The sequence below is a fragment of the Podarcis filfolensis genome, assembly GCF_964270895.1.
Source record: "Podarcis filfolensis genome assembly, chromosome: 8".
NCBI classification, from domain to species: domain Eukaryota; kingdom Metazoa; phylum Chordata; class Lepidosauria; order Squamata; family Lacertidae; genus Podarcis; species Podarcis filfolensis.
The window spans coordinates 68,514,096-68,586,184 of NC_139611.1; the positions used below are offsets into that span (position 1 = coordinate 68,514,096).

The 72,089-nt window shown below is 45.3% G+C and overlaps 1 protein-coding gene across 3 annotated transcripts; it reads right to left on the reverse strand.

Annotated features, from left to right (window-relative positions):
• Positions 1 to 2,122: 2,122 nt before the first annotated feature.
• Positions 2,123 to 56,869, reverse strand: NKAIN1 (sodium/potassium transporting ATPase interacting 1; the record flags this gene model as incomplete). Of its 3 annotated transcripts, XM_083628093.1 has the most annotated exons (7): positions 56,043 to 56,869; positions 20,977 to 21,114; positions 19,164 to 19,244; positions 11,845 to 12,042; positions 8,799 to 8,859; positions 6,027 to 6,108; positions 2,123 to 5,217 (listed from the first exon to the last, which is right to left on the reverse strand). In XM_083628093.1, the coding sequence occupies exons 1-7, from the start codon at positions 56,094 to 56,096 to the stop codon at positions 5,208 to 5,210; spliced, it is 624 nt and encodes a 207-aa protein (XP_083484219.1). In that variant the 5' UTR covers positions 56,097 to 56,869. The 3 variants fall into 3 exon arrangements, 2 of the variants coding, with proteins under 2 accessions (XP_083484219.1, XP_083484220.1); XM_083628094.1 differs by lacking the exon at positions 2,123 to 5,217 and having other exon boundaries at positions 6,023 to 6,108; XR_014551408.1 differs by lacking the exon at positions 2,123 to 5,217 and having other exon boundaries at positions 6,036 to 6,108; positions 11,769 to 12,042.
• Positions 56,870 to 72,089: the final 15,220 nt, after the last annotated feature.

The window sequence follows — 72,089 nt, forward strand, 5'->3', positions numbered from 1 at the left end:
TTGTTTGGGAGAAAGGCTGCAATCTGAATGAAATAAATGTGGTGCAAGACAGGTGAGAGCTCTAATTTATGTCCGCCTCCCTCCCTCCCTGTCACATCATTCCCAATTGTGAATCCCTTTTGATGTTAAGAGGTTTCTGGAGTGGTGGTTAGAAGAACAAGGTGCACAAGCATTGAAACTTTCAAACTGAAACTTAACATTATTGCATTACAATTCATCAGTATTTGCTTTTAAAAAAGTAGCCCTCAAAGCTTTAAAAATAAAATTTATAATAAATTGTTCTAAAGTTGCTTCAAAAAGAAAACTACTGAAATGTTGCTTTAAAAATGTTATTTTGTGCAAAATTTACGTTGGTTTCAGCATGCCAAAGAAGACAGGGGCCCCTGAACCTTTAATAGTTGCTTATGGAGGAAGCAATTTCAGCAGGTGTAGTTTGCATGGCAAGAAACAACTGCTAACATTGCACGAGCCCTGTTCTCTGTTTGCACCTGATCATCCTAGCTACATGGTGGGGAAACTGCAATAAATTTATCTCAATTATAAAATTCCTTCTCTTTGAGCTGGAGGGTGGAGGAAATAGTATTTCCTTTTTTTCAGTCCTGAGAATGCTCACCTTGAATCTGATATGAGGAGAAGCTGCTCTGTTACCAAAATTGCTGACAACCAATAGGGCGAACTCTTCTGCCCCTTCTCGGCCAAGGGGTGTTAAAGACGGATATAACTTTCTTTATGTATGCTACAACAGCAGCTAGAATACTCATTGCGAAGTACTGGAAGACGCAAGAACTACCCACACTGGAAGAATGGCAGATGAAGGTGATAGACTATATGGGCCTGGCAGAAATGACGAGCAGAATCCGAAACCAGGGAAGAGAAGCAGCGCAAGAAGAATGGAAAAAATTCAAGGACTATTTAAAGAAATATTACAAAGTTAATGAAAGTTAGAATGATGTTGGACTGGAAAGTAAATGGTTACTATTAGCAATGGTTAAGACAAGGAGAATAAGGAAGAATAGTCTAAATTTAAATTAAAATAAGGGAAGATTTGCTGAACAATCGATAAGAATTTGGAATACAGAAAGGGGAGGCATGAGGAAGTCGGGGAAGATAGGATATGAAATTAGGATATGAAATGATACATGTTTTTTGTTTTGTTTTTGTCTTTGTATGTTTATGTTTGTTGTGTTGTGTCTATATGGAAAAATAAAAATATTATAAAAAAAAAAAAAAACTCTTCTGCCCCTTCCTTACTTCCATGCGTCACAGCGCAATCTTATGCATGTTTACTCAGCAGGAAGTCCCAGTGGGCTCAGTGGGGTTTACTCCCCAGTAACACTTGTGATTGCTGCCTTTTTACAAATCAGATCGGTAGAGAGTGAAGGGACATGGATTGCAAATGAAAGGGAAATGGTTAGCTTGAGATGGGCTTTGGGGGAAACCACAATCTTTCATTCAAAAACTAAGTCCTACAGCTGCCGCATCTTGCCCCCATATCAGGAGATTCCCACATTCTTTTGTCCAGTTCAGCAGGACAAAACTCTGAGCAGAGTTTTCAGCCAGTGGGGAATATATTACTAGAAGTGATGCTTAAAGCCTGTTCCAGTTGCTCAGCTTGCCCCAGACTGGCTAAGGCAGGATACACTGCCAAGCATCTTATATCAGGTATATTTGGGTAATGGGGAAAAGAAACTGATGGCACATGGACTTTTCTTCCAGAAATACCAGTTGCAGGCAGGCAAAAGGAGCAGACTTCAGCGTGCATGCACACACATACTTCGGGTTTATAGGTCCCCATTTATTGTCTCTATGTGCCATGCTCATCATATGGGAGATATTCAGCAGTGCAAATAAAGGCTGGCAGTCAGCCATATTATTAGGACACAGTTATGTTTGGTGCAGAATTAACCAGATGAACCAGACACACCAACTTGGTGGCCTCCAACTCCTTTCAGACCCAGCCAGGACTGTCCACAGTTGGGAATGATGGAAATTGCAGTATGACAACGTCTGGAGGGCACCAAAAATTGGGGGAAGGCAGGTCTAGAAAAGTATCTAGCCTTGCAGTTTCTAACCCAACTGCTCAGAATCTTATTCAATCTGAGGGCAGGCAGCTTTTTTGGTGGGTGGATGGGTGTGGGTTGGCAGTGGTGGGTGGGGCAAGAGGCCCAAAGTGGGTGAACAACGGATGGAATGCCTACCTTTGTACAGTATGCTATGTTCCAGCTGCAAAAAAAATTATAGGTTCCCACATACCCAGCTCTCCGTCCTGCATTAATGCATTACGGCAGTTCAAGGCATTCCTGAGCAAGTACTGACTGCATTTCTCCCACCGTGGAATGAATAACTATTGCTCACACCATCACAAGTGAGATTAGGGGGGATACCTTCCAGCAATCTTTCTCGACCTGCTGTCCTCCATATATGTTGTTCGACTGTGGCTCCCATCATCCCTGACCACTAGTCATACAGCCTGGGGCTAATGTGAGATGGAGTTCAACCACATCTGGAGCACATCAGCTTCAGGAAGGCTGGCTTCAGGAGACAGAGCTTCCAGGAAAGACTAGTGCCACTAGGCATCCTCAAGTCCCAGGCTCATCACTTTCTGGGTCTGAAGCACCTGCCCTATCATTCACAGTGTTTGTTATTTTGCTCCACTGATTTCCTTGAGTGGAAACACTTCTCTGAGAGAGAGGAATGGGTTCTATTTTTATTTAGCCACAGGTCACATTTTAGCTGTGTACAAACAAAACCTTACTGGAGTGGCTCAAGATGCACACTTGTGTTGGAGTGAGATGGACAATTCTCATGTGAGGGTTTAGTTCACAGTTCAAGTCTGCAGAAGTTGAATGTGCACAGCATGGATTGGCTAGTACTTAAGCCATCACGAATATATCCTTACTCCAACATCCTCAGAACAGTTTTCATATTTTTGTTTAAAAAACCCCCACTATATTAAAAAAGGAGGCAATGAAGGAGCATGTGACTGAATATGCAGAAATGGTGATATATAAACCAAAAAAGGTAGACAGTTCATCCGAAGGGAAGGGGAAACTGATGACTAAATTGGCAGGGTGTTCGCATGTCTATCGGTCTTTTGCATAGTGAAGTGGGAAGGAAGTCAGGCGTATGCAGTGAGTATTGAAATGGTATGGGGTGTATCCAATGCTAGTCCTACTCAGAGAAGACCCACTGAAAGTGATGACCATGTCTAAGTTAGGTCCATCAATTTCAATGGGACTGCTCTGTGTATTCAGCTTTACAAGAAAAAGTATGTGTGAAACAATAACTGAGGCTCAGGATGAGAATTTTTGTAAATAGGAATACATGACTAAAACCGCAACTTTAATGTGGAAGAGCTAAAGGAGGAGAAGTTTTTCCTTGGGAGCCCACACCTGGGAATATATTGGCTTTATGAACACGGCTTGGTAGCAATGACTTTAGTTTGGAGTGACAAGGACTGGCAATGGTGGTCAGCACATGGTGGGAGTGGTGCTAACCTGACCTTCAGCTTAGTGGGAAGAAGAAGGGCAAGGCGGTGGCAATGCCTGTGTGGTGCAAACACACTACTAGAGTCAATCTGGTGTTCTTTACTGGTGCATTTGCACTGCACCACCCTTACCGTGGCCTATGCCTGGTAAGCTACAGTGATGCTGGTGATGGGAGGTGAGGCGAGTGCCACCAGCCACTGCTGGGAACTGCCTGGTGTCAGAATGAGGCAACTGCGACCAATTCTGAACAAGCTTTTGTGTGTTTGGGCAGATAGATAGATAGAGGCTATGAAAACTTATGACAGCCTTCCTCACCCTACCATGCTCTCCAGATGTTGTTAGATCTCCATTTCCACCAGTGGTCCCAGATGATGGGAGTTGTAGGTTGGCAGCATCTAGAGAGTACCAAGTTAGAGAAGGCTGCAGAAATTACTGACCCTGCAGCGTCCAGCACTGAGATGTTGAGAAAGTAGGTCACCTGGAGGGAAGAGGGTCCTGCATCACCAATTTACAGAAAGAAAATAAGAAAGAGAAACCAGCTGATGAGATTCTGGCCCTTTGGAAGGCATTTATCATGTTCCCGGAAATGGTTCTTGGCACCCTCTTGGAAACACTATGTCTCCCAGTGGTGGCTGGTACCCATTGGGACTGTTAGGGCAAAGGACAAAGGGACTAATGGTGGGCAGAGCCAGCCACAGCAGGCAGAGCCAGAGCCAAAGACAACTAATTCTAGGTTTGGCTCCCGTCCTCCTCCTTGCTGAGTTATACAAGGGGCAATACTGAGATGAAGGAGGGGCTGGCTGAGGGTAGGGTGAGGTTGGTGGGGCACCTCCCCTTTTGGCCTAATGGAATAGCTCCCACTGGATTCTCACATATAAACTTGGAATCATTGGGATGTAATACCAGCTCAGAAATAAACCCACACATTTGTCACAGTACGCATATATTCAATTCTGTCTCCATGATCAAAGAACTATTTTGTCTTCTCCGGCGGTTACCAGGAGTTGGATTTTTAACTGATGCTCATTTAAATAGTAAACGGAATTGGGAAGCCTTGGGTATATGGGGGATGGGAGTGGGAAGAACAGATTTCAGACCTAATGGAGCCTCCCCTTTCCAGATGTCAGATATATATATCTATCTCACTCTTTATTGCAATGTATGGATTCTCTTGCAGCCTGTGCCACATTGCAAAGCCATTTGCTCAGAAGCAAATGGGACAACAGGAAGTGATCCGGAACAATAAAAAAAAAGAGAAATAAAGAGCAACACTTCAAAACCCGAAAAAGGTCTTCCTTAAAAATAGGGTTTTTCCTTGCCCTCTCTGGAACATAATATTGCCCTTGCTTGATTTTCCTTTTTAAAAAATTTGCTGGAGTTACCAGCACCACTACAAACACTGGCCAGCAGGTGGAGCGTCGAGCTTCTTTTTGGTTCCTCAGTCTTGAGCAGAGAGAACTTGTGCCAGAATCATCGTCCAGGTGCATGAAAACTCTCTGTGGCCACTCAAACGAAGGAGTTAAAGAGAAAGGAGGGGAGGAAATGAACCCAGGAAGAGTCACTGTGTTGTCTCTGGGCGGGATTTCAGGCCACACCAGATCTCCAGAGGAGGTGACTGCCATTTGGCTTTGGAATCATTTTATCATATTCGGCACCCTGCTTGCCGTGCGTTTTTTGCAAATGTCCCCAGGGGCCAGCTCACTGTAGTTAAGGAAACAGTTATCCAGAGCTAAAAGAGCAAAACAGAGCAAAGGCATCAGATTTAGTCCAGGGCTGGCAGCAAAGCTTCAGCAAACACCATTAAGGGCAGTGAGTTAAATTCAGAACCATTCAAAAAACCTGAATGAAACAGGGCCCATTTAATTTTTTTCATTCATTCATTCTTATTTATGTACAATATTTTTATATGCTAGACAGTTCTAAGCGCTCTACATAAAAACTGTTTAAAAGATACACCCAATGGCATTCAATGCAATTTCCTAAAAACAGTATTAAAAATTAAGCGTCGTATCCAGTGCTAGTCTTGCTTAGAGCAGACCCACTGAAATTAATGGAGAGGACTCTGTTAGGCCCATTAATTTCAATGGGTCTACTCTTGGGTAAAACTTAAGTTGAATACATCCCTAAGCGTCAGAGCTCAGGACTGTCTGTGTCAATCTATAAGAGGTGCTTAAAGGCTAACTTGTTTCCAACATCTGATTTTATCAGTAATTTGATATCTTATATACACTGCTTTTGATGATCAAGCAGTATATAAATCCGGTTTAAATAAATAGGGTGGTTGTGTTTACACGTGGCTTAGATTGCAGGTGGTTCAATATCCCACATACATTTCATGAACTGACTGATGTGCATCCCCTCCCCATTGAACATTTCACCCTCATATGGCAGCCCATAGTGCCAGTGGCAGGATAGGTGCAGTGTTTAGCGAAGGGGACACATATGGCTTCTCTCAACATGGAGGGAAGAGGATCTAGGTAAGGGCATTGTCTAGCAGCCCCCATGCATCCCTGATCCCCACAGATGAGAAATACTCACGTATACAAAGGCTGTAGCTGCAAGTGTGACATCTTTTGGGGTGCCTGGTAGCCATATGAATCAAATCCCCCAATGAAATCAACTGCGGGGTGAAAAACGAGGAGTAAGCATTCATATCAAACAGCTCAGGTTCAACAGACCAAACAACAAAAGCAGCAACACACAAAACGTGGCAGTGGAGGCTGCAGACACGCCATGCATTTTTAAAGCACATGACCCCTCCCAAAGAATCCTGGGAACTGTAGTTGGTTAAGGGTGTTGGAAAGTATAGCTTGGTGAGTGGGGGCAAACTACAGCTCCCAGGATTCTTTGGGGCAAAGCCATGTGCTTTAAATATATGGTGTGCGCATAAGGGAAGTTACAGAAGTGTCTCTAGAGATTTTTGGTTCTTAACTCAACTTCTTGATTATTATCATCATTTCTGAGGCCCCTTTTCCACCTGGTGAGATGCATTTGTCTCCCTCATTACTGTCTTTCAAGAGGAATTTAAAAAACATCTGTTTTCTCATGAATTTGATGGCTGAAAGACACTATTTCTGGCAGCCTTGACATTACAGTGGTACCTTGCTACTCAAACGCCGAAAACCTGGAAATAAGTGTTCCGGTTTTTGAACGTTTTTCGGAAGCTGAACGTCCGATGCGGCTGTTGGCTATTGTTTCCAGGGCGCCTGCATCAATCAGAAGCTGCGCCTTGATTTTCGAACATTTCGGAAGTCAAGTGGACTTCCAGAACGGATTAAGTTTGGCACTTTTGTTTTTGCTATTTATTTTGTGTTTTTCGTTTTTGAGACTCTTTCGGTTAATTTGTTTTTGTGACTGTGTGGAACCCAGTTCAGCTACTGATTGATTGATTGATTGTATGACTGCGGAAATGGATAAAAGCCCCCCATCCAAACAATAACGATCATCAGTGCAGGTAAGAAAATAATAATTAAAATTTTTATCATCTACAATACTGTCTTATTTATTTTACAGTCCAGTACAATGATTATTGCTTTCATAATGGTTTTGTTAGATAGTAAAATTCATGTTAAATTGCTGTTTTAGAGGTTGTTTTTAAAAGTCCGGAACAGATTAATCCGTTTTGCATTACTTTCTATGGGAAAGTGCGCCTTGGTTTTGGAACGCTTTGGTTTTGGAACGGACTTCCGGAATGGATTAAGTTTGAGAACCAAGGTACCACTGTACTGTTTTTAAAAATGTTTTGCAATATAGATACATAGATAGAGCAATGATGTCCCCCTTTCCAGCCTGGTCTTCTGACTTTCCATTCCATATTGTGTGAGAGGCATTCAGAGCTGCTTCTGTTACACTTCTAATATTAATTTTGCCATAGCTGAGCTTGAGTCTCTTCTTTCTATAATGGACTGTCTGATTAGATTTGGAATTAAATGAATGACTGTCAAAGCCGAGAGCTCTCTCTGAAGTTTGTTAGGAAAGACAAACATGCAGGGAAGGACCAGCTTCCGCCTGTATTCCAAGCTCTGAGTAGGAGGATACGTATAATTTGCTGCTCCCTAAATGGGTTTTTTCATGTGTAAACTTTATTAATAATTTCATTTGTGTCAGATGCTGCCGTTTGGAAGCTATCAGGAGCAAATAAGCCTCTGCCAGCTTCAAATATATTCCAAGCAACTTATTACAATGGCCAGGCAGTGTCCTGTTTTACACAAAAGGTTTTAATTTTCCGCTACATCTATTTAGAATGTTATCTGAACATGAGCCACAGGCTGGCAGGGTGATTTGCTTGCAGAAACATTTTCGAATTAACCGTGCTAGAGGATACATTCATTGTTCTTTTGCATTCGGGGACTCCAGCCTTCCTCCGCAGGCATCGGAGGTGAATGGCATTGAACAGAAGTGGGGAAATCCAGCCCGTAGGGCTAATGTGGCCCCTCAGGATTCTCTGTGTGGCCCCCAGGACTCTCCCCAGGCCCTGCTGTGCTGCCCCAGTGGTTTCGCCTCATTGGAATGTGTCCTTGCTTGTCTGGATGGAGAGAATTGGAAGGGGAGGAATGTAGAAACCTTTAGCTTCTGCTTGCTGGAATGTGGTGTCTTTTTCTCTCTCAAAACCTACCTCACAGGATTGTTGTGGGGAGAGTGTGAGGGGAAAGCACCACAGGCACCATCTTGAGTTTCTTTGAAGGGTAAGTGAAGTATAAATGTAATAAATAAAAGAAGCTTTTATCTCCCTGTTTACTATCAACCCCACATGAATTGGTACCCACAAAACACAGGGAGTCCATCTAGGGTAGCGGTCAGCGGTCAGCAAACTTTTTCAGCAGGGGGCTGGTCCACTGTCCCTCAGACCTTGTTGGGGGCAGGACTATATTTTGAAGGGGGAAAAGTGAACGTGCCCCACAAATAACCCAGAGATGCATTTTAAATAAAAGGACAAGTTCTACTCATGTAAAAACATCAGGCAGGCCCCACAAATAACCCAGAGATGCATTTTAAATAAAAGGACACATTCTACTCATGTAAAAACACGCTGATTCCCGGACCGTCCGCAGGCCGGATTTAGAAGGCAATTGGGCCGCATCCAGCCCCCGGGCCTTAGTTTGCCTACCCATGGGTTAATAAGTATGCTGGATTTAAATTGGGCAGACCTAGGTTCAAAATCCCTGCTAGGCCACCAAGATGGCATTTGAACCATATTCGATTACTGCGTCATATAAACAGTTTGAGCTACATGCCACACTCCCTCTACCCCTAAATGGAGTACTCCATAGCCAAGTAATCTCCAATTATTTGTAGATGAAAGGTACTTACAGCTGTCTTCTTCCTCCATAAACACTTTGCTGACGTAGCAGGCGTAAACAAATCCGAAGAGCTTCAAAATATAAAATTATTTTTTTTAAAGAAAAGAAAAGGAGGGGGGAAGAGAGAAAAGCAAATTATTTGAAAGCAAGGAAACAGCAGCGGCAGTTCGGCGAGAATCGGAAATGGTCAAGATGAGGCTGAATAGCTTAATCAAATCACACACGCAGCCACATTGGCCCTCAAGATCAAAACAAGATCAAGAGCAATACCATGATTGGGCTCAACTTCAAAGTGAAAGAGAAGTGAGCCAGTTTTGGAGTTCATTAGCACTCTTCCTCCGCTGGGTATCAGAAATAAAAGCCAGGGATTGGGGCAAGAAAATGCTGGCTGAGATGTATTGTGCTTACTGGGACCACACATGGAGAATAAATCCCATTGAACTCAAGGGGGTTTGCTTCTGACTAGGCATGCATAGGATTGCGCTGTTGATCTAGTCCAGGAGAATCTTTTACTTCCATTCACCTACCCCCACCCACCATTTTTGTTGCCATTGTTTGTTTGGGCTTTTTGTTGTTGTTGAATAACCCACACAATGGATGAAGTGCAGTTATCTCCCGTGTGGACTACTGCAATGTGCTCTACGTGGGGCTACCTTTGAAGGTGACCCAGATACTACAACTAATCCAGAATGCGGCAGCTAGACTGGTGACTAGGAGTGGCTGCCGGGACCACATAACACCGGTCCTGAAAGACCTACAGTGGCTCCCAGTAAGTTTCTGAGCGCAATTCAAAGTGTTGGTGCTGACCTTTAAAGCTCTAAACGGCGTCAGCCCAGTATATCTGAAGGAGAGTCTTTACCCCCATTGTTCAGCCCAGACACTGAGGTCCAGCTCTGAGGGCCTTCTGGTGGTTCCCTCACTGTGAGAAGTGAGGTTGCATGGAACCAGGCAGGGGCCTTCTTCGTAGTGGTGCCCTCCCTGTGGAACGCCCTCCCATCAGATGTCAAGGAAATAAACAACTACCTTAGTTTTAGAAGGCATCTGAAGGCAGCCCTGTACAGGGAAGTTTTTAATGTGTAATGTTTTATCGTGTTTTTAATATTCTGTTGGGAGCCACGCAGGGTGGCTGGGGAAACCCAGCCAGATGGGTGGGGTATAAATAAATTGTTGTTGCTGTACTGAATTCCAAAGCTTGCTTGCTTCTCTGTGACTTTCCAATCAGCTCTAACAAAGGAATCGACCTGCAGATTACTATTTTGTGTGTGTGCATTAAATATGCTGATATCCAGGCCCAGCTAAATCCTGTGCGTTCCTCCCCCACCCCACCCCCAAATCAGGTCTGCAGGCTGAAGGATGCTCCTTGGCCTGTTGCTGCTTTTATAAGCTCAGGGGATGGCAATGTCTGAGGGTGCCTTTTGCCAGCTATGGCCGGTACACCAGCCCATGCCTCCCAGCTGATCAGGGACTCTGGCCTTGGGCTTCAGACAAGTTCTGCACAAGCCTGGCGCCAGCTGAGCACCCCTATGGGCAAGTTAAGCATCATTAAAATGACCTACGCCTTAAAAAGAGGCCTGGCCTGGTTTACTCTCATGTGCGCTAGAGGTATCGCAATAATCAAGCCTAAGGGTTACTAAAAGAACCTGAAAAAGTCAATGTCAGTCACAAAAACATTTTAAGTTCTTTCAAACTGTTTTAATCTTGTGCAATACTGCATTGTTAAAATTAGTGTTGCATTTTAATTGTTGTAATCTGCCCTGGGACCTTAGAGTGACAGGCAGGTAATAATTTGTAACAACAACAAGAACAACAACCTGATGCAGATGTTAAATGTTTGAGAAAGATAGGTGCAGGAAATAATGGTTCTCTTTAAGCATCCTATTCCCAAGCCATTTTCACCAGCACCCTTGAACTGAGCTCCAAGGTACACCAGAAGCCACTGCACACTGGTTAAAAACAGGAGCTGTGCACTCATAATTTAGAGGAAAACAGTACGAGGGAGAGGATCAATCGCTCCCCCACCCCTCCTTCACTGATCAAACAAGGAGCCTCCATAACAGCATTTCGTAAGGGAAACAATATCAATAAAACATCTTCCAGCATAGCTAGCAGTTTGGCCTTAACCTCAAGGTTGAGTTCTGGGTCTGTTGCTTTTCATTCTTGCTTTCCATCCTCTAGGACATATGATTTGCTCTCTCAATGCCAATTATTTTTGCACTATGTTCATTTCCCTGTGTGTGTTTCCCTGTGTCTTTGCCCTCCTTCATTTGTCAAAAAAACCCCAAACCAAAAATCTTCTTGCCTTTGTGCTATTTCTTTTTAAGGATCTCCTTGCTTGTATTTTAAGGAATGTCAGCTCAGAAGGATGCCCCATGGAATACAGCAGACTTACTCCTAGGTAAGTGTGCAGAGAGGACTGCAACCCAATTGTTTATCCCGCAGTCCATTTCTCAACCTTCTGCATCTTTCATCCTAGACAGGATCACTGTTTCGTTTTTTTCTCATGCCAGGAATTTAGGAACTGAACTCAACATGACTAATGGGTCTAGAAATGCACTGTCAAGTGTCTGGTGAAGAAATTAATTTTTATTTTGATGACTTTTTTTTCAACTGGGGAATGGGTGGATAGGGCTTGAAGCCCCTCAAATTTATCTACACCTCCAGACTCACCTTCCCAGAGACAGGTTGCTGTTGCTTTTTCATTTCATACAAACTTGCAGGGAGCAAATTGGAGTATGCTAGTAACACAAAGTGCCAGGGAACCAAAATGGAATGCTTGGTTTCTTGGTAGATTTTTTTTTTTAAGTCGAAAGTAAACAAATAAATACAGCCATTTTAATATGCTCTTCCTAGCCAGAAGACCTCTCTAGCTCCCCGGACAAAAAAAAAAAAAAAAAAAAAAAAAGGAATCAGAAGCAAACCCATTCTATAAATCTAGTGTTTATGGGTGTGAAATTTGTTACACACGAGTGGGCAGAATCACCTTCAGTGTCTCAGTTGTTTTTTAGGGATCAGTGTGGTGGAAGAGTCAGCTGGAGACGGATGCTGGTACCACCTACCGCAAGGAATATCTGCATTGCACTGCTCACCACCTCAATATACTGATAATCAAGCAAGCACCCAGTGACTGTGATGACGTGATGGTCTTCGAGGGCCAGATTGGAGTTCATCACCGGGGTCACCAGGCAACCAGGCCCGTTCTCCATCCACCATGAGCGATGCAGCGATGTGTTAAAGGTCATGATGAAGTCTCGGTCCTAAGGAAGCAGGACACAGGAAAGCAAAATAATAATAATAATAATAATAATAATAATAATAATAATAATTATTATTTATTTATACCCCACCCACTCTGGGTGGCTCCCAATGGAATAATAATAATAGCGATAGAAGATCAAACTTTAAAAACTTCCCTAAACAGGGCTGCCTTCAGATGCCTTCTAAAAGTCAAATAGCTGTTTATTTCCTTGACATCTGATGGGAGGGTGTTCCACAGGGAGGGTGCCACTACCGAGAAGGCCCTCTGCCTGGTTCCCTGTGACCTCATTTCTCGCAGTGAGGGAACCGCCAGAAGGCCCTCAAAGCTGGACCTCAGTGTCTGGGCTGAACGATGGGGGTGAAGACTCTCCTTCAGATATACTGGGCCGAGGCCATTTAGGGCTTTAAAGGTCAGCACCAACACTTTGAATTGTGCTCGGAAACGTACTGGGAGAAATGTAGGTCTTTCAGGACCGGTGTTATATAGTCTTGGTAGCCACTCCCAGTCACCAGTCTACTGTAGCTGCCGCATTCAGGATTAATTGTAGTTTCCGAGTCACCTTCAAAGGTAGCCCCACATAGAGCGCATTGCAGTAGTCCAAGCAAGAGATAACTAGAGTATGCACCACTCTGGCGAGACAGTCTGCAGGCAGGTAGGGTCTCAGCCTGTGTACCAGATGGAGCTGGTAAACAGCTGCCCTGGTCACAGAATGGACCTGTGCCTCCATGGACAGCTGTGAGTTCAAAATGACTCCCAGGCTGCACAGCTACTCCTTCAGGGCACAGTTGCCCCATTCAGGACCAGGGAGTCCTCCACACCAGCCTGCCCCCTGTCCCCCCAAAACAGTACTTCTCAGTACTCAGTCCTCAAAGCAAGGATCTATGCCACTGCCACCTAGAAACCTAAAATTCTATGCATGTGTAGGAAATGTTCTTCCGAGTTATCATTCGACAAATAGTAGTAGTAGTAATAATAATAAAAACCCTTGTCAGAGCTTCTGTCCCTCCATCCGCAGTAGAACACAATATTGATTGCAGGGCTCTAGTGGCAGAAGGGATTTCTGCCTTGCTTTGTTTACCTGCCAGGACCTTCAATAACCATGTCAGCCCAGCTTCACAACCAGCCAGCAGAACATATTACAAGACAGCTGCCCCTGTATGGCTGCCTCCTGGCACTGGCCTTTCAGAGGGAGCTTTCAGGGAGAGATGCATTCCATCCATCTGCCACGATTGTCCCGGAGCATTTAACAAAGGCAATAGAGGTTCTCATGACAAGCTGTGATTCCTAACTACAGGCTCCAGAAACTCAGATCAAATTGGCATGGCTGAGGTCGCTCTGACTCTCTGGAGCCACAAGGAAAGGTAGCTGGTGGCGGAAGTCATGGAGCGCTGGCAGAAGCATATGGAACAGTTTCCAAGTGCCCACTTACAACACCAAATGCATCACTGCATTCAGCAGTGTTATTTTCTATGGATGCTTTGAGCCTGCCAAAAAAAAAAGCAAAAGCTGAATGTTGCATCAAAATTCTAAATGCATGAATGAATGTGCAAGAGACTATGAATGAAGAGACTATTATTCTCCTTGGGCATATTCTACTACTACTACTATTTGTAATACTATTACCAATTACTATTACTATTGGACGCGAGTGACACTGTGGTCTAAACCACTGAGCCTCTTGGGCTTGCCAATTGGAAGGTCAGTGGTTCGAATCCGTGCAATGGGGTGAGCTCCTGTTGCTCTGTCCCAGCTCCTGCCAACCTAGCAGTTCAAAAGCACACCTGTGCAAGTAGATAAATAGGTACTGCTGTGGCAGGAAGGTAAATGGTGTTTGCGTGTGCTCTGGTTTCCATCCTGTGTCCTGTTGTGCCAGAAGCGGTTTAGTCATGCTGGCCACATGACCCGGAAAGCTGTCTGTGGACAAACGCCGGCTGCCTCGGCCTGAAAGCGAGATAAGCGCCACAACCCAATAACCACCTTTGACTGGACTTAACCATCCAGGAGTCCTTTACCTTTTTTACCTAATACTACTATTACGATTACTATTACTATTAGTACCCCACCCAGTCAGATGGGGCAGGGAACCCACTGAGTTCTTCTTGAGTTGCAAATATATCCAGTGAATGCTATAATGAACTACTGGCATTTTGAAAGTGGGAACTGCCACAAAACACTGTAGTGTGGAGTGTTCCTGCTTAGGGTTCCAAACACCCCTGCCCTGTTCCAGAACACTCCATTCCATCCTCACCACCTGCAACATTCAGTCTGTATTCTGTGGGCACTGGCCAGCTTGTGGGAGGGTCTTTTCCCACTTAGATTTTTTTCTCCAAGCTCTTTTTGTACTTCTGCAAACCCTGATGACACCCCAAGCCTGTTGATGAATCACTCCTGACTGTGAATGGTGCTGTTTTTGGGATACAGAAGTCTCCAATCTTGGAGAGCGAGTTACTTATTGTCCCTCTTTCTTTCCCTCTCTCCTCTGATGTCCCCCTGTGTCTCTGCCTCTTTGTTGCAGCAGCCCTAGCTACAAGCTCCCCAGGAGAATGGTACCTCTGGGTCTGGCCAGGAGGTGCTTCCCAGGCCCCTGTGGGGCAGTGTGAGGAGGAACCTCTCTTTGGGGCAAGGGGGGCAGCTCAGAGACCAGGGGCAGCAATTGCCCAGAGGACTCCCAGGGGAGGGGAGGGGAGAGGAGGCTGAGGGAACACTCCACAAGGGAGGGTCTTCGAGAAAGGGTGAGAGGCTGCCAGCTTGGTAGGCAAGGGTCTCCTGATCCCCACAGGGATGCCGCAGAAAGCATGTAGTTGGTTAAGGGAGCTGCAGACTCAAAAAGGTTGAAAGCCTCTGATACTGTATATGGGATCTGCTTAACATGTCCACTTCCTTGCACTTCCGGTTAGGACTGGCAATATCCTCCATCAAAAACCCTGAAGAGCTGGTCAGTCCCGAGCTAGATGGACGAAGAGGCCACAGCTTTCCATTCTCCTTTTTATGCTTCCTTTAGAATGAGATGGGCCACAGTCTGGATAATCAAAGACACACCAAAAACCCTCTTTCTTGCTCCAGCAAGGCCTGGGGCAACTGTGGCTCCCCTGATGGAACCAGGACACAGCCTAAATATTACACACATGCACACACGCATGCGGGAAAGGCTCGTTCTGAAATATGATAGAGACAGTAGTGCCAGTTTTGGGCTTCCTTCCAGGAACGGCTGGCTCTAATCAATATGTCTGGCCTGTTCAGCAAAACAGAATAGAAAAAAGAAGACGATTCAACAAAGGGCTTTCGTTTCACTTTCAAGAGCTGCTTTCATCACAGATACAGCTCCAGGACAAGCCCCATGTTTGAAATCTCTTCACAAAGGTGATTGTCCTAAAAGCTACAGTCCTTCTAAAGAGCATATGACACAAGCCGCCCGCCCCCCACAATCCAGAGGTGCATTCATGATTATTTGTGCTCCTGATAGCACCAGGCTAGTTCTATGTGGTCCTGCTTTCCAAACTGTTGGTGACTGCAAAGGTTTGGGGGGCAGACACCCTGCTTGAATTGAAATCAGTGCATGTAGCTTCCTGTTGAAGCCCTGCAACATTTTATCTCACATTTGTTTCAGTGGCGGTGGTGAGTTGCCCCATTTTTCTTGCACTCTAGTGCAAAAAGTGCCCCCTGCAGATGGCAGCAATGCAGTAACACTGAGGAAGCACCACAGCACAACTAATGAATGTCTGGATGGTCCAGTGTAAATCCATCGCTAATGCACTATTATTATGTCAGTGGTGTGGTGCAGAATACACTGGTCTGGAGGGGTCCAGGGACTCTCAGAAGTAAGATGTTCCTGGGCACATGATAATCAAAAGTGTTCCAGTGTAGCCTCCCAAGTCACTGCTGCCTCCAGCTCTTGAGGCAGAGCTCAGCCATCATGGCTAATAGCCCTCTCCTCCATTAATTTGTCCTATCTTCTTTTAAAGCCATTCAAGTTGGTGGCCATCCCTGCCTCCTGTGGCAAGGAGTTCCATAGTTTAACTATGCATTGCATGAAGAAGTATTTTCTTTTATCTGTCCTGAAACTTCTGACATTCAGCTTCAATGGGTGTCCACAAGTTCTGGTCTTCTGAAAGAGGGAGGAATTTTCTCTCCCTGTGCCATGCCAAATTTTATTAGCTTCTATTGTGTCACCTTTTCTCTAAACCAGGCATGTCCAAAGTCCATTTCGGGGGCCTAGTCGATTTAATCTGGCCCCCATGGCAGTATATGTCCTGGGATAAAATTGTAAGAAAAGCTCAACAACCTTGGTCGGCCCTCATGCATGTTCACTTCATCAAATCTGGCCCTCTTTGAAAAAAGATTGGGCATCCCTGCAAGTCTAAACTAAAAAGTCCCCAACATTGCAGGCTTTCTTCATAGGGGAGTCTCTCCCTCCTCTTAATGATTTTGGTTCCCCTTTTCCGAACCTTTTCCAACTCTACAATGTCCTTTTAAGGCGAGGCAACCAGAACTATACACAGATCCACATTTTTAAGACCTTAAGTCTGCCTTCCCCAACTTTATGCCTTCCAGAAGTTTGGAATGACAACTCCCATCAGCTGCAACCAGCCGCCACTCCAATCCTGCTAGCGCTTTTGCACCGCACAGCCTCTCTGCCACCTCTTCCTCCTTGTAAGCAACAGCTGCCCACCTTCTGAGAAGATAGTATAGTGTTTCTGTCCCCCACCACAAAGAGAACTGCTTCTGGGTTCAGCATCAGGTTCAGTCCCCAGCATCTCCAGATTGGAAATGTAGCCAGTCCAAAATCCTGGATATTATCTGTTGGGCGGTGCAGGCAATTCTGAGCTAGATTGACCAATGTACTCACTTGGTTTAAGGTAGATTCCTATGCTCTTTTGTTGACTGGGGGCCAATTGTCTCTCCCCCCCCTTTTATATATAATTTTTATCAAATTTTCTGTTTTACAATTTAGAATATTTATTTAGACAACCTTAATATATCAATGACTTCCCTTCTTCTCTTTCCATGGTTCATTTTGCATATCATAGATCCCTGCATATTTTATATAAACTAAACCATTCAGTATTCCATTGTTACTTCCATCAAAACTTATTTACACTGTTGAATTTATCTTAATGCTGCCAACATTTTCAAGTGTACACAATTTCCCCCCATATATTCAATAAACATTTTCCAATCTTCTTTAAATGAATGCTCTTCTTGTTCTCTTATTCTATAGGTTAGATCCGCAAGCTACGCATATTCCAACAGTTTAAGTTGCCATTCTGACCAAATGCCTTTCTGTGTAGCACTTTAACCTGTTTACAAGCACTGAGGAGTGACGTCTGCCACCCCACAAAACATCAACCCTGTTGAAAATGACTTCCTTATGCCAGCATTAAGTAGGGCAGATGCAACTGACTATGTGATTCTGCTAAAGATCTAAAACACACAACAGCATTTAGATATTTTGCCATCTGCTCAGTAACAAATGCATTGATCCCCTCAAGGAAGATACTCAGAAGGGTTTTTAAAGATTGATCAGGAAACCATCTTACATCCTCTTATTATGTGACTCTGGAGTGGCTACATGGACAGTATGTCTTACGTGGAACAGTGTGGTGTAGTGATTAGTATTGGATTAGGACCTGGGAGACCAGGGTTCAAATCCCCACTCAGTCAAGAAGCTCATGGGGTAACCTTGGGCCAGTCACTCACTCTCAGCCTAAACTACCTTGCAGGGCTGTTGTGAGGATACAATGAGGAGGAGGACACCAGGCATAGGCAAACTCAGCCCTCCAGATGTTTTGGGACTACAACTCCCATCATCCCTGACCACTGATCCTGTTAGCTAGGGATGATGGGAGTTGTCGTGCCAAAACATCTGGCAGGCCAAGATTGCCTGTGCCTGGTGCATACCATCTTGAGCTCCTGGGAGGAAAGGTGGGATGAAAATGTAATAATACACAAAATATATCTGCCCCATCCACACCCAACTTCCAGTGTGACACACTGGGGGTTTGGACTGGGTCCTAAAATTAATGCATGGTATCAAACTAAGTTTTACTCAGAGTAGACCCATTGAAATTAAGAAGCATGACTATGTTAGGTCCATTAATTTCATAATTTACTTGCGTCTACTCTGAAGAAAACTTAGTTGAATTACCACCCAATAAACAGGTATTGATCCAGCACTAAGGTCCAGCCAGACTTTTCCTCCCTTCCACCCACTAGCATTCTCATTCCCTTGCAAACCTTCTCAGCTTTCCCCTAAACACGGAGCAATTTGCTAAATAAAAGTGGAAAGTCAGCCGTTCAGTCCCATTCTGCCTTCCTAGTAGAACAGCATGAGTAGACAAGGACAATAGAGATTTTAAAAAAGACTGGGAACCATTTATGTTGTATTTATGGAACCAATGTAAAGAAATGGACTCACTAGTAGGTTTTGACTAAACACTTACAACTAACAAAGTAAATATAGAAGCTATAAAGATGAAGTTAAAATGAGAAGAATACAACAATATTTAATTTAAAGAATATAATATTGAAGCACAGTATTGCAAGCAAGACAAGTTTATATGGGGGAGGAAAAGCCAGAAGGGGAAGTTCGGGGAAGTCATGGGGGGAGAGGGGGAAAGTGGGGAATTTAATTTGTTGTTACTTGTTACGATATGATTGTGATAAAAATGTAAAAACCAATAAATTTATGATTTATTTATTTTTTAAAAAGAACAGCATGAGTATTTTAGACTGGGGATTTAACCGTTCATTCCTTGCAGCATGTTTGCATCCCACTAAAAGAAAGTCTTGCTCCTTGGGGAGGAAGGTGCACACGTTCCGAAAATATAAGAAAGAAACCGCCAAAACCCCTCGATTTATAGTGCACGGCAACGTTTCGGATTTCCCCGTCGGCCTGACGAGTCGATTCTGCTCGGCAACATCAGCACCAGCGAGAGGAGGAATGAATTTCCCCCAAATGGCCGTGGCACTTTCCTGACACGCAAGCCACCTCCTGAACTCCCATCTCTATTTGACTGAGCAATCGCAGCGCAAAAATGATGGATGGAAAAGCCTTGGGTTGTCAGGCGGATCAGTGGTTCGAGAAGGGCGTGCACTCGGTATGATTACAGAGGTAATTACCTGTGAAAGGTGTCCTACTTCCAGGTAAAAGCAGATGATGAATGCATTCCATCCAACCCAAAGCACGAGCCACACTGCATACTGGAGAGAAAGGGGCAGAGCAACAGTTAACAATATACTGTGGGGTGAGCTGCTCTGAAGACATGTTCTGCCTCTCCATCAGTCTGGTGGTTTTTTTTGTGTTTTTTCAGGGGGAGCCACCATGATGTAGTAGTTAGAGCAGGGGTCAGCAAACTTTTTCAGCAGGGGGCCGCGAACTATTTTTTTTTTGGGGGGGAGAACGAATTCCTATGCCCCACAAATAACCCAGAGATGCATTTTAAATAAAAGACACATTCTACTCATGTAAAAACACCAGGCAGGCCCCACAAATAACCCAGAGATGCATTTTAAATAAAAGACACATTCTACTCATGTAAAAACACCAGGCAGGCCCCACAAATAACCCAGAGATGCATTTTAAATAAAAGGACACATTCTACTCATGTAAAAACACGCTGATTCCCAAACCATCTGCGGGCTGGATTTAGAAGGTGATTGGGCCGGATCTGGCCCCCAGGCCTTAGGTTGCCTACCCATGGGTTATAGCAGGGGTCAGCAAACTTTTTCAGCAAGGGGCCAGTCCACTATCCCTCAGACCTTTTGTGGGGGCCAGACTATATTTTGGGTGTGTGTGTGTGTGTGTGAAATGAACGAATTACTATGCCCCACAAATAACCCAGAGATGCATTTTAAATAAAAGGACACATTCTACTCATGTAAAAACATGCTGATTCCCAGACCATCCGCGGGCCAGATTTAGAAGGCGATTGGGCCATATCTGGCCCCCGGGCCTTAGGTTGCCTACCCATGGGTTAGAGTGTTGAACTGAGTCCTGGGAGACTTGGGTTCTAATCCCCAATGAAGCTCAGTGGGTGATCATCAGACATTCACTGCCTCTCACCCTAGCCTACCTCACAGGGTTGCAGCAACCGAAGATTGTGAACATGGATAAGCTCGAGCAAGCCAGACTTCATCCATTAATGAACATCTGCCCCAGCCTTGTGTTGTAAGATCCAATGACCTTTCCCCCCTTCAAATCCCCACACAGATTATGTTTCTCATGAAGCGGCTACTGTATTGGCAAGTTTAAATATTTACCCTATTCCTTCCCTCAGGATCCATTGGTACTTGGAACCAGAACTCGGTGAGACTTTCTCTGGAGAGGAGAAACACATTTGTGTGGCTGTCCTCAGCACAGATCATGGGGAGACAGCACCCCCTCAGGACAAATCTGCAAGGATTTACCATATTTTTCGCTCTATAAGACACACTTTCCCCCTCCTAAAAAGTATAGGGAAATGTGTGTGCGTCTTATGGAGTGAATGCAGGCTGCACAGCTATCCCAGAAGCCAGAACAGCAAGAGGGATTGCTGCTTTCGCTGCGCAGTGACCCCTCTTGCTGTTCTGGCTTCTGGGATTCAGAATAATTTTTTTTCTTGTTTTCCTCCTCCAAAAAATAGGTGCGTCTTGTGGTCTGGTGCATCTTATAGAGCGAAAAATATGGTACTTCAGCTTGAATAGTGAAAACTGCAACCCCAACTTTTGATTCCTCAACTTTCTGGTCTGGTGGGAGCTGGAGTCCAAACCACTCTGAGGTTGTTGCTTTTTTTAAAAAAAAAACAGTCAGGAGATTATATATTTATTTCATAAAATGTATGCAACACCTGGAGCGCCACATATTCCCCATCCCTGTTGCTGGGGCTGTAGGAAGTCCAAACATCAGGGGGAGTGGGCACCAAAATGGCTATTCTTGGCTATCTATTGTACTTACCAGTATGAGGTATTTGGATCTGTACTGAATGGTGCCAAAAACGCCCAGGATGACAGCCATGATGTGTAAAAAATTAGCCAGAATGGGCACCCACTGGTAACCCAGAAAGTCGAATATTTGCCTCTCCAGGGCTGCGATCTGTAAGAGAGGGAGAGGGGAAGGGTGAGGACAGAGCAGAGACTTACTCATTCTGCAGCATCTCTCAGAACATGCCCCTACCACATACACACACCAAAAAAAGTAGCAAAGTTACAGGCACATAATTAATGAGAAATCCCACAGACTATTAGTTACAGACAGAGATGTTGGAGTGATTCATTGGCCGGTGTCGAGCAAATACATCACAGCGCAAGAGGATTCATTAGGAATAATCACGGTCTGAAAGGAGGTGTGAGCACAGGAAAGATATAAAAGGGTAAGCAAGATCAAAAGATGAGGGAAGCACTCCAATTACATGGGGAGGAAGGGAAGGAAACAGGGAGCTAATGCTTTGTATCTCTTGTGGACCCCCCCCCCCACCTTAGCAAACGGCTTCAGAAAGCAACAGGGGATATGGCCAAATGAATTTCAGTCATGACAAATGTAAGGTTCTGCACTTAGGCAGGAAGAAGCAGCTGCAAAAATATAAGATGAGGGACACCTGTCTTGCCAGTAGTACATGTGAAAAGAATCTCAGGGTCTTAGTAGACCACAGGCTTAACATGAGTCAAAAGTGTGATGCAGCAATGATGCGTACTGAAGGGGTGTGGTCAGGACCAAATGTCACGCAACATAATACAGTGGTACCTCAGGTTAAGTAATTCATTCGTTCCGGAGGTCCATTCTTAACCTGAAACTGTTTTTAACCTGAAGCACCACTTTAGCTAATGGGGCTTCCTGCTGCTGCTGTCGTGCCGCCGGAGCACGATTTCTGTTCTTATCCTGAAGCAAAGTTCTAAACCTGAGGTCCTATTTCTGGGTTAGCAGAGTCTGTAACCTGAAGCGTATGTAAACCCGAGGTACCACTGTACTTCAGGATGAGAACAGAAATCATGCTCTGGCGGCATGGCAGCTGTGGGAGGCCCCATCAGCTAAAGTGGTACCTCAGGTTAAGAACAGTTTCAGGTTAAGAACGGACCTCCAGAACGAATTAAGTTCTTAACCCGAGGTACCACTGTACTCATTTCTTCCAAAGACAGCATGGCAAGTTAGCTCAAAGCAGATGATAGCACAGAGTCAGTATTTATTTAGTTAACTTGCTCCACTGAACATTTTCACAAATTATCTGTCTTACTGAATAAGATAGAACAGGTTGCATCTGCACCAGATTTGAAATTATTATTTTTACTTCTGGAAGTGTTTTCACTTATGGAATTGTTTTCACTTACGAAATTGCTTTTAGTTGTATATGATATCATCTTTATACATGAAATTATGCTATTGTTTTTATTGCTGATCCTTTTATTGTGATATCCCTCTGAGATATCTTACGAAAAGTGAATCACAAATGTAATTAGATAAATAACTGAAGTCCAATTCTCTAGTCCTTCATTACAGAGGAAGAACATTACAAAGGAAGAACTAGAGGGCTGACCTTTTTTATCCATAACAGATGAATACGTTAAAACCCAAAATTTATCACATTGCATCGCCTCTACAACCTATCCTGCTTCTTAACTGCATGGATTTCCAAGCCAGCTAACAATATGTTAAAACCATCAACATAAAATGAGCAAGCAAATCAAGAACAAAAACTCAATTCTAGTTCAGTAAAGGTAAAGGGACCTCTGACCATTAGGTCCAGTCGTGGCCGACTCTGGGGTTGTGGCGCTCATCTCGCTTTATTGGCCGAGGGAGCCGGCGTACAGCTTCCGGGTCATGTGGCCAGCATGACTAAGCCGCTTCTGGTGAACCAGAGCAGCGCACGGAAATGTTGTTTACCTTCCCACCAGAGCGGTACCTATTTATCTACTTGCACTTTGACGTGCTTTCGAACTGCTAGGTTGGCAGGAGCAGGGACCGAGCAACGGGAGCTCACCCCGTCATGGGGATTCGAACCGCCGACCTTCTGATTGGCAAGCCCTAGGCTCTGTGGTTTAACCCACAACGCTACCCGCGTCTAGTTCAGTATCACACACCAAACCCCATTTAAAAGCCAGAATCCCTAATTCAGCCTGGTAGCTCACTGGATAGCCTGGGACCAGTCAATATCCCTCAGCCTAACCCACCTCACAGGATTGTTGTGAGGATAAAAGGTGGAGGGGGAGAAATATGTCAGGCCACCTTGAGCTACAAGGAAAAGAAAAGAAAAGCAACAGAAAAGAAGCCTGACAGATGGACAAAAGGGAGGGTTTTCAAATACAAGGTGCCGGGACTGAAAGGTTGCCACCTGCTTCACTTGAGAAGGTCGGACAACCACGAGCAAGGCCTCCAACACAAGCAAGATGTTTTTGAGGTCCACCAGGGAAGAGATGCTTCAGGCAAAACAAGTCACCAGAACCCACCCCAGGTCTCAGGTTTGGGTCCTGAAATCTCAGTGTCTCGGATGCTCCTGACTTGGCAACCCTAGGTACAATAATATATTTTAATAATAAAAAACCCTGTGATCTAGTCAATGCACCAACTCTATACTATTTTATGATGGCAGAGACAAAACTGTCTATTTCCTAAGCTGGGGACCATTGCAGATCTGTGGGTTGTATCTGCTCCCATCATACAAGGAAAAGCAAGTTGAAAATTACATTAACGAGTTTTATTCCAAAAGCTCCGAATGGCTGTGGAGAGGGTGGGGGCATCTGGCGTGGAGGTCTGTGTTCAATAGGGCCATTAAGAACCTAATTAGCCTAATCTGGAAGGTGAAGCCGCCTGCACCAGTGATTTATGGCCACTTGTCAAGCTGCTCTCCAGAGGATGGTTGGGTTAGAGGGGAGGGAGGGAGGGTACATGGAAGATTCTGGTTGTCAAAGTGGCTTAATGCAGCGGGCTGTGATGAACCGATGACAGGGACCCAAGGATCCCCTTTCTATTTATGGGCAATAATTTTAAAAAGTATCAGAAGAACTAGTAATATACAGAAAATTAAGGGTTGCATCCACTGCAGTGTCAACTGGGTTCTGCTGGCACAATGAGACTTCCGTTTCCTCACCTCCCTGTGCAACCCCCAAAACTGCTGCAGAGGGTCCCCAAACCCTCCAGACATGATTTTGATGGTGTAATGGGGGGGGCATCCTGGAGTAGATAGGATAGGAGCCCACAGAAGTCCTTTGCACCATTGCTGGATATGGCCAAGCGCTACGTTTGTCTGATAACAGCAGCCAGGTCACTTATCCTTTCTAAAGTCTAGGCTCCCACTAGAGAGCAATGTATCTGCTATCTGCCTTCCAGATTTCACATCGACTGCCTGTGTCAGGGCTGAGCCCAGAGTCAGGAATGAAGAGCTAAGTCAGCACCAAAGGGGAAAACAGCAAGGTAAAGTCAAGGTGCATGCCAGACAAGGCCAGCACTAGAGTTCAGGAGGCCCTCGCCATGGTGTTTGTTCTGCCCGCTTCCCAACCAGGTCAGGTATAGTCCTACCTGGACAATGGAACTATAAAATCAATACATTTCAAAGTTCTGTGGGCCGGGGCATTACACGTTGAGTAACTTAAGATGGCAGACAGTCACCAAGGATGGGAGCTGAACTTGGCTCCTATTAAAAAATGGCACTGTTTTCCACTGCTGAAAAGCATCCATGACCTTGGCCAAGAGGGCAGTAGATTGGGCCTGTCAACTACCCAAGTTGGCTAACCGTTGGTTAAGTCAGAACCAAGGACACTGGGACACACCAGAAATCAGGAAGGCCTTGCTGCTCAGGTGAGGCTAAATTAAAACAGGAAGCCCTCTTAATGCTCCTTCAAGTCCAGAAGGACCCAAGAGGTCTGGTAGGTCCATGACCTGACGGCACTTCACTGAGAAGCTGTCTCCTGCAGTTCAAAGGTTCGTCAAACAGCTCAACTGTCCACAGATTCTAGCAGTTCCTGACTGCAGACTTCCTTTGATACACAGCTTTCTACTGGTGGGCTTGTATTAGGACTCACTGTTGATGATCCACAGATGTCGCCTTGTGTCACCATCATCCTGTTACAAACTTTCATTTACCGATGGTCTGATAACTAGATACAAATAAACGAATCTGATCTACTTGGTTACATTGTTTGTCTTTGGAAGAATCATTGCTCAGTTGAGCCACAATCACACCATGCATTTTAAAGCACTGTGATACCACTTTGAACAGTTGCAGCTTCCCCCCAAAGAATCCTGCAAACTGCAGTTGTTAAGGGTGCTAAAAACTGTTAGGAGACCCATATTCCCTTCACAGCTACAATTCCCAGAGTTCCCTGGGAACAGGGATTGATTGCTAAACTACCCTGGGAATTGTAACTCTGGGAAGCGAATAGGGGCCAACTCTCAGCACTCTGAACAAACTACAGCTCCCAGAATTCTTTATGGGAAGTCATGATTTTTTTAAAGTGGCATCATAGTGCTTTAAATGTATGATGTGACTGTGGCCTTAGTCTATCAATGTTTACATTTAGATCTTGCCTTTGTCTGTGGGGTTCCCATTAAGGTGTTGACCAGACCTGCTTAGCTTCAGCAACATGGCTGTGTCATTGTCCTTTAGACCACACACTGGGACAAGCTTAATACAGCCTTTAGGACAGGAGAGAGTAGAAAGTGGATCAGAATCTCCTGGTACAGCTCTGTGTAGTTTGCAGTACATAGTCAAGAGCTTCTGATCCTCTGTTGTTTAACAGCAGCAATGATAAAAAACTTCCACCCTCTTTTCTAAATTAAAGTAAAGGGTAAAGGGACCCCTGACCATTAGGTCCAGTCGTGGCCGACTCTGGGGTTGTGGCGCTCATCTCACTTTATTGGCCAAGGGAGCCGGCGTACAGCTTCCAGGTCATGTGGCCAGCATGACTAAGCTGCTTCTGGCGAACCAGAGCAGCGCACGGAAATGCAGTTTACCTTCCTGCCGGAGCAGTATCTATTTATCTACTTGCACTTTGACATGCTTTCGAACTGCTAGGTTGGCAGGAGCAGGGACCGAGCAACGGGAGCTCACCCCGTCGCGGGGGTTCGAACCGCTGACCTTCTGATCGACAAGTCCTAGGCTCTATGGTTTAACCCACAGCACCACCCGCATCCCCTTTCCTAAATTAGCCTGCTGGAAGAAACATGGAGGGGAAAAACAGGAGCGGATTTCTGTAAAAGAGAACTATAAGCTTGGTTATGGGACTGAAAACTAACTCCTGTGTTGAACATGAGCTCTCATAGACGCCATTCTGTAATTCTCTCATCCTCCTCTCTTTCTTTCTCATCCCTCAAGCAACTATTGTGCAGCTGGCTTTGGTTGATAGAACTTGAAATTCTAGGGTGGGGGGAGCAAAACCTGCAAGGCCTGAAGTCTCCCTCTCATTGTTTAAGGATGTTGAAATAGACCCGGAGCTTACAACTTTGTAATTCACAATTTCATAAACTAGCAGTTAGCTTGTTTCCGTGCTTTGAAGGCATTTCAGGTCCCTGCAAGTTGACAGCTGATTGCTAAATGTTCCAGAGAGGAGCAGCTTAGCAGCTCTGCTTGGTATAAATCGGTACCAGTATGAAGATGGGAAGGTCAAGACAGATCTGAGTGAGTGCACGATACAGTGGCTTCTACACCTGTCTAATGGGTTGCCCAGGCAGGCAGAAGCTCAGCTCAAACCACAGACTGAAAGAATGCAATAAGCTCTGAAGTTAAGAGGTGTGTGTGTGTGTGTGTGTGTGTGTGTACATAAGTGTTCTGCTAGATCAAAGCCATTACTGCAACAAACCAGCTTCAGTTTCTGCTTACGACAGTACAAAATGGCCATATAAACAATAATTAGCAGAGTCCTGAGATAACATAGTGCTGGCAGTGGGAACGGGGGAGAGTTGTAAACTACAGAAACAGAAACCAAGGGAATTTTAAAACAGTTGTTCATTGCTGGGATGCTTTGCCAATGCATTTCCATAATTTGATTTCCCATCACACCAGTTTTCAATGTTTGAAGACTGGAAGCAACATACATGAATGGAGCCCATTGGGGGAAAAATGTTAGAGGCAACGCTAGATCCACGGCGTATGGTGATCCAGTGACTTTCTACATTATGGGTTGGACACAAATATTCCCTTCTCCTAATTGAAAAAGGCCTCCTGTCAGATGAAGGGAACCCTCAAATTGCAGGACTCTGTTCTTGTATTTATGAGAGTACTCCAAGAACAATGCTACTACAGATGAGCAGTGGAGAAATAAGATGCGGACATCTCTACTATAGGGTTAAGGAACCTAGTGTTTGCCCTCCAGATGTTGCTGGACTTCAACTCCCAGCAGCCCAGCCAGCATGGCCAATGGTTAGGAATTATGGGAGTTGCAGCCCAACAGCGTGTTGACTCCCTGGTACTGCTCTACAGTTTACCTAACCTGTGTGATTCTCAAGTCATAAGCCTGCCTTTCCATAACAGGCATACATAGGCCTTTGATGGAAGAGCAGCAGCTCATATTTTGCATGCTAAACTGTACAAGGCCCAGTTCCTGGCATGCCCAGGGATAGCTGAAAAAGATGCCTGTCTGAAACCCTAAGCTTCTGCCAGTCAAAGCCCTTGATGCTGCAATACAGTCAACCAGCCACTTTGTCTAAAACTCCAAGTCCATTTGTTATTCCATGTCCATGCTATCGCTACTGCTCAGCACCAGAGCAACCTTGAGATTAATTGCACCCCAATGGACTATTATCCTTGAGCTGTGCTATTTCATTTGCCATATGCCTTGGGCTCGGTGGGGGATTTCATTTAATTAAACTGCACTGGAACTGACATTTCCAAAGCAACAAACCTTCTGGAGCCACCAAAGAGATGCCATGTGCAGTCTCAGCCTCCAAAAACTCTGCTCAACAGGGGTGGCATTAACCCTCAAACTGCCTCACCAGAGCCCCAGCAATCTAACAGGAAGGAAGTTCACTAATAAGAGCTGGAACATGACGATATGCAAGTCCAGCCCTTACCCAGTCCTGTTCAATGTATACATGAGGCTGTTGAGCAAAATGATATGATTTGAAGTGAATTACCATTCCTGTGCTGATACATTGCTTTCCTCCTGAAACACCAGCGTCACAGTCTTGGTTCTAGTTCTAAAGCAGCCTTCCCCAATCTTATGCCCTCCAGATGTTTTGGACTACAACTGCTATCACCCCTGACCATTGGAAGTGCTGGTGGGGGCTGATGGGAATCATGATCCAGGCCATCTGGAGGTCTACAGGTTGGTAAGATGATGAAAGCTGAACCCAAAACAAAGATCATCAGATCTTATGACAGGAGGCTGGGACTGATATTCATTAATTGACTCAGTTTGGCTTCTTTGAGTTTATCCAACTTCACAATCTGGGGTTGCTGCTAGGGATGAGCAAATCAGTTTTATAATTCTACTTTCATACTGACGTGAACTCTCTCAGCTTTACCACTTTTCACTAATGTTTTGTAAATGCATTTATTACATCTGCATATGATCACTTCATTCAGTACACTAGATGCCACTGTTGTGCATTCTGTGAAACTCTGAATGTACATCACAATATTCAGATGCCCCTTAGCTTATTTTTAATACATTGTGACCCACGCCGAGCACTTGGAAATAAAAAAAGAGTAACAGTTCAATGTTCTAATCTGGCTGATATAGGCTTCCCTTTGTCAGCCTTTATAGAGGAGGTGATATTCAGGAACCTCCATCAATTGAGGGGGTGAAACTGACCGGAATTCTGCTTTTGGCCAAACCTCTCTGTGACACCCCGAAGAAAATAGGAGGAGATCAGGCAAAACCCTTCACCACTCTTTTGAGTCCCTGTTAGTCAATGCCCCAGCTAAATATATTATGCTGATGCAAAAATACTTTGGATATTGCTGTTATTATGACACAATTAAAAGGCTGGGGGCTTCATTGTCACCCAAGCAAAGGGAGAGTCCACGCTTGTACACATGCTGCAAACCAGTTTTCTCAAAGCAGGAAATTAGGTTTGTCTGGCATGATTTGTTCTTAATAAATCTATGCTGGCTACTGATAATAATCCCTCTGTTTCCGCAGGGTGATTACCAGTTAATTGTTTTTATTTGCACTATCATTTTTGCAACGGGGTGTCATACAGCTGGTTCGTACATGGCGTTAAACGATCTTTTAATATAAACTATGCTTTAAGCAAGCACGAGCGCTCTGCTTCTGCCCTGGCTCTTGACCGCATCATGCAAGAGAGGAGAGGTGAAGCTCCTGTTTTGCATTCAGAAGGTCCCTGGTTCAATGCCTGGTATCTCCAGGTAAGACTGGGAAAACCCTGGTGAGCTTCTGTGACTCCTGAGCCTGAAGCCACCTAGAGTGGCTGGGGCAATCCAGTCAGATAGGCGGGGTATAAATAAATAAATTACTTATTGTTATTATGGAATAGGGCATCACTGTTTTCATGGGAGAAATGTTGGGAGGGTATGGGGCTTGCTGCCAGTCAGCATTTATAATATTGTACTAAATGGTCATGAGTGGAAGTCACACTTGCCTTATGCCGGAAAGACCCTCCCAGAAGACGCAAACGGATTGCTTAATTTGATTTAAATTAAGGTGTCTATATTTCCTGATTATCGCTTTCTTTAGTAACTGCACTTAAGCCGCTGACAATTAAGCTTCCCTTAACTTGCAGGTGACGTTTATTCATGCATGAATACTAATGTGCTCATGCATTAATGCAACGGGTCCTAGACAAGCAAGCAGCAAGGATGCTCCCCTCTTTCACCTTGAGGCCTCAAGTTGAACATATGAAGCTATGCTATACACTGAGGTCCATTTTTATCTATTCAAGATGGGCAAGTAGATCTCCAAGGACTTTCTGAGCCCTGTTACCTGTGACCCTTTGCTCAGGGACAGGGCACCTGTGGCTCTCCAATGTTGGATTGCAACTCCTATCAGTCCCAGCCAGCATGGCCAATGGGAGTTGTGCAAGGGCTGCCAACATAGCATCAGCGTGCCTACCAGCACCTCCTATGGTGCAAGCAAACAGTCTCTTTCGATATCCCCTCAGGGTGCACAAGAGACTGAATGCTCTTCTTAGCTCCCATCTGCACTGGTTCAGCCTCTCCCGCATTGAACACGTGCCCCTAAAGCAAGCCCACATTGTTTTGTGGTTCTGCCATGTGGTAGCCATTTTGTGGTACGTCACACACACACACACGTCAGCCATTTTGTGCTGCGCCACAGCCTATGCTGGGTTGGCAAACCTCCCACTCTCACCTCAGCAATCCCACAGCACTTCCCACAACAGTTGGCTATGGCGAAGTTAAAAACCAATTACTTGATTAAGGTAATTAAAATTTATGCTCCAATTAATCTTGTCAATGAAGGTGAGGATTTTTTTTTAACCACGTCCTTTAACTATTACAACCTATAATATATATTTAAAAACAACTACTACTGCTATTACTGGTAACAGGCACCACATCAGAAGAGATATTCTATGCTGTGTGAGAGAAAATGTGTTCCTCTTCTAAGGCCACCTCCACACTATATATTTAAAGCACTATGATACGACTTTAAACACTCACGATCTACACCAAAGAATTCTGGGAGCTGTAGTTTAAGAGAGTTATTGGGAGACCCCTCATCTCCTCACAGCGCCACAATTCTTAAGAGTGCATTAGCAATCAATCCCTCTTCACAAGGAACTCTGGGAACTGTAGTTCTGTGAGGGGAATAGAGGTCTCCTAACAGCTCTCAGCACCCATAACAACTACAGCTCCCAGAATTCTTCGGAGGAAGCCACGACTGTTTAAAGTACCATATTTTTCTGTGTATAACACTCCCCCATGTATAAGATGCCCTCTATTTTTGGGGACTCCAAATTAAGAAAATGGGGGGAGATTGCCTGGAGTTGTTGAGCTTTTTTAGGGGGGAACGCAGAAATTCGCTCAGAACCCACATGACCTGTGCTGCCACTAGCATGCGTTGCAATAGCCACTTATCATCTGGCCACTCGTTGGCAAATGCAGCCAATCACCTGTCAAATTACCGCAGCAACAGCCAGTCAACACCAGCCCTTGATGCAGCCACCAATAACACGCCCAATAGCCACTGGCAATCTCCGGCTCATGGCAGCAGCCAATCACATGTCCCCCCTATGTACTATCCCGTGTATAAGATGACCCCAATTTTTTTACCTTTTTTCTAAATAAAGAAAACCTTGTCTTATACACGGAAAAGTATGGTAGTACTTTAAGTGCTTTAAATGAATGGTGTGACTGCAGTCGTAAGCCTCAATCCTATACCCACCTTGTTCCTATTGATTTATTCGTAAAGATATTTGTATACAACCATGTCATAAAAGATTTGTCAGAGCAGGTTTTTTTTTTCCACTAGTAGGAACATAAACCCATACAATAAAAACCATTAAAGAAGGGTTTTTTTTGGGAAAACATCAATTAACTGTTGTGGAAATAAATGAAATGTGTGTGTATTGGCGGGGGGACACATTCTGTGGAAAAAAATAAAGCCCTGGGGGTGGGGGTGGGAGGGAATTCCTGCTTGGGAAGTTGTCCACTGCCACCACCCCTTCACTGCGCCTGACGATAGTGACCCGTGGTACCAGCAAGCATGTGTACACACACACGCACTTGACATCGGCGTGCAGACAAAAGCCTTTTGTGTGCTCGGAGAAGTGAGCTGCAGCCTACACACTCCAAGTATAATGATCAAAGGGCTCCCGGCTCCCCCTGCCCCAGCCGCGTCTGCAGAGGATCCGTGCCCTCTCTGCTGCCTTTTGTTCGCCTCTTTGAATTAAATATAATTAACTGCTGCAGCCTGCAGAAAGATATTCGGTTTGTATTTGCACAGGGAGATTCTTACTGATCCAGCCCTCCCTCCTTCCCTCTGAAGTAAGATGGTGTGTGTGTGTGTGTGTGTGTGTGTGTGTGTGTGTATTCAGCCTGCTTTTCTTCCACAAAACTCTGGTGAGGTCCGCCCATATCTGTCCTTAAGAACATAGGAAGATGCCTGGCATTGAGTCAGACCATTCATGCATGCAGCTTAATGTTGTCTATGCTAGTGGTCTCCAACTGGTCCATTCTCAAGATGCACCTCTGACTCACAATCTACAAAATGGGACTCCCTTTTCACATTTTTCATTTCAGTTTATACTTACCATATTTTTCTGTGTATAAGACGCCCCCCATGTATAAGACACCCCCTATTTTGGGGGACTCCAAATTTAGAAAATGGCGGAGATTGCCCAGAGTTGTTGAGCTTTTGGGGGATGGGGCACAGAGCTGTTCAGCTTTTTGTTAGGGGAGATTGCACGCATCGGAAAAGCCACCTATCATATGTCCCTTCACTGACAGAAGACGCCAATCGCCCGCCCAATTGCCGCAGTGACAGCCAGTCAACATCAGCCCCGATAACATGCCCAATAGCCACTGACAATCTCCGGCTTGCGACAGCAACCAATCCAATGCTCCCCAATGCACTATCCATGTATAAGACAACCTCCAATTTTTAACATAATTTTAAAAGAAAAAAGCCTCGTCTTATACACTGAAAAGTACGGTAATAATGCTAATAAGGCACACTGTTAATCCTAAAATGGCAATTCACGGAGCAGTGTACCTTAGGTATTACTACTAAGCCAAAAGGAGCGGTTTTACACTTAGCAGACAGGGTGAAAAGCTACTGGAAACCAGTGGTTTTGCCTTCTGGAAGAAGTCTTTAAAGCCATAGAAATAGACTAGAAAGTGAGCAGAGTGCCCTTGCTACATACGGAGGTATACCTTTAGTGAGGTATCAATACAGGAATGTGGGGCATGTGGTTGGCCAGAAATAAGCATTTTATTTTTAAAAAGGCCCATGCCTTTCTCCTGCCATATTGCAGCACTCAAGAAAAACGATAAAATTAGTGTTTCACCAGAACACGTCTTAACCCAGACATCGCATGTAGTTCTTCTCCTTTGGTCTAATCAGCTTTAGCTGGAATCCAAGATGGCAGCACAAACTGCACTGTAACCCACCTGCTGTAGCTTTGCTACCCACCTGTGTTTCCCAACCGATTGAAGACTTATGGTCTACACCAATTGGCAGTGGCTCTACAGGATTTCAGACAATATTCTCTCCCAGCCCCACGTGGAGATGCCTGGGATTGAACTTGGGACCTTCAGCCCCCAAAGCAGATACTTTGCCACAGAGCTACAGATGTTCTTTAGTGAGCATTTGTTCTAATTTGTTAGTGGGGAGGTTATACAACAATGAGCGTTCATTCTTATTTGCCTGCAGGGTGTTTATACATTTTCCCATTAGTTATCCCACCTGTTTCAAAGCATTTCCCTGTCACTTTCCTAACTGCAGAACATCTGTCTGATTTTAAAGTGGACTTTAAAAAAAAAAGAAGCACTTTGATCCACCTTAACTGCACAAATCTAAATTGCCTGGTATGCACTTGAATCCCTCCCACAAAATACTGACACATCTGGAGACATCCGATACTGTTAGGACCCATCGGAGCATCTCTGAGTAAGCAGAGCCCCGTGACATGCATTCCCACCTCACAAGCCTTGGGAAGATGAAAAGCTTTGCTGTTTGGCCCGTCACACTGAAGATCAGTTTTTGCACGGCTCATTGGACAATGCTGGAGGCAAGTGCTGGCTAAAGGGATGTGTTTATCTCAGCTCACAACTATCTAAGCTTGTTTTAGAAGCTGGTTGTGGAGAGAGAGAGAGAGAGAGAGAGAGAGAGAGAAGGGAAAGCTGTTACTTCCAAGTTAAATGTGGACAATATTTGCCCTTCTCTGGATAGACATACACACACTGGTAAGCTTCTGGCGTGTTTGTTGCTGTTCAGGTGAGGTTATCAAGATGAGTGATGGGGGTAGGGAGAGAAATCTGCAGGAGAAATTTCACTCTCAATGCTCCCCCCCCCCGAGCTCCATGCAGTGCATTCCCACAGAAAACCCACCTGTCTATTTGGGCCTCCTCTGGTTTTCGTTTGCCCTTCAATTTTGGCAATTGCTCACAAGACCCTGAATGCCTCCATGCGCTGCTTTTCTTTTCTCAGGCACAGGTTCTTGCTGTCCAAAAAGGACTCAATCATTGGCATAAATGGGGTTCTCACAGCATTCGTAGCATTTGTTAGCAGTAGTAGTAGTTCTTACTTGCCCTTTGGTCCGAGATCCAAGGGTGAGTTACATCATATAAAGGACACAACTAAAGCAGTAAAAATTCCTCACCCCATCCATAATTCCAAAGTCAACAATCCATACAACACAATACAGGGAGGAAACCAGGATCAATTTTCAAAGGCCAAAGTAAACAAGTGTGTCTTCAGCAATGACAGCAGTTCTTATTATTACAGTGGCACCTTGGAAGCCGAATGCCTTGGCTCCAGAACAAATCGACTCCCGAACGATCAAAACCCGGAAGTGAGTGTTCCGGTTTTCAAACGATTTTTGGAAGCCAAACGTCCGCCGCTGCTTCTGATTGGCTGCAGGATGTTCCTGCAGCCAATCAGAAGCCGTGCTTTGGTTCTTAAATGGTTCCAGGAGTCGAACGGACTCCCAGAATGCATTCTGTTCAAGAACCAAGGTACAACTGTACTAATTTATGACTTGGTTCCTATGAATTGGTTCCTCAGATTTCACAATGCAGTAAAACATACACGAAACAATGCTGTATATAAATGTGCCATCAAATCTAGTACAGGAAGGGTGGGTAAACTCCAGCTCTCAGGTGACATTTGGTCCTCACCATTTGACCCGAGAGGTTGTTTCAGACAAGTCACACCCAACTGCCTTACACCTGACATCAGGACTTTCAGAAGGGCTATTACTGAGTGGCAAGCCACTGCTCTGCATGCAGAGGAACCTATGTTCAGTCCTCAGCATATCCATGTAGGCCTGAGAGAAACCACTGCCTGAAACCACTGCTTTTTTGAAATGAAGAGGCAGGGCTGGCCCAAGCCATTTTGGACCCAAGGTAGATTTGAAAATTGCATCCCGCTCACAGGGAAGAAAAGGTGAGGGAAGATCTACACCAGGAACCAGGGGGAAGGGAGAGACTGGCATTGGGGTCTGCTACCCCAGTGGATCCTGCCGCCTGAGGCAGTTACCTCAACTTGCCTCAGGGTGGGTGGGTCAGCCCTGCAATGAGGAACATCAAAAGCCATTTCTTCACCCATTATGGGTATTTGCTACTTAAAGACATGAAGTTTTAAATCCCACTGGGCATGTACAAATCCTTTTAGGGGAGCCCAGAAGTAGCTCTTTGGATTCCGGCCTATAAGTCTAATTTACAATCCTGGCTCACAAAACACTCCAGATGCTGTTCTGGAGGGAAGGTTTGCAGAAATTATAAGTGAGAGTGGATGAGAGTGGCTCTTTCCTTGATGTAAATTTAATCCAGGATGTTCATATTTCATTGATGCAGATACTTACTAAATGCCTGTCAGAGGTTAATGGGTTAAGAGAGAGAGAGAGAGAGAGAGAGAGAGAGAGAGAGATTTGCTCAGTTGACCAGTCAAATGTTTTGTTTTGTTTATTTATAAGACGCACCTGACCATAAGACGCACCTAGTTTTTAAAGGAGGAAAACAAGAACAAAAATATTCTGAACGAAACAGTGGATGTATGATTTTTGTGGTTCGTGCTGTGGCCACAGACATGTGATCTGATGGTGAATTTTGGGTGATCCAATGCAAAAATCCTGAGGATCCATGTGGATCCGTGCTTTGTAACCACATTTTTGCACCACTGCAGCCCCAGGAAACAGTGGATGCGTGATTTTTTTTGGTGCAGGCTGTAGCCATGGACATGCTATGTGATCTGATGGTGAATTTGGGGTGGCCCAATGTAAAAATCCTGAGGATCCATGGGCTTTTACCTCCCCCCTCCCAGGCAGCCTCTGCTAGCGTCCCTTATCTCTCTTCCGCTCCCACCGATCAGCTATTTCCTTTCAACACTCCCTTCCCTCTTGTTTGCCTTAGTGTCTTTTCCTTAGCTGGAGCAGTTTCTTGCTCCTCCTTTTCTTCTAATTTCTCTCCTTATTGCTTTAGTCTTCCTCTCCCCCCCTCCTTGCAAGTTTGCTGTCTTTACCTCCCCCCTCCCAGGCAGCCTCCTTTATCTCTAGCATCCCTTATCTCTCTCCCCGATCAGCAAACGATCAGCGGTTTTGTTTCAACACCCACTTCCTTCTTTCAAAAAAAAAAAAAAAAGCATGATCTGCTTTTTGCCCCTGGGCAATTCAGCACCAGGGACCACGCATTCACCCCATAAGACGCACAGACATTTCCCCTTACTTTTTAGGAAGAAAAAAGTGTGTCTTATGGAGCGAAAAATACGGTATATATCTGAGTTTCTAACACTGACCAGGTTCTATGCATACTCACACAGTCCTCTCCAATCCTCCGTTCAGACAAGCAAGAAACATGGTTGGAGTTCAAGGACACATTCTAGCCAGGCAAAAATATTTGGGGTATAAAGCAGATCCAGCAAGGGGCATGGCTTGTGTATAGAGTCCTGAGGTCTGCAAGGCCACATTTGGCTCCTGGACCTGAGGTTCCCCACACCAGAAGTAGGCGGTCAAATGACCAGTCCGCTGAGAATGCATGACTAGTCCCACAATTGGCATGCCAACCCTATGTGAGAGATCAGATACAAGATTGCTTTGACTACAGATGGGGTGGGGGAGATAGTGAGAGCAAGGAAGACTGGAATAAATTATCATTGTTTGAAGGAAAAAGAGATCATTAATTTAAATTGCTATGAGAAATAGTATAGACAGTTGCAGCTGGTAAGGTAGAAATGAGATGATCTTAATGTGCATGCAGTAGAGCAGAACTTTGCAAAACAGCTATTCTTGGAAATAAGGCAGATAAATTACGGGGATGTCAAAGAGAGAGAGAGAGAGAGAGAGAGAGAGAGAGAGAAATTAAATACTATACCTAAAGTGAAAAGACTGGGATGATAATTATCTGTACGAAATGATGCAGATTATAATACAAATTTTACATGTAACCTTGTGCATCAGAAAAATCCATCCCAATAAAAGATTGCTGGTTTGTTATTTATTTATTTAAAAAAGAAAAGAAAAAACGCTCTCTGATGTGATAAGAGATGTTAATACAACCAAGCTGAAGATAATTCAGCTATCTACTTTTTGCATTACTTTTGCATGCCCGAAAGGCCTTTAATCTAGTGGAACAGAACTTTTAACAGAGTTGTCATTGATACATTTGCACAGCAACGGTTCCCATTGATTTATTGCTCCCCTAAGGTGAGAGTTATGATCAACAATAACTCCCGCTATTAGCGAAGTGAGGTGCTGATATTAGCTATGCAGTCAGAATGGAGCTGCTCAGAAATGAGAACATGCTTAGAGGATCCTCTTCTGCACCCCCCCTCAAAAAAAGAAAAGAAAAAAGAGAGAGAGCAGCCGAATGAACATTGAGCATGCTGAATGACCACAAAATGCTGAGCTTCCTTTGATGTGTAAGCTGGGGGGGGGAGGGGGGACCTGGATGGGGGTATGGCATCAGCTATCACAGAAGAAGTTATTGTGTTACTGGAACTACTGATGGGTGACTCTGTCAATACAGGCTTCCTCTCGGTTTTGCATCTCCCCCTTCTTGCTGATACACACACTCACACACACACACGTACCTTGGAAGCAGAACAGAATCCATTCCGGAAGTCTGTTAGACTTCTAAAATGTTCAGAAACCAAGGTGTGGCTTCCAATTGGCTGCAGGAAGCTCATGCGGCCAATCAGAAGTCGCAGAGGCCGTGCCAGACTTTTGGGTTCCAAAGAACGTTCGAAAAGTGGAAGACTCACTTCCGGATTTGCCAAAACACTCAACTCATAAGTCGTTTGTCAACCAAGGTACAACTCTGTGTGTGTGTGTGTGTGTGTATACAGTGGTACCTCGGGTTAAGTACTTAATTCGTTCCGGAGGTCTGTACTTAACCTGAAACTGTTCTTAACCTGAAGCACCACTTTAGCTAATGGGGCCTCCTGCTGCTGCCGCACCGCCAGAGCACGATTTCTGTTCTCATCCTGAAGCAAAGTTCTTAACCCGAGGTACTATTTCTGGGTTAGCAGAGTCTGTAACCTGAAGTGTATGTAACCCAAGGTACCACTGTGTGTGTGTGTGTGTGTGTGTGTGTGTGTGTATATATATATATATATATATATATATATATATATATATATATATAAAACGCTTACTAGAACAAGACTTCTAAGCTGTTTACAGTAGACGGTCTAACATATTCATGAAAAATACCTAATAAATACACACACACTATATGAGAAACATTTTAAAATTTCAAACAAAACTACTAACCTCTTAACACTGATACTTGCTAAAATCACACATAAAAATTAACACACCTGGGTAGGTTTGCTGGAAGAAAAAAACGTCAAAAACAATGGCGTGAAGACGCCAGCCCAATATTGATGGGCAAGTTGTTTCAAAGTGTCGGTGGTGCCACTCTAAAGGATCAACTTCTTGCAAGTGTGGAAGGATCATTATGCGACACTTGTAAAACTGCCACTTCTGTAAATCTAAGCAGTCTGACCGGAACATTTGCACACTTTTAAAAAGTGAAGTCCTCATGAAATATAATTAATGTTTTAGTCTGAACTTCTCCCAGTAAGCACGTTTGTATTCCTTTGTATGAACACTTTACCCTACTATATACATTTTGGAACACATTACTTGGCTGGAGAACTGCACTGTAAACGTCAGAGAAGTGTGACTTTTAAAGGACAGCTAATGGATAGTCCTTAAGTCCTCACGAAAATTCTTCAGCATTTTAGTTCAAATTTCTTTGAATATACACATTTTGTGCATACGATTTTGCAAAAGGTGCTCACTTTTTGCAAAGCAAGTTCTCCAAAGTTAACACATTTCTGCATGTCACCTTCACTAATATATGCATTTATATGCAAACTTTATAACTTAGCATATCCATTTTTTTGCACATTATTCGGCCGGAGAACGGTGTCGCAAAATTCAAGTAAGCGCAAATGTTCGGTTCATTTGCTAGCTTGCCTCTAATTAAGAACTGAAGCAAATTTCTCTCCCAACCCTGGATGTGGGGCCTATGCTTTTTTAATACAGAAATGTGATCAAGTGAATTAAGATATTGGAAAATGAATCCACACTATAAAAAGAACACACAATTGAGTTGAGCAGATTTTGGGTTATCAGAAAGATGCAATCTGACCAGAATTTCTACATGGCTCCAGTAACGTTTTCTTATAGAGAAACACGAGATAAAAATAAGCAGAAAGTTTTCGTGTTCTAGAAATCAAGCATTTTTACTGTAACTGGGAATGCTTTCGGATATTACAAGGGATGCTACTAAATTTGAAAGATCAAAGGTTCAATCTTCTCTTCGTGAAAGGAAGCCTATTGGTGGTGGTGTTAAAGTAACAGCAATATTAAGGGCTGTGGCTTGCTAGCTAACCATGCAGGAGAATCTGCAATAATTACTGGGGTTGCTGCAGGACAGCAATCACAGGAAGACACCAAATATTTTTGTTTACTCGTTTACTCGTTTAATTTATATCCGCCCACCTTCCTCTCAGAGGAGCGCAGGGTACTCCCTTTAATCAAAGCTTATTCCAGACAAGGTAATTTGATCTGTACTGAGTGAGGTTGCACTGTTTGTAGTTTGGAAGTGCCATGATAATAATAATAATAATAATAATAATAATAATAATAATAATAATAATAATAATATTATTTTATTTGTATCCTGCCCTCCCCGGCCAAAGCCGGGCTCAGAGCATCTAACAATTAAAAATAGCACAGTGTACATAAAATCACACAGTCAATTAATTAAAATACATTCTAAGATCAATTCAGAATCAAATTAATGGAAACCATTGGGTTAGAGTTCTATGAGGATTACAGAAGGAGAGAGGGGGTCACTGTGCCTTGGCCAAAGGCCTGGTGGAACAGCTCTGTCTTGCAGGCCCTGTGGAAAGATGTCAAATTCTGCAGGGCCCTAGTCTCTTGTGACAGAGTGTTCCACCAGATCGGGGCCACAGCCAAAAAAGCCCTGGCTCTGGTCGAGGCCAGCCTAACCTTCCTGTGCCCCGGGATCTCCAAGATGTTTTTATTTGAAGACCATAAGGTCCTTCATAGGACATATAGTGGTACCTCGGGTTAAGAACTTAATTTGTTCCGGAGGTCCGTTCTTAACCTGAAACTGTTCTTAACCTGAGGTACCTCTTTAGCTAATGGGGCCTCCCGCTGCCACCATGCTGCTGCCGTGTGATTTCTGTTCTCATCCTGAAGCAAAGTTCTTAGCCCAAGGTACTGTTTCTGGGTTAGTGGAGTCTGTAACCTGAAGCGTCTGTAACCCGAGGTACCACTGTACCAGGAAAGGCGGTCCCGTAGGTACGAGGAAATAATAAAATCATCATCATCATCATCCTCCTCACACAATGAATGCTTCCTGAGATAGCCACCAGAAAAATGTCTAAACAAAATTTTGAACCCGATCAGTTTGACTGGTATTGCACAATGTTATGGAAACAAGGCATTTTCATAAATGATCTCTGTGGAAAAAATATAGTTGTCGGAAATTCCCCAATCATCACCAGAAAGCAAGTGCAACAGGAAGACTCTCTTTGAAAGCTGCAAAACGAAATCCTGAAGACTATTCAAATCAAGAGAAATAGCATCCGGCCACCACCCGGCCTCCTTTCTGCGAGGCCCACAGGGAGCCCTTTCTCTTCTTCATTTGAGCATCTCGAGACAACACAGTAAATCTTTGGTTGACAGCTCTGGCAAACTCTCAGCCCATATTCAGTGCAAGGAACGGAGAGACAATGAAGCAAGATAGCCAGTTGCTCAAACAGGGCTCTGACTTAATCAACCAGCATGGCCACAGGAACAGGCATTACTAGCAACAGATTGCAAAGGAAGGACTGCAGGGGTGCCAAACACTGATCCAAATCAGCCATCCCACATCTCATACCATGATGCCGAGAGATCCAGCAAGCATCCACCACCAGCAGTTAAAAGCACCTTTGTTCACCCAGGCATATACTTAATTTCTTTTTAGGTTAGGCCTTTTAAGGTTTCAGGCACACTGCTTTATTGTGTTTTAAAAGGAATTTTAAAGTAGTTTGATCTTTTGTAGTACACTGCCTTAATTCATGTGTGCAAGGGAGTATATACTTTTTAAAAAATAAGACAAAGACACTTTAAATTAATTGATTATTATTTATTTATCTAATTTGTATACCGCCCATCACCCAAATATCACAGGGCAGTTCACAATGTAAAAATACAAAATGAGAACAAAACATAGGTAAAGGTAAAGGGACCCCTGAACATTAGGTCCAGTCGTGACCGACTCTGGGGTTGCGGCGCTCATCTCGCTTTATTGGCCGAGGGAGCCGGCATACAGCTTCCGGGTCATGTGGCCAGCATGACTAAGCTGCTTCTGGCAAACCAGAGCAGTGCACCGATACGCAGTTTACCTTCCCACCGGAGCGGTACCTATTTATCTACTTGCACTTTGTCATGCTTTTGAACAGCTAGGTTGGCAGGAGCAGGGACCGAGCAACGGGAGCTCACTCCGCCGCGTGGATTCGAACCGCCGACCTTCTGATCGGCAAGTCCTAGGCTCTGTGGTTTAACCCACAGCGCCACCCACATCCCTGAACAAAACATATACCACCCTATATCCGGAGGTCTCAGGGCGTTTCACACGGTTAATTTGGCATAGACTGCTTCACACCCACTTTGAGTCAGAGAACTGAGTAAGAACCTCGCTTAGGAAAATCTAAGGCCCACATATGGGGAAAGGGTGGCAGTTTAGTGGTAGAGCATCTACTTTGTAGGCAAAAGGGGAGATCTGGGATAGCTCACTCGGTAGAGCACGAGACTCTTAATCCCAGGGTCATGGGTTCGAGTCGCACATGGGGCAAAAGGTTCCTGCATTGCAAGGGGTTGGACTAGATGACCCTTGGGGTCCCTTCGAATTCTGTGACCTCAGGTTTGATCCCTGGCAACACCAAGTAGAGTTGGGAGAGAATCCAGTCTGCAATTCTGGACAGGCACTGCCAGTTAGTTTAGAAAATATTGAACTAGGTGGATCAATTGTCAGTATGATAGCTTCCTAAGTTGAGGCTTGATGTCTTTCCCTGTTGATTTGCACAGGGAAATGAGAAACTGGCTACATCTTTATTATTCTTATTCTTATTGCTTAAATGGAACCAATGGAGGGAAAATTGAAAAATATTATAGTCTTAGAATATCTAACTGTGAAGATACATAAAATGAAAGAGTTTAAGGTCAGTGAGAAGGAGGAGGATTGGTTTGAGAAGATATAGAATTATTTGGGCAGGTTTGAACAATTTGGAGCAATTAAAATGTTAAAAGTTAAATAAACCTTGTGGAGGGAGGAGTGTTAAGAATTGTACATATGGTCGATTTGAATATGTTATTATTGATTATGTATACCCAATGTATCAGCCGCCTGGGGGGTTTCACTGTTTGTTTTCACTGTGTTTTGGTTGTTGGTTAAATAAATAAATAAATATATATATATATATATATATATATAGCTTAACAGAATTAGATTCAATTTCCCTGCGATTTCTGTCACCTTCCGAGGGGATAGAAACCCACCAAATTTCAGACAGATAAGGATAGCAACTTTCCTTACACTTTCCTGTGCAAAGAAAGTCATTAGGTAGAAATATTTGCTCCCCTCCTAGTATTTTGGAAGAATAAGCATGAAAATGGCATACATCATACAGACATCCCCAAGTAAACAACTTGCAACATTTCAGATACACAGGGGCAGAGCTTAAGGAACTGTGATGTACAAAAAGCAGCCTGCATATTTTTTTTTGTTTTCTGCTCAGTTGACAGCAACGGATCCGTTCCTCCAACATCCCTCCAAACACAGAGCACTGTGATCAGACGTGAAAAGAGCCCCCCCTGTCAAAGTTATTCCCTGGTTGGAAGCTAGAGCTGTCAGTCAAAATCAACACTTTCCTGGAGGAAAAGGCGTCGATTTTCACAGGCGCACTACTGTCACTCAGAATTGGGGCGTTTCCAGGCAGCCACTATTTTCGGGCAGGATTCAGGCACATACCTGTACAAGCATATTCAAGTTGAACTATTATAGTTGACCGGGAAGTCTCATGCAACAAACCTTCTTCTCCAAAAGATTGGTTGCAGGTGGGGTCTCCTGGAGAGGAGGGGACTTAAGACGGTTGTAGCTAGGTGAGGACTTTCAGTCTTGGCAACTGATTCATGAGGTAAGATGTACCACAGATGAGCTGCTATGCTCATTACTCCTGACACACTGCCAAGTTGGTGAAGATTGTATCTTTGCTAACAAAGAGTTAACTCCAACTTAGAATGGTGTGATTTACTGCTGACAGAAAGTGTTAAAAGAATGCAGTGGAAAGGATAAGAAAGCACTTGCAACGATGCAACATTGTTTAACTTCTCTGAAAATGAATAGAAATGGCTGGTCATTAAATAGCCAATGTTGACTAATCTCCCTCCAAATAAATGAGGAGAAATTCTCAGTAGACAGGTGTCAGGCGGCAGAGGATCCAACCCCCACGGCAGGTGGCCAGGAACAGGTAAGACAAGGAAAAGTCCTTACCACCTGCTTTTTATTCAATATTTACAGAGAGAGGATTGGGAATGCAGCCTCTTAGAATAATGGTGTTGTCTCTCCCACTTCCTCATTCATCACTTCTACAGGTGCTGCTACATGCCCTCTGCCTTTGAGCTCTTTACTCTCCTACTTTCAATGCTCGCCGGGTTCTGGGAGAGAGGGGAGGTCTGGAATGCTTTCTAGAGACACTGTGTCCATCAGCTGTCGCTCCTCCTCCTCTCCCATTATTTCCCAGCTTTTCTCCTCATCTGCCTCTGAGCTGTGATATCCCTCAAACCCCTGTTGTAATTCTAAACCATCTTCTTCTCTGGAAGGGTCAGGCTGGGGAGGCGGCCTCCACCATTCCTCCTCTGCCCAGTCCCTGACAACAGGTTGCATGGAAGCACCTTTGTCCACAAAGCTCGGGGAAGAACCCCAAGTTGGCAACTTTGGAGGATGTCCGTGTTGCTTCAGAGTATTCCAAAGCAGCACACTTCAAGTTTGGGATTCATCCAAACACTTTCCCTTCTCTCTGTGGATTTCATTGTCATGTACAACTAAGAAGAAGAAGAAGAAGAAGAAGAAGAAGAAGAAGAAGGAGGAGGAGAAGAGTTTGGATTTGATATCCCGCTTTATCACTACCCGAAGGAGTCTCAAAGCGGCTAACATTCTCCTTTCCCTTCCTCCCCCACAACAAACACTCTGTGAGGTGAGTGGGGCTGAGAGACTTCAAAGAAGTGTGACTAGCCCAAGGTCACCCAGCAGCTGCATGTGGAGGAGCGGGGAAGCGAACCCGGTTCACTAGATTACGAGTCCACCGCTCTTAACCACTACACCACACTGACTCTCTTTAGACATTTGTACCCCACATGGGAAATACATGTGTTCCCAAGGAATCCTCTTATAGCAGCGATGTCCAACAGGTCAATCAATTGACAGGTCGATCTCTGAATGACTGCGGTCGATCGTGGTCGATCACGGGCTCCCTTATCATCGCTGGCTCCACCCCCCACTGCCGCCAGAATGTAGTGCTGCTCCTGCTTGTTATTAGTGGTGTAGTTTTACAGTGATTTTAGCGCTCCTTCTCCCCGTAAAAAGCGGAGTAACTCTAGCATCTTCTCAAAAAAGCTCAACCACCGTGGGGTCCCCTAAAGAAAGCTCAACAACTTTGGCCTACCCTAAAAGAAGCTCAACAACTTTGGTCTCCCCCCCCCCCGCCTTGACAAAGGGTAGACCCGAGGGGGAGGAGGACCATGGCTTGTTATTACACCCGACTGTGAGTTTGACCTGGCAGGGCCCCCTGAGAAAATTGAGGAGAGACTGGCAGGCCTGTGGAAATTAACGGACAGACTTTGGGAATGTTTTGTACGGAGGTGCGGAAATGGCGTCTGTCTATCTTGATATGGCTCTTGGAGGAGTGCAAAATCCACACAGGATATGACAACGTTTGTTTTCAACCCGCTTGTGGAGACTACCAGAGATCACAAAGAAAGGAATATATGATAACAAGAAGATGAGGAAAATAACAAGGAGAAGATTGAACAGAACTGTGAATACTATTTTGACAGAACTGTGTACATTAAAGCAGCAGCAAGAGTGATGTTTGGATCCCTTTCCGAGCTTGAAGCATGGGTACCCCCAACAAAAAATTAAAAATTTGGCTGTGTGATTTGGAATTAATGTGATTTGATTGGCCTGTTAATAAAAATTATTAAAAAAAAAAAAGACAAAGGGTAGACCACTGCCAGTTGCCTTATACTGGGAGTAGATCGCAGTCTCTAGGGAGTTGGGTGTGCCTGTCTTATAGGAGGAGGAGGAGGAGGAGGAGGAGGAGGAGGAGGAGGAGGAGGAGTTTGGATTTGATATCCCGCCTTTCACTCCCCTTCAGGAGTCTCAAAGCGGCTAACAATCTCCTTTCCCTTCCTCCCCCACAACAAACACTCTGTGAGGTGAGTGGGGCTGAGAGACTTCAGAGAAGTGTGACTGGCCCAAGGTCACCCAGCAGCTACATGTGGAGGAGCGGAGACGCGAACCCGGTTCCCCAGATTACAAGACTACCGCTCTTAACCACTACACCACACTGGCTCTAAAACACCTACCCTAAAACACCCACCCTAAACAGCACCCTAAACACCCTAAACAGCAGCTTCTTAAATATCTACTAGCCATGATAATTTTGCTCTTTTAAGTGGAGATGCCGGACATGCAAGGAATGCTTCAAACACAGCACAAAGTTTAACCATGGAAATCCCTCCCACAAGAGGCAGCGATGGCCACCAACTTGGACAGCTTACAAAGAGGACAAATTCACAGAGGATATAAATGGATACTAACCTTGACACCAAAGGCAGTGCACTTATGAAGACCCCTTGCTATGGAATCACAAATGGTGCTCAGGTCTTGGTCTGTGGGCTTCCCGCGCAGACAGCTACTGGAAGAACAGGATGCTGGACTTGGTGAGCCATTGGCCCAATTCAGGGAGGCTCTTCTGACCTTCTTAGGACACCGCAGTTGCCACCACAGACCCCACAGCCAACCTTCTCCCTCCAGCAGCTGCAGCTTCCCCCCTACCCAAAGAAATATCGCGGCCTTCCATCCTGAGTGCCGTTTGTCAGCTCCAAACATGATTTCCATGGCAACCATGCAAATGTGGAAGCATTCCATAATCATTAGGGAGAGGGGCTGAGCAGTATAAACAGTGACTGCAGTAGATTACATGCCTATTATGAACAGTCGCGGCTCCTGAGCACTGGTAATTATACCTAATTGTGCATTTAATTGTGTAATTGAAAACTCACATATAGAAGAATCGAGGCTCCCTTCTCTCTCTGCCCCAATCCCCAATCTATGGAGAAAGGCAACTTGATCCAATCTCTTGGCCTACCGCCCTGTTGTCCTGCAGCGGCTGCCACAAATTGATACAGATATTGCAAGAGGTTGTCTTCTGCCTGCCTAGATATTCAGCAATCGCTATAAATAAGGATAGGGTTTCCGGGTCAGGAGCACTGAGATCATTGAGGTCCTTGACCAGGTCATTGAGATCAATGGACAGACTCTATTCAGAATATGACAGAGTTTCCTGGAGGAAACTACCCGCCTTGGCAGTGCTTTGACTCCACAGCTGGAGGCGATGATGCTTCTGAATTCCAGTTGCTGGAAGCCACAGGAGGAGAGAGGGCTCTTGTGCTTGGGTCCTGCTTGCAGGTTTCCCACAGGCCTCTGGTTGGCCAATGTGAGAACAGGATGCCATTGGCCTGATCCAGCAAGCTCTTCTTAAGTTCTTAGGGGGGAAAAGCTATTGGAAAGAATAAGCCATGTCAGAATGAAAATTTTCTTCTTGGATAGTACAAGTGACACATTTTGAAAAGGTCACCTTGGCTGCGCCAAGTAACAAACAGCAACATTATCATTGCCATTGTCACTAATATCTCTGGGTACCACGTCTACGCAGACATCAGCACTGGGGAACCTCTGGTCTCCAGGCCTAAGCCGAGACCACCCCCATTGTTCTGCCCGGACGCTGAGGTCCAGCTCCCAGGGCCTTCTGGTGGTTCCCTCCCTGCGAGAAGCAAAGTTGCATAGAACCAGGCAGAGGGCCTTCTTGGTAGTGGAGCCCGCCCTGTGGAACGCTCTCCCATCAGATGTCAAAGAAATAAACAACTACTTGATTTTTAGACAACATCTGAAGGCAGCCTTGTTTAGGGAGGTTTTTAATGTTTGATATTTTATTGTCTTTTTAATATTCTGTTGGGAGCCACCCAGAGTGGCTGGGGAAACGCAGCCAGAAATAATATATTATTATTATTATTATTATTATTATTATTATTATTATTATTATTAATCAAATCATGCCTGCCTGCCCTACACCTGGCTAATAAAGGCATAGCTTCCCCTGCCAAAAGTAGGACTTGCATGCACCATCTTTGCAAGTGCCACCATGATCATGGACATGTTGCAAGAGCCAACAACCAGGTGATTGGCACTGCTTGCAAAGGCAATACCTGCGCCTGCAGGGTTTGAAATCGAATCCCGAGGCCAAAGAAAAACAATGCTTCACCCAAAACCATGGAGAATGACAGATGGATGGGTTTAGCTGATTGACAAAATGGGCTGCAGGGACTGGGGGACTGAAAACATCTATTCCATTGGCTAGAAATATAAAATGTGAATAATGTAAAGTGGGGTATTTGTTGTTGAGTTGTCATGTCTTAAAATATTTACAAGTATTTTTAAAAAGCAATTTCCAAGTGGAGCATTGGTTTGGTATAGAACTTAAACCACACTCAGTGGAGTAGCATCAGAGAACAGGTCTATCATTTCTGGAAGATGGGGTGAGATGTAGGTAAACTGCACTTGTGTTCCAGATTCCCCACTATCCATTCTTTCTCAGTGAATAGACCTGCTGTAAGTTTGGTGAGATGATGCTTGGGGAATGTTTACAATTTTATTCAGATTTTGGACACACTGCAAATGATTAACACACCAGATTTAGCATGCCTGATGAGCTGTGCACATAAAAACATTTGCTTCCCAGGGATAGCCAACTGCAGAAAGTTAATTACAACTTTGACTTTAGATCTGACTGGCGTTACATCCAATTTCAATTGCTCAATTTCATTTGTACAGCATCGATCCATTATGCTAGCAGTTTAATTTTATGAGACAATGCATTTCTAAAAATGGCAGATTTGCTGCAAAAAAATATAGAGCAGGGGGGATGTGTCTACGCCACATTATGGTTCAGAAGCATGCACAAGAGACTGTAATTTCAAGACGCAAATGACAACAGATTTAAAAGGAACACGGAGGGGGTGTTCCCCAGGAGCTGTAGTGAAAATTTATCCCATTTTTCCTCCAAGGAGTTAAGGGCACCATCAAGTGTGCATTGTTCCCCACCAACCACCATCATGCTCTCAGTGACACTGTGCATGGCTGAGATCAACGCAGAAAGCTTCATGGACAAATGGGAACTGAACCCATGTCTCCCCAGTCCAACTTTCTAACCATGACCATAGTGGCACTCCTTAAAGGCAGGGTTTAACATCCTGCACTTCATCTGACACGTAGGGAGTTCAATCCTGCTTTGTGCATTATTCCCCCTCCCCCAATGCTGATGGGCCAACTTTGACAGGTGGGTGGAACCAACCACCTGCCAATCACCTGGTGCCAATATGACATCAGATTGTGGACAGGTGGGTGATCCCCAGAGCAAGAAGAACTTCCCATCAGTGTTCAAAATTAGCATTTTGCACTTGGCTGTTGACCACTTGCAACCAAGTGAAGATGCTTGGGATCATTGGATCTTGGGATCACCATCTTGGGATCACTGGATCTTGACTGCTTTCACACACATTAATACCACATCCTGTAGAATTCTATCAGTAATATTTTATCAGTGCAATTGGAATGAATTTCTGGAACCAAATGGCCTTTTCTGTGTGCAGCCTGAGCAGGAGCAGTCACCATTAAGGCAAAGAGGTCGGAATATGCCAATATATACGTGGACTGCCCCTTGATCAAGTGGCTTTTCTTTTTTAAGTTCTCAAAGCTCAAGGTTGTCATCTAGCCAGATGTTTAACTGAGAATCAATCACAGACGGTTCATCATTTGAAAAACAAGACTTGCCCCAAAATGGCAACTAGACATTCCGTTTTGGTGACTGCAACCTTGGCTTAAGGAGCCATTGGATGCCTACCTTATATATCTGAGCTTCTAACACAACTTCCCATGTGACTAGGATAATATTCCAAGGGTCCCAAAATGGATCGTTTATTAAGCAAAGAGCATCCAAATCATTCTGCACCACCCATTTGAGGTACATTAACATTTAAATCACGCAACCCACCCTCACCCCCTGCAAACACACACACACAAACAAACAAACAAACAAACAGAACACCAGGGCAGTGATCCCGAGACGTGAAACACAGTGGTGTCAAGTGGTGTGGTGTGGTATAGAAGAACAAGGACTGAGGATGGAGTGAGTCAGCTGATGAGTCACAGAGCACATTTAAGACACGACATAAGAGGCAGATCCAATTATCAAGCACAGCCAACATCAAGGCAAAGAGGCTGCTGAACTGACAACAGCCAGCCACAAAGGAAGCTTCTGAAAGACTGCAAGAGCCTGAATCACATGGTATTTCGGAGATAAGGGTCTTCGGCATACGAAGGGCAGATGTAAAAAATGATCACGCCGAGTGCATCTGCCACAGCAGTCCATCACTAGAGCACCTCGGCACAACCACTGTGTGTACCCTCTAGGTTTAGGAGGAGTGTGACTCTGAATACCAGGAGCAGAGTAGGGGTTGGGTGATGAGCAGCCTCCTTTATGCCCTGCTGGTGGGCTTTGCCAAAAGCATCTGGTGGGCCACTGGGAGAAACAGAGAGCTAGACTAGGGGGACCTTTGGTTGGATCCAGCAGAACTACTCTTACAGGACATGAAAGTCAAGGGAAAGGTTCCAGTATTGAGGTGTGTGCCAAGACTCTCTCCTCCTGCTCTGAGATGCTTCTTAGAGTTAGATCTCTGTTAATTCACATGTGAACTGACCTCCTGGATGAAAATGCAGATCAGGATATAATTTATTATCCTTCCGAATCTGACCTTCTCCAATTTTTGCAATATGGACCACAGATTTATTTATTTTTTAAACCATACTAAATGTGGGGGGGGGGGATCAGCCCGAGTGTTTTAGGACAAAATATGTTTAGAAATGCACCCACTGAGACAAAACAGCATTGTCTAAATACATATTTTGTGATGACATGCTGATTTAAATATGAACATTCAGTCAGCACCTGGGATAGTTCAGTTGGTAGAACATGAGACTCTTGATCTCAAAAGTCATGGGTTTGAGACCCATATTGGGCAAAGGATTCCTGCACTGCTGGGGGTTGGACTACATGACCCTTGGGTCCCTTCCAACTATGATTTGTTTAACTTGGACAGAATGGACACATAGGTAAATTGACTCAAACTGGAAATAGAGGGATCCCTTTACCTCTCCTCCAACCAAACCTTCCTTTCGCCAACGCTCTAGTGGTAACTTCAGGACCTGTGAAATGGTGACCTGCCTTCTGAGGCAACGACAAAAACTTAAAAACAATAATTGAAACCTTCACTCAGTGCAGAAAAACAGAAAGACCCCCAAATGTAAAAACAGGGCCAGGAAACTGTGGCATCATGTATCTTGGGGACTGAGGTAGGCTTGACCAGAGGTGGAAAAGTCAGAGAAAGAAAAACAGCTTGCACCCAGTGCCCATTCCCCATGGCCTCTTGGGTGTTCATCCGCTGTCCCCAATAGCATGGTGGTGCTTTGGTTTTGTTTTATTAAGTTTTCAAAAACAACAACATACAAACAAAACCAAGGGGGGAAACATGGGGCCTTAAGTACCACCTGATTCCGTATGTTCCATCATGATTACCCAGGATCCTCTGGTGATTTATCAGCACTAGAGACTGAGTGTGGCAGGGCCTCCCCTGTGGAACTCCCTATCAGCAGAGGTTCAGCAGCAACCATCCCTCCTTTTGAAACCTTTTATGTTTAGATGGACCTTGGCAATATGAATTTTGTCACAGTTCAAGGACAACATTCCAGCCAGGCAAACACACTTGAGGATAGCTCAGTGTAGTGCTGGTGAGGGAGAGATGTAGCCTGGGGAGAGGGGTGCAGATAGGGGAGAGCCCTGAGGGCCTGACAGAGCGGCTTAGAAGGACAAAGTTTGGCCCCAGGGCTCAAAGTTCCCCTTCTCTGACCAACACTATGAGAACGGAACCTGGAGTCGCTCCAAGTATTGCTGGACTCCAAGTCCCATCCTCCTAGACCAATGACCATGCTGACTGGGACTGATGGGAGTTTGAGTCTGGACAATCACAAGTTCCCCACTCTGCCGTGAAGCCACAACCCTTCTCCAGTTTTAAATAGGAAAAGCTACCCCATTTTCATCTCTGTGCATTAAGCTGTTCATGTGGATGCATTTGAATGCTCTCTGTATACATGAGCAAGGAAGCTAGAATCAGTGCAACAAGTGGGCAGGGCTCTGTGTGCTCACTCCCCGCTCCATGCATTCGGCTAGAATCGAGAGAGATGTTTCATTTGATCAAGTCCAAGCAAGGGGAAAATCAATGATGTACCCAGCAGCAGTAATTTTCTCTGTACCCAGAGCAAGTTGTGCAGCTCGACTCTGACCATATTTACTAATGTACCAGCTTAAAGTGGAATTGCTTCCAAGCAAATTTACTTAGGGCTGCAGTTTTAATCTCCCTGCAAAGTGTTGAAACATACTCCACAAGCAAGTTTCAGCACAAAGAGCTGTTCACAATTTCTCTTTCATACGTTTACTAATGATGGGGGAAGGTGCTGACAGAGTCTCCTCCTCCCTGCCTCAGTCCTCATACAGTTGCAGGAACGGGCTGCTCAAGCTTAAAAGTGCCTCACAGTATCATAGAAATGTAAAGTTGGAAGGGACCCATAGCTGTCAACGTTTCCCCTTTTTTAAGGGAAATTCCCTTATTCTGAATAGGATTCCTCGCAAGAAAAGGGAAAAGTTGACGGCTATGAAGGGACCACAAGGGTCATCTAGTCCAACCCCCTAAAATGCAGAAACTTTTGCCCAATGTGGGGCTCAAACCCACAAGCCTGAGATTAAGAGTCTCACATTCTACCGACTGAGCTATCCACAGGGCCGCCTCTGTTCACTAGTGCAGATTTCACTCTGTAATAAAAGTTTCCTTGTGTGCATACATTGAAAGGCAACAGATGCAAAGCAGACTTGAACAGATCCACTCCAGCCCAAAACAGCTATAAAACCTTTCACAGGCTCTCTTTTTCAAAAGACAGGATGGTGTAACAGCTAGAGAATTGCGCTGCAACCAGGGAAAATTGGTGGCAAGACTCCACTCGGCCATGAAGAGCTGTAGGTAACCTTTAGCCTGCCATTCACATGTGAACACTATACCAGGGTTGGGAAACTTCAGGCCTGGGGGTCAAATGTGGCCTCCCAAACCTCTTGGGACTCTGGTAGGCCACGTCCCATTCCACACCCTTGAGTGCTTCTGGTCTAGATGGAATGTGTCATTGAACTGTGATAATACCTCTTGCCTGGAAGGAGGACTGGCGGGGTGTGTGTGTGTTATCCCTGGGAATCTCTGACTTAGAAACATAGAATTGTAGAGTTGGAAGGGACCCGACTTCTGCATGCTTGGAATGTAACCTGTTGCGCAAAGCTAAAACGTGCATCCATTGCCCTGTCTACATTTGCACCTTGGCCCCATTGTGTAACCCTCAGGAGGTTTCCCACAAGGGAATGTGGCCCTTGAAAAAGTTGTAACCATGAGCTTAGCATGGGAGGGGGAGAAACCTGTGGCTCAAGAACTGCATGCAGCCTGCAGCATATTTGGGGGGGGGGTAGGGGCCCAAAGGGAGAGAAAGGGGGCAGGAGTTGCAGGAGGAGGAAGCAGACAGAAAATCCAAAATGGGTGGAACAATGGAAACAGGAGTGGGGAGCCCTCTGCAAGCCATTAGTTCAGACCTCTGGCAAGAGTGATCTTCCCTTCGCCTGTAGTCAGCTGAGCAGCGAGGAAGATCAAGAGTAGAAGGAGAGAGAGGGTGGCAGAGGGAGAGGGAGAGTGGAGAGATGCATGTTGCTCCATGCACTTTGGGTTTTGGCCTCACCCATCACCATTTTGTGGCCCATGAAATAATAATAATAAAGGGTTCTACACCCCTGGATTAGCAACATGTGCAGACAAGCCTTGGGCTCATCTGTTTCTCTCTCTTCTTCGGGCACAGCCACAAGGAGATCATTGGCTTTCACTTTTGTTTTCAGCTAACTGTGGAGACTCATGCTCACACCCAGATAAACTGTGGCCACCGTACGCACAATGACCCAAGACAACCTCAAACCACAGTGAACGATTCCTGACACGTTTCACTAAACCACAGTTAACACTAAGCACAGATCAGACATGAACAGTAACCATGGCTAACTGGAAACAGGAGTAATGCATGCTGTGTCTTGCGGCTGTGCTGGAAGAGAAGAGGGATCACTCTCTCATGTCCGTCGACGCAGACTAAGCTGTAGCATTACGCACAAACCAGGTGACTCTCTCTCAGCCTAACCAATCTCACAGGGCCATTATGAAGATAAAATCATAGAGGAGATAACATATATGCTGCCCTGAGCTGGAAAAGTAGGATGAATACAATTGGCAACTGGCAATACAGATACGTGCCAAGTGTTATGCACTCCCATACAATTTTTGGAAGCAAATTGTCTCATGTAAGCCTGAGCACTGGTCAAAACAGGCCAGGCACCTAATGTATTTTGCATAAGAAAGAACTAAAGAACAAAACTGAAGTACAAATAGCAATACTGTACACCTTTTGTTGGATTTCTTGTTGCTGCTTTGCTTTTTAAGTTTACATCTGGCTTCCAGGCAATATCAACGTTACACAATATTGACATTACCCAAGTCTCATTGATATTCCCCATAATAGAAGCATGAAATCACAGCATTCCACTTTTGCAGAGGCATTAACCCCTGTAATTCCTGTATAAATAGGAAGATAAGCCTTTCTAGAATCATAATCGACCCAAGCATTCCTTTTGTTCGTTTGCTTGTAGGCTGTTTTAACATTGCCCTGGGAATGCTTTTAATAAAATAAATAAAATAATTTAAATGGGCTTGTATTTTAAAAGCCATCTATTTGCATTGCTTGGCAAATATTATTGGGATATTTCCTGGTTTCTTGCACTAACCAAGACTCGGTTAAGTCTGAATTTCATGGGCAACCTTTTCTCCCTCTATTAACTTTATTATCCATTACTTAGATTGCACACCTATCTACCTGTACTTTGTAAAATTCTGTGCTATCAAAAATTAAAACACAGGCAAGACAACAGGGGAAGCAGGTGTGGATAAATGGAGGAATACAAGTTTGTGTCCATAACACATAACCAAGCTTATTTATTTATTTTTCTTAGAAACCCATCTCCATTTCTGTTATGCGTCCTGATTCCTGAAGCATCAATTATTTCCAGTCCCACCAGAGGCGTAGCGTGGGGGGTGCAGGGGGGGCCGGCCGCACCGGGCGCAACATCTGGGGGTTAGGGTTAGGGGGCGCAAATCCACGGGTTAGGGGGCACAAATTACTTGCCTTGCCCCGGGTGCTGACAACCCACACTACGCCACTGAGTCCCACCTCTTTCCCCTGGTCCCAAGATCCAGGATGGATCTTTGGCCAACCACAAAATGAGGGGAGAGCAGGGTGGTCAGATGCAAAGGAGGATGGGGCTTAATAATTACAGAAAAGAGGGAATGGCAACAAGTAAAGGGGCAGGAGTCCTGTCCTCATCTGCATCTGGCTAGGGGCTTCTTATAAGCATCCAGCAGAAGATAGTGTCTGGAGATAGTGCTGAACTAGATATATCTAGCAAAACAACATAAAGGAGGAAGGGGGGAAGAGAGGAGTTATGCCATTCTACTGAGCAGACTTTTCCCTATCCTAGATCCAAAACTTGAGCTATTCTTTTCCTGCCCACCGTCACTGTGACGACCTGCCACCAGCAATCCTAAAACACACTTAGTAGGGGAAAGGTCACAGCTTACTGGTAGAGCATCTGCTTTGCACGCAGAAGGTCCCAGGTTTGATCTTCAGGAAGGATTGGGAAAGGCTCCTGCCAGAAAACTTGGGGCAGCCACTGCCAATCAGGGCAGACAACACTGAGCTAGATGGACTAATGGTCTGTCTTAGTGCAAGACATCTTCCCCTGTGAGGAGCAATGCCCCATGAAACACACCGGAATCGACTTTTTAAATGACTTGCTTCTGTGTGCGATGCTTGCATTTCCTCATCCACTCCAAAGCTAGTTAAAGTTTGAGCTCTCTCTTTTGCCTTTTCCCTCCACTCTGCCGGTGCCTTGACTTTTTCTTTTTTCCTTTTTTCGTTTGTAAACCCGATGGCAAAGCCTCCCTCTTTTGGATTGATGCGAGCCGCTTTGGAGAACAAGAGTTGCCTGAGGAGGCGGGCAAAATTGTAGGAAACCCACAAGTTCCCTGAAACAAGGAACCCCAACGCCCCACCCACATCACCATCCTTGGCAAGCAGACGACCCCTTCGCCCCACTCTTGAACCACCAGCAGCGCCCTCTCCAGCCCACACCTCTCCAAAACAGGGCATAGGGGGTGGGCTGGAGGAAGTACTTTCCGCCCTGGCCAGCCCCCCCGTCAACCTCCCCACCGCCGGCCCAGGGGGGCTTGGCAGCAAGGTCACCCACCCAAAGAGGAAGCAGCGATCACACACAAACACCGAGAAGGTAGCACAATAGAGGAGCGAGAGTGGGGAGGGCGAAGGAGAAGGGGCCGCCCTCGCTCCGCCTTACCAGTTGCAGGCAGCAGAAGCCCACCAGCGTGCAGCGACCGTTGCATTTGCCCATGGCCGCGCTGGCGCGGAAGCCGCCCTCCTCCGGTTGCAGCAGAAGCGGCGGCGGCAGCAGCAGCAGCAGCCCTCGGCCTCCCGTTGCCAGTGACAACCTCACTCAGAGGGCGCCCGAAAGCAGCAGCCGGCAGCCATCCTCGGCCATTGCGCTTCAAAACCAAAACGGCCGAGCCTTGTCCTTCCCTGCGCCTTGGCGAGCCTCCCCGACGCCGACGCCTTTTGTCTGGGGCCAGCCTTCGAGTTTCCAAAACAGCAGCCCCCCCCAAAAAAAGATAAGGCGATCCAAAGGGGCGTTTTATCTTCGCCCAGCGCAGCACTTCCGAGGCTGCTGGAAGCTGGAAGCCCCTCGCTCCATTGTAATGCGCGCGGCTAGGCGTGCGCGCCTTTGCTCCCTCTTGGATCAGAGCTCGCCCTCCATCTCCCGAGAGGGGAGGGGGTGGAGAGGAGGGGGCGGCTCGGGGTGGGCAACACGAGCCGTCCGGGCTTTGCCCAATTTTGCATGGGGTGGGGGGTGGGAGTGCAGGAGCGAGGAGATCCTCTCACGGCGCGCTCTCAACGAGCCCTCCTCGCCATTGTTTGCCCTCCTCGCCTCAAGACACACCCACGATTCCCCCTTGCGAAACAGTAACACTGAAAAGCGGCGTTTAAAAAAAAGAGGAAACAGGAAAAAGAAGGGAGAATCCGCGCCGTCGGGAAAAGACAATCGAAAGCGGCAGGAATAATACAAACCACCCGCACCCCACCCCCCGCACCCCCACAACCACGTGGCTCTCTGGCTGAGCTCTGGGCGTGGAGAGCCGAGAGATTCTAGCCCCACCACCTGAAGGGCCGCCCCACCTCCTCCCTCCCGCCGTCCAATAAAGAATAGGGATGTCCTTTATTACCCAACGAAGCCCCCGCCCCCTCCTACAAGCTTTGTAGCTGCTGCTCTAAGAGGAAACACTGGGTGATGGGAAGCGTGTGCGTAAAGTTGTTGTGGTGCTTATGTGTGATCCATCTCCCCATTTCTCTTTCCGAGGAACAGCCCTCAAGTAGTAACTAACTAGGGTCTAACTTATACATTTATTTATCTGTCTGCCCATGTACAGTAACTAGCTAGTACAGCGTTAATATTGTCTGTTATTATTTAATTACTTATTCATATATTTTTAAAACATACAGTGCTATTTTTCTAGAAAAAGAGATGTCAGAACTCACCATGATCACCTCCCTCATTCTCTTAGAATGGCAATGGCACCCACCTGAGAGGTGCTGGAACTGACTTCTGGCTGAAAAAAAGCCCTGATTATATATCTAAAAAGTCAGAGCACTTTACATCCATCATACATGACCTGAGTTGGAACAAAGACTCCACCCTTTAGCTAGCTCCTGTGGCTACTTTCATTTTCCTGCGTTGCCAGTTGGATCAGCAAGCTGCCTCTTGGGGTCTGGACCTGGAAAGCAAAAGCAACCTTGCTTGATCGTAAATAAGAATGGAGAGTCTTGGGAAATGGGAGGATATAAATGTAACCATTGAATGCAATTCAAAAAGCCACCTTTGGACAATACAATGTAGTTGACCAACCAAACTATCAGAACATCAGGTGCAACATTTTGAGTTCTCCAGAACACGTTAAGATAAGTAAGGAGGGAAAGCAATGCGAGGGAGCAAAGTGATGATGATAGAAGTTCTTTAGCATTTTCTTATCAGTGAGATAAACTGAAATGAATAGATAAACAGCTTCTGGTGGCATGGGCTCTAGTCAACAACAGTTCATGCCATAGATTTGTTGGCTTTTAAAGTATCGCAAGCCTCTGCTTGCAGGCTTCCCATGGACCGCTGTGGGAAATGGCATTCAGGATTAGATAGAGACCTTTGGCATGATAACACTCTTGTACTCTTGCTTTCGCTGCTGCAGACCAGCACAACTACCCCTTCCAAATCTATCTTCAGGAATGAAGAACAAGCGGCCCATCAGATGTTGTTGTCCTACAACTCCCATCACTTCTGAGCACTGGCCATGCTGGTCCAACAGAAGCCATCAAGGCTAGAACTAGGGAAATGGATCTCTAGGCAGAGCTGTCCTATGTTGCAAGTCAGATCACTGTCCCATCTAGCTTTGGATGGTATGGTGCAGATGTTGGCAGCACTGGAGACAAAACATTTTTCTTATAGCTGTTACAGCCATAACAAGAGGCTTTTGGACACGCTGTTCACCTGGGTCTGGGTTGGCTGGAGTCGTCTGCCTCTTCCATCCTTGCGGTCTTCAACACAAAACACAGGAAGGGCTGCAAGGTCATAAAGAGAATTCTGGAAACTAAGAGCATCCATGAGTCTCTGAGGAGGGATCATTCTGACATCTTTGCCAAGCCCTGCATAGGTCATGCGAGGTCAGTCGTTCTCCTGCCTGACAGCATGATGGGAATAGCATGGAAAGAAACCCTGGAATTGGTCCATTGGCCCTGCCATGGTTGTGGGGACAATGATTTACTTGAGAGATCCCACAATTGCTACAGAGGAATTAAAACTTGAACAGCATTAAGGAAAGTGGTCGAAGCATGACTCTAGGCACCTGTCTGTTAAAAATGTATGCCCCATTTCTCTGTCTCACCTGGGCATCTGGTACACAATAATTTTTTTAAAAGGAACAAATGTGAGATGTTCAGAACATCGTGTTTCTTTAAAAGTGGAACAGCAGAGCTCCCCACCACCATCACAATATAGCCAAGGAATAGGAATTCAGCCGTCAGATGTGCTAAAACGATATGTTTTTTTACCTGGCCTCTGAAGGAGAGAGGCCAACTAAGGCTGCCATAAGAATGCAAGAAGAGCCTGCTGATCTATCTAGTCTGGCAGCCTGTTCTCACAGTGCCCAGTCAGAGAACTGTGGGAAGCCCACAGGCAGGACCTAAGCGCAACAACACTTGCCTCTCCTGAAGTTTTCAGCAACTGGTATTCAGAATCATACTGCCTTCTGCTGCGGAGGTTAGAACACAGCCATCAGGGTTAGTAGCCAGAGAGTCCTGAGGCATATGGTTCCGTAGTCCAGTGATCCAAAAGGGACCATTTAATCTCACTGTCACAAAGCCACCTACCACATCTCTGCCAGAAGTGGAAGGAAGTATGATCTCCATCAAAGGTCTGAATAGCAACCTCCCCCTGCTCCCAACACTCACATTTTTTAAATATTGGTGTATTGTTGCTGTTGGGGTTTTAAAGTATGCATTCTTTGTTGCTATTTCAGGAAGGAGTTTTTCTGATCGTGGAATGCTCCCTCCCGTGTGCTGTTATGGGGGTTCTCCTGTTCCTCCAGAGTGGTTTTGAGGGAGGTACTGAGAGTGGGTAGGGAAGGAGGAAAGCCCTATTGCGCTAGCAGGAGTCCTTGCGATGGGTTCTGCTAGATGCCAAGTTATTTCAATTTGGACCACTTCTGTTGTTTTATTTATTAATTTGCATTCATTATTGCTGTTAGCTACTGCGGGCATGATTCATGGGGAGATGGGGTATAAATCTTCCTGCTACATAAAGTATTTGCACTCGAGTCTAGCAAACCAGTCAGGACTTGGGAGAGAATAAGGCAGGGGTCAGCAAACTTTTTCAGCAGGGGGCTGGTCCACTGTCCCTCAGACCTTGTGGGGGGCCAGACTATATTTGGGGGGGGGAGAACAAATTCCTATGCCCCACAAATAACCCAGAGATACATTTTAAATAAAAGGACACATTCTACTCATGTAAAAACACGCTGATTCCTGGACCGTCCGCTGGCTGGATTTAGAAGGCGATTGGGCCGGATCCGGCCCCCGGGCCTTAGTTTGCCTATCCATGGAATAAGGCAATATGTTTATGGCCAATGTGTGGAAACTGATCTACCGTGTGGCTGGAGGAAAGAGGAGAGAATGAATTTTATTATCTTCCAATGCATGCAAAAACAATTATACCGCTTAGCGGTAATGATGGCCGTGGAAGTGAATAATGACAGGCTGAAATGAAAGTAAGTGTGTGAGAGACACAGAACACAAATGTGCCCACAGCCGCAATTTCAGTGCCATCGCCATCTCATCAGCACAGGCAAGGGTGTGTGTGTGTGTGTGTGTGTGTGTGGTGTTGATGCCTCTCCCAGCCTGCTTCAGATTTTGCACATGCAAAGTCAGTCCTGGCACTGAGACTCATTTGGTGGGGAGGGGAGGGTCAGTTCTTGGATCCCTTCTAGGCACTGATCCTGTATCCAGTAAGGATTGGAATCTAGTTGCAGTGGAACCTGCCAGATGAATGCCTTTGTTCAGATAATAGCTTCCACTGGGCACTTAAGTGCTCCCATCAGCACCTCAAAGAGGTGTAGCAATTGCTACAACTATCCGACATTGTCCTTCGTCCCCTTGCCTAGCTGGTTAGCAGAGGGGAAAACAATATGGAGATGGATCCAAGCTCTGTGCTGGACCCAAATCCATGACTAATGGAGAAGCACGATCTTTTGTGATGTAAATTGCCCTGAGCCGCTGACCTGTTGTTGTTGCTGTTTAGTCGTTTAGTCGTGTCCGACTCTTCTTGACCCCATGGACCAGAGCACGCCAGGCACTCCTGTCTTCCACTGCCTCCCACAGTTTGGTCAAACTCATGCTGGTAGCTTCGAGAACACTATCCAACCATCTCGTCCTCTGTCGTCCCCTTCTCCTTGTGCCCTCCATCTTTCCCAACATCAGGGTCTTTTCTAGGGAGTCTTCTCTTATCATGAGGTGGCCTACATGGTGGCAAGTCAGTATGTCAAGTCCGAAGTTCAAAGTCTGGGGGTCAATACACACAAGCAAACTCGAAAGGTCAGGAAACACAGTCCAGGGTCAGTCCAAGTAAGCCAAGCCTGAAGCCCAGCAGTCAGAATATAGTCCAGTGTCAAACCCATAGAGTTCCAGGAGCAGCCAAGCCAAGGTCCATCAAATGGGCAGTTGAGCAGACACAGCATCTCAGCTCTGCTTCCCTTTGGTACTTTGCATGCTGATTGCAGCATCTGGGTTTGACAAGGCAGGTGACCCTCACCTGTTCTGAGCCTGCTCCATCTGAGGAATCACACCCCTTCTCCCAGAACTAGCAAGCCCCACCTGGCCAGCTAGGGAGCTGGGTTGTGGGGCCCTTGCCTGCCTCAGCCTCCTAGAGCGCCCCTTGTGTGTTCGTGGAGACAGAGGCCCCTCTGTTTCTGGTGATGGGTCCTAGTTCTCTGGTTCCTGTGCACTGACTTCCATCCCCCCCATCTTCCGTCACTCTATGAGTACTTCCTTCCCCACCCTCTTGCTTGCCCCAGTGTGTCTCAGTCCTGGCTACACCCTTCGCTGGGATCCTCCTCCTCCTCCCCATCATCCTGCTAGTTCATGACATTAATGCTGTGCGCCTCTCCATCATATGCTTAGGTTGTATATGTGGGTAAATAAAACCATATATCCTGATGACACCACAGCCTCTGGTGACCTTGATTCCCAGAAAACCAAGCCCTGGCTAAGTGCTTAGTCTCTCGCCACTTGGAGACTGAGTTAGCACATAAGAATAAAAATAAAATGCTACTTACAGAGTTTGCTTACACTGTATAAGAAGAAACAAAAAAAAATTTTTTCCTTCCAGTAGCACCTTAAAGACCAACTAAGTTAGTTCTTGGTATGAGCTTTCGTGTGCATGCACACTTCTTCAGATTCTTCAGATGCATGCACACGAAAGCTCATACCAAGAACTAACTTAGTTGGTCTTTAAGGTGCTACTGGAAGGAAAAAATTTTTTTTTGTTTTGACTATGGCAGACCAACACGGCTACCTATCTGTAACTGTATAAGAAGACTTAGACCCATCAAACCTGAGATACTGCATTATTGAAAACTGATCCCCCAGTCAGCTGCCATTTTGAGCCTTAGACTATTAGCAATGCCTCCCTACTTTAATTTCAGCCAAGGGACCCTTTGTTTATGCTAAGTTTTGTGTTTGTGTCGCAAAGTGGTATAGGGAAGCTGCCTTCAAATATCCAAAGAGCTGTCATGCAGAAGATGGAGGAGACTTGATGCTACAGAGAGCAGGATTAGACCCAATGGATGAAAATGGCAATAGAGCAGAAGCTTCCTAATGGCAAGAACAGTTTTGCAGTGGGGGGGAAAAGCCTCAGGAGCATAACATTGCAACGGAACATGGCAAGTTGCCTTAGATTGAGCCAGATCATTTGCCCATCTAGCTCAGTCCCATCTGCGCTCACTGGCAGGGAGCATTCTCAGCCCCACCTGGAGATGCTAGGGATTGAACCCAGGGCAAAGCTGATGCTTAACCACTGAGATATATGGCCTTCCCTTGGAGGTTGCGGGCAATCCTTGACTGGAGGCTAAATGGTCATCTGCTAGTGATGCTGTAGCTGCATCCTGCATTGTATCCTTTTCCATTGAGCAAGGGCTTGGGGGATATTCCTTCCACAATCCCTTCTGTTAAAATTCTATGCAGAAACCAGCCTCTTAGTGTAACTAGGCCATTGCTCTGCAGTGGTAACCCTAGTCTACAGTCATTCTTTTCTGTTCCATTCTTATTGTTTATTCTTTACTTCCTTATAGTTTTTGGACTGCCCCATTAGTTTTGCTCCCCCAGGTTACAAAGCAGAAAGACCTCACCCCGACTGCTTTCTTCCCAAGGCTGTTCTCCACAAAACCTGCCAGTCACTGCCCTAGTTTCCATCTTGAAAGCAAAGGCATCTCCTGGGGACGGCTTCTGCTGGATAAACCACAGTTGGAACCTGAACCCCCATAGCAGACAAAGAGAAATGCATGAACCTGTAGGTGGAGGCAAGGAGGAGGTGAATCTGAAGAACAGCATCTATATATCACATCTTCTAAAACAGCTAACCTTTTCTTCAGGCTGAGGGCTAATGTGGTCCCATGGGCGAATCTACAGGAGCTGCATGTCAAAGTGTGTGTGTCTGACGTTTCAAAGTGTGTGTAGTCAATGTCTAGAATCTGGATGTTGCCTTGTTCTGATTATCGTGCACTCAGCTGCCAGCTGGCCACTTATTTTAGACCATCAGTAATGGAGGTCAAGTAAAAGCTATATTATGCTGGATGCTGCTGCATCATTATGCAATGTAGAAAAGTTTTAATGGCCGGGTCATTGATGGAAATAATGGGTGCAATAATTGATATAATGGGCAGGTCAGTGGAATGCCAGTCACACCCACCTGCCTAAAATCAAAACTGATTTGTTCATCCTGAGCCTGACATTTGTTTTGTTTTACTTATTTATAATACGATATACATAACTGCATTAATGATAGACCACCACCACGTTGCAGATACAGTGACCATCTAAGTACACAAATCATAAACGATAAGGTAATAATACAAGGCTTCCAGATGCCCCAGTACCTATCCACGGTAAATCGATGCCTCTATGAAATATATTTGAATGTAATAAATTCTTCCAGGCATTGTTTAATACCTCCTTTTGAAAAAGAAAAGCCCATGGTGTACAATAAAACCCTTGGAACATCACACAATTATAAAATCATAAAATGCAGAATTCATTACCAACAAATCAATTCTCTAAAAAATGATGGGCAAAGAAAAACATTTTCAATAAAAGATGAGAGATCAGAATTGTAGGTGTTGGTTTGAGTTCAGTAGGAATAGTGTTCCAGATGGCAGCTGCAACTACACTAAAAGCCTTAGCTCACGTACAAACTAAAGAAATATAATCTAAATGTGGGATGGTCAGGAGGGCTTCTTTCGATGACCACAGAGATTTGGTCGGCATACAAAGGACAAGATATTCAGGTTACCTGGTTCTAGACCAAAGGTGAGGTGCTATTCTTTCTTTCTTTCTTTCTTTCTTTCTTTCTTTCTTTCTTTCTTTCTTTCTTTCCTTCTTTCCTTCTTTCCTTCTTTCCTTCTTTCCTTCTTTCCTTCTTTCCTTCTTTCCTTCCTTCCTCCTCCTCCTCCTCCTTCTTTTTGGCTCCATGGACCAGATCCTTGTCAGGATCAGGCTTGTTAACAGGTGGGCAGGATCTCTTTGGCACACCTGGCTCAAGCAGGATCACTTTCCCTTTGCATCAACTATTGGGGGAGAGGAATTCCTGCACAGTGTTGAGCTCGGGTGTGTGAAAGAGCTCTCTACGTGGAGGTCTCTGGCATGCCTAGACCAAGGAGGACCAGCACTGGCTAACATGAAGGAGGAACAATCCTGCTTAGCGCTGGGTCCCTGCTCTGTGCAGTGCTCCGAAGGTTCCCAACAACCAACTGGTTGTCAGGCTTTTGGCAAGCCCTGCCCTTATCTGTATGATGTTGGTTGTGGGGCAGGTCAACGTGAATTGCCCAAGATGGTCTTATGGTCCTGGAGGGCCAAGCTTGGCATGTGGGCTACAGATTTCCCACCCCTGTTCTGAGCCATCTATGGCTTTACACACTAGCAGTTCAAGGCACAGTAGAGGGTCAGAAAGTTGAATTTGGTCTAGTTTGCATTATGTGCATTTGATGCAAGTGTCGTGTTTCTGTGTGTTGGCTTCTGCAGCCCCGTGAGACTTGCTCAGCCTGAGATTCTCCTAAAGACACCATAAATCTCTAGCATTCTCCTAGTGTGTTTTCTTAAGTGCCTCCAGGAAAGCTCCTTATTGCTCAGTTCAAAACAGTGGGTGGAATTCAGTGTAGTGCTAAGGAGATCATTCAGTTAGTGCATTCATTTATGCTTGTCCAATGGAACCACCTTCCCTCTTCTCCTGCAGCATGCTGTTCCAGGAGATTTCCCAACCCTCCAGAGTGGATTTGGGAGATATTTTTTTGGGGGGGACAACCCCCTTGTACTAGCGAGAGCCCTTCCTCTGCCTTCTGCTAGCGGAACAAGGTAAGTTAATCTGGCTCCATATGTTATCACCGGGGGTTTGTGTGTGGAAATAGCAATAGGGTTTGCAGGGAAACAAGACCAATGTAAAGTCTTCCTGCATTCATGCTTCATTCTTCTCTGTTAATTGTTCAGCCTACTTAGACCCTGTGTACTCTGCATCTAGCATTACTGACCTCCGATGAGTGAAGAGAACACATGTACCCACTGGCTGAGGCTCAGTTTTGCTTAATCAGCATATTCCTTCCTTCAAATGTCCTAAAATGCCTGAAGACAGAGAGGCAACAGAGTCTTGTGGCAAAACTCCAAAGGAGTTGGCATACGATAATCTAGGACAAAAGGAAGTAGAATATTTTCTAAAACTACATATACCTTGCCCAGTTCTGTGGGAGATTGAGGCAGTAGGCAGTGAACAGGCAAGGTCTGGTCAAGAGGAGAGCATTCAGGACCTTGGACAGCTCAAAGGAGCCCTAATGAGGCAAAAGAAGTTGTCTCTGCAAAGAGCTACAGCCAACTTATATAGGCTGACCAGACCTACCATGTGGGAGACTCTGGAGAAGCTGGCTGACTGGTTAAAAGGACTTCACCTTAAGCCGCCACTGCTGCTGTTGATAAATTTGTACATCACTCTTCATTTGTAGATCTCAGGGCAGTGCACAACATAAAAATACAAGATCAAAAACCCAACATACATAATAAAAACAAAAAAATAAACCAATGATGTCCCCACCCCCAAGTTGAATCTTACTTATGAGACAGCATCTGAGAGCAACCAGCTTCCTTAGGGGAAAGCCATAACCCTGTCCTCACTGCCACTATGTGCCTCCAGCATTCCTCACCAGAGAGGACTTCTTAATGGTGGGTCTGACCCTGCATCTTGGGGAAGTGGAGTTTCAGAGGCACAGTATGCTTGAAAATGTTCGAGAATTAAGGCACAGCTTCCAATTGACTACAGGAGCTTCCTGCACTCAGTCGGAAGGTGCGGAAACTTCATCAGACGTTCAGCTTCCAAACAACGTTCACAGACTGGAACACTTACTTCCGGGTTTGCGGGATTTGGGAGCCAAAACGTCCAAGTTCCAGGGCGTTCGAAAACCAAGGTATGACTGTATATAAAATTTCCTTGAGGAATCAAGAATCCCTTACCCCTGACAGATGTGTGCTGATTTTGTTTTTATTTTTAATAGATCAACTTGCTTTGAACACTTGGCCTTTATTGACAGTTTTAATGTATATTTTATATAAAGTGCATATATGCTTTTTACCATTAAGCAGGGCACACATCTAGTTACGTAAATCAAAATGAAATAAACAGTGATGGCAGTAAGGCTGAACCAAACCTTGTTCTCAGTGGTACAGCACACACTTAACCACATGTCAGAGTCAGAGAACATGCAATACTCATGTCAGAAGGCTGGGGGTCAGAAGGATGGTCAGGATCATGATTCAGCTAGTGTTCCATGAACTAGTGTGACCTTCTCCAAACAGGTGCCCTCCAGATGTTTTGATCTACAACCCCCATCATTCATGACCACAGCCCATGCTGGCTGGAGCTGTTGAAAGATGCATCCAAAACATCTGGAGGACACCAAGTTGGAGAAATGCACACTACTGGATACAACTGGGAAACACTGGCCTGCGAACACTCCAGTTGGAGAACAGTCTTTACCAAAGGTGTCATGGGCTTTGAAGACGCTCGAACTCAGGATGAAAGTGAGAAACGTGCTAAGACGAAGGCACGCTTAGCAAACCCTCACCATGATCAACTCCCGCTCGGAAACCTATGTCCCCACTGTGGAAGGACGTGTGGATCCAGAATTGGCCTCCACAGTCACTTACAGACTCATTGTTAAAACCGTGCTTATGGAAGACAATCTTACTCGGCTACAAGTGATCGCCAAAGAAGAAGACTCTTGGATCTGCCGGGCTGTGTACTTCATCCCTCAGTTGCTGCCTGGAAGTTCATGGTGGAACAACCTCCACAGATACAGTCTCAGGCTTAAAATCTTCTGTACAGCTACTCTCCTGCTCAGTCTTAGGGCTTTTGACTGTTAATACAGCTATACAGCTCCGCTGCTTGGTTGAGAAGGCCAACATGGGACAACTGGAAAGCTTTATCATTTATTGATCTGAGGACTCAATAAAAAACTTACAGCCTGCTAAGAAACAAATGATTACATGTATTTTAAACTTGGGAGAGGCATTGCTTTGAGAGCTTACTCTGAGAAAGTCAGAGTTAAATGATCTGCGTGAGAAGAGAGTAATTCTTTGGAGGATTTAATCAAGTGGGATATCCCAACGACTAATCCATCGACTCAAGTGTCAATTGTGTGTTCTGTTTCAGGGTGTACTAAGGCCACAATGCATTTGGCTCCGCTAATTGATTATCCTATGGAGCCTTGAGAAGAAAAGCCCTGGATTTCATAGGCAGCCGTTCCAGACGATGAGCAAAATGGATGGATTACGCTACGCTTTCCGATGAGCTCTGCAGAGAAGCAAGAAGCCTATAGGTGTTGGTTATGCACTTATTTATTTAAGAGTGGGCTTTTTTTTAACCCACCCTTCCTTCCAATCCATCCAAGGGCAGGGCACAATAAGAACCAAGCTAAAAGCATGAGTAGAGTTCTATCAAAATAAAATAGGAGGACTGGTTGTCATGAACCCCGGGGAGCTGTCACAGTTGGGCTTGGGTTGGCCTGCTCTGACAGAGGAAGAAACAGAAGAGGGAGGAATAGTAAGCTCCCAGCTGTGAAGGTGGCACCTGGTTCTAGGCAACAAAGCTGCATCCTCCTGCCTGGGCTCCTATTCAGCCTCTGCTACCTTCTGTTCAGCCTCTCCATTTAACTGATCAAAGTCTTCCCTGGCCACCACTGAGGCTTCCCACTCTGCAGGAAGGTTGTGGTTGGGAAGCCAGCATCTCTACTCCCTCTTCCCACCTCCTCCAACCCAGATATTGCATCTCTATCCCACCTTTCCTCCAAGGAACTCAGGCTGGTCTACATGGTTCTCTTCCTCCTCATTTTCATCCTTATGACAATGCTGCGAGGTAAGTTAAGCTGGACCAAGGTCACCCAGTGAGCTTCATTCATGGCCAGGTGGGGATTTGAACCCTGTTCTCCCAGGTCCTGGTCCAACACTCTAACCACTATGCCATACTGGCTCTTAAGCCCTTGCAGTTTCTTTCTTCTGTGTTAGACCTGGTCAACCCAGTCCCAATCCTGGCAGAACTGCAGGGCACATGTCAGCCTTATAAGCCACCACAAACACATTGAATTGGTCAGTACTCGCTGCCAATGAAACTCCTTCAAGGCTGCCATTGTATGGTACTGATAAGCTGGTCCACTCAAGAAGGGAGCAGCTGCAATTTCCACAAGCTGCAGCTTCAAGATGTTTTAATGTGTGGTGTTCTGTTCTGCTGTTGTTGCTGTTGTGTTTTTGTATATTATGTTGGAAGCTGCCCAGAGTGGCTGGGGCAACCCAGTCAGATGAGCAGGATACAAAGAAGAAGAAGAAGAAGAAGAAGAAGAAGAAGAAGAAGAAGAAGAAGAAGAAGAAGCTCTTCAAGGGCAGCCCTATATAAAGTGCATTACAGTAGTCTATCTGGCAGGTTACCAGTACATGGACCACTGTGGCAAGGCTATCCATGTCCAGCTGCAGGTGCTTAAAAGCACTCCTTTTCATTGAGACTATTTGCTCCTCCAGAGACAATGAGGGACCTAGGACCAGTCCCAGCCCTGACTATCTACATCTTATTTCAAGAGAATTGCAACCTCATCTATAACAGGACTTCTGCCTAATTCCTGAACGTGGAGACAGCACACTCAGGATTTAGTCTCAGCTTAATGCTCTGTATCCAGCTAACAAAGCACTGGTCCATCAATAGCCAGGAACTGCTAGCTTCACTAACTCAGGCACTCAGTCCCGGCATTATTACACAGTCTTTCCGAAGATGAAACAATCATCTTGGTTTATTGTGTTGAGGAACAGAGACCTGAGATGGGGAGCCAGCTATTTGGGTTACCATGGCTGCAGAGAGATATTTATTTTGGTCTGTGTCACAAGCCGGCATGGAGTAAACATATGCAAATGAGCCTGCCACTTGAATGTGAGCTGGAGATGAAAGCAATTAAAAGGAACTGGGAAATTCCATAATCCCTTTGATACCTGGGAAATCTTAGGGGAGCATGAAAGGCCCCTATCCATTATCTCAGCGACACTGCAGCAGCTGTTGAGAATAATGTGCAGCCATGCTCTATCAAGCTGGGTAAGCAGTGAATGGGGTTAGGGGGAGCCACAAGGGATAGGGAAGAGGAGCTTCTGCCTTCAAAGCAACGCCCATTTGCCTCCGGTAAAAGCAGCTAGGAGATGAGGCACTTGGCAATATTGACACAAGGAAAGGGGCGGAGATCATGATCACAAGCACACCGTCTTGAGTACTTTCAGTGAGTCCCATAATTTTCAATGGGTCATAAGTGCAACTAACATCACCTGGATCCAACCCATTGAGCAATATCCATTGTTGGTCATGACTCAGAGGAAACGTATTGAAGTCAATGGACATTCTGAGTATGATGTAGTTTCATGGCGGAGAGGGCTATCAATAGCTATTAGCCGTGATGTCTGTACTCTGCTTCCACAACCGGAGGCAGTGATGCTTCTGAATATCAGTTACTGGAAGCCCCAGGACCAAACAATCATAGAATTGTAGAGTTGGAAGGAACTCCAGGGGTCATCTAGTCCAACCCCCTGAAATGCAGGGATCTCAGCTAAAGCATCCATGACAGATGACCACCCAACCTCTGCTTAAAAACCTCCAAGGATGGAGAGTCCACTGTCAAACAGCTCTTACTGTCAGAAAGCTTTCCCTGATATTTAGTCAGAATCTTTTTTCTTGTAACTTGAAGCCATTGGTTCGAGTCCTACCTTCCAGAGCAGGAGAAAACAAGCTTGTTCCCTTGTCCATGTGACAGCCCTCAAGATATTTGAAGATAGCTGTCATATCTGCTCTCAGTCTCCTCTTTTCCAGGCTAAACATACCCAGCTCCTTCAACCATTCCTCATAAGGCTTGGTTTCCTGGCTCTTGATTATATTGGTTTCCCTCCTCTGCACACGTTCCAGCTTGTCAGCATCCTTCTTAAGTTGAGGTGCCCAGAATTAGACACAGTATTCCGGGAGGGGAGCGTGCTGTCACGCTCAAATCCTGCTTAGGGGTTTCCCACAGGCACCGGTCTGGCCACTGTGAGAACAGGATGCTGGACTAGATGGGCCATTGGCCTGATGCATCAGGATCTTCTTATGTTCAGTTCACTATCACCCGTTGTGCCTTTGGGACCAAACTCTACTTTACATTGTTGTTAAGCTGCCTCGTGAATCTAGATGGACAAGCAGGCGGGGGATTAATACTGTAAAGAGACAAACAAACAAATACCGACCACCCATTGTTAATTTCCAAACTAGCTGCAGACTAGGGCCGGGATTTTATTTCCTATGCTTTGGTTATTGTTTTGGAGTGGGCGGATGTTAGTGTGAGGCTTGCATGCAAGTCGTCTTGCATCTTTCATAAGCTGCCAACCTGATTTCACGGGGACTTAGAGGCATGCTCTCCCAGGAGTTGTCCCCAGAACATCTTGATGCTTGGGATGTGCTAATGTTTGCTTTGTATTTATCCATTATCAGATCTCTGGGCAATGACATCTGCACAGCCTCCCATCTGTCAAATATCTTCAGCATGGAGGTGCTCTTTCCCTTAGCAGTGGGGTGGAATATCTTCCCCATTTGACAGGTGTTTAATTTCAAGGAACTGCCAGACAAAAAATAAAAATAAAAACCCAGCTTGTCTAGTACCCATAACCTGTGGTAGATCTTCTGGGACTAATGTTGATGGACTGTCCACTGTCGTCCCCCCCCCCCCGTCCCCCAGCCCATCTCCTTGGAGCATTCAGTGTGGATTTGAAGTCTCGGTTGCTGTTTTACAACAGCAGCTAAATAAACCCCTCTTGTTTGGGTCGCAGATTCATTTCTATGTTGCTCAGGAGGGTTGTCAACACTAGTTTGAAACGAGCCACATTTAGATGGGGTGATTTCAAGGGGGTAGTCGAAAGGGGGACATGGCCATCTGTCATCCCCCCCCCTCTTCAGCTCAGCCTCTGCACTAGACAACAGGCATTTATTTGTTTTTTAAATGTGAATTTGTATTCCTTGTGGGCTGCCGAGATGCTGCAAACAACTCATTGAGGCAAACTAGGGATGGGGGAGGAATTTGACTCAGTTCACACTGAAAGGCGAATCCGTCTCATTTGCGCTTTAAGGCAGTGATGAGTGAATCAAAAGGAAAAGTCGCATGTCTCCAAATTTTGCAATGTTGTTCTCCAGCCAAGGAAGTCAAGCAATGTGTATGCTAGCAGAAATGCATGTATTGGTGAAAATACTGCAAGAAATTGATTATTTTGTGTATAATTGCACACCCAAATGTGTGCACTAAGAGAAATTCACACTAAAATGCTGATGAGTTTTCATCAAAAGCCTGGGAGAATGTCTGCAAACAGCATCCTGAACCCACAGCGGCCAACCAGATGTGGATGGGAAGCCAGAAAGCTGGACATGAGCCCAACAGCACTCAATGAATCAATGCTCTGAGTTTCTATAATACAGCTTCCAATGTTCCTTTGCACATGAGCTACCTACATTTTTACCACACTCTGTTAGCTCAGTATAACTAGGCATGGTGTGTCATTGCAGTTCCTGTGGCTTTTTAGGAGAATTGAGGAATGGGACACGGGTGGCGCTGTGGGTTAAACCACAGAGCCTAGGGCTTGCCGATCCGAAGGTTGGCGGTTCGAATCCCTGCAACGGGGTGAGCTCCCGTTGCTCGGTCCCAGCTCCTGCCAACCTAGCAGTTCAAAAGCACATCAAAGTGCAAGTAGATAAATAGGTACTGCTCCTGTGGGAAGGTAAACGGCGTTTCTGTGTGCTGCTCTGATTCGCCAGAAGCTGCTTAGTCATGTTGGCCAAATGACCCGGAAGCTGTACGCCGGCTCCCTCAGCCAATAAAGCGAGATGAGTGCCGCAACCCCAGAGTCGGTCACGACTGGACCTAACGTAAAGGGGTCCCTTTACATTTACCTTACCATAACAGTATAGAACAGAGGCTCCCTCCAGATCTTGCTGGGC